Here is a 53,294-nt window from a genome sequence, read left to right as displayed (position 1 = left end):
TTTTGCGTTTCTTCAATAAAAATCTGGTATTTTCCTAAATTTAATTTACTGATCATGTAGATGTTCATAAAAGCTCAGATTAAAATTAATTGTCATAATATCCGAAACAGAAAACAATGAAGAAAACCTGACTTTTTCAATAAAATTTGTCATTAACCAGTGTGTCCATCCACTGTCATTGATCCAACTCCGTAGGTTTTACTGGTGAATCAATGCTGTAGAAGATGACGGCGTTTCCACATTCCAAATGAATTTTTCTCCATATGTAACCTTTATTAAGTAATTTTCTCATTCCAGTACAATTCAGGATGCGTAAACAATCAGATACTGCTTGAATTATTTTATCAGATAAAAAAATAAATAAATAAATGAACCGAATTTATCACTATTTATTATAATATTATCCTCTGTATTTTGCATTTCTTCAATAAAAATCAGGTATTTTCCTATATTTAATTTACTGATCATGTAGATCTTCATAAAAGCTCAGATTAAAATTAATTGTCATAATATCACAAACAGAGAACGATGACAAAAACCTGACTTTTTCAACAAAATTTGTCATTAACCAGCGTGTCCATCCACTGTCGTTGATCCAGCTCCGTAGGTTTTACTGGTGAATCAATGCTGTAGAAGATGACGGTGTTTCCACATTCCAAGTGAATTCTTCTCTCTATTTAACCTTTTTTCAAGTGATTTATCGCTATTTATTGTAATATTACCCTCTGTCTTTTACGTTTCTTCAATAAAAATGTGGTATTTTCCTATATTTAATTTACTGATCATGTAGATGTTCATAGAAGCTCAATTAAAGTTAACTGTCATAATATCAGAAACAGAAAACAATGAAGAAAGAGTAACTTTTTCAGCAAATCTATCATTAACTGAACATAAACCCAGTGTGTCCATCCACTGTCATTGATCCAACTCCATGGGTTTTACTTTTAAATTAATGTTGTAGAAGATGACAGTGTTTCCATGGTAACTACGGAGCCTCTGAACATCCAAATGGGTCATATCTGATGACCATGAAAAGATGACAAACTTGTGTTCATTTATTTTTTCTTCTCTGTGAGCCTCTGGGTGGGTGGGTAGGGTTTGCTGTTTGCGTGTGATGTTCTGCCTTGGACTAGTTCATTTGTCTTATGTTGATGTAGATGTCAGAAACGGAGAACAATGACGAAAACATGACTTTTTCACCAAAATTCATCGTTAACTGAACATAAACCCATTGTCTCCATACACCTCCATGGGTTTTACTGGTGAATCAAAGTTATAGAAGATGACGGTGTTTCCACATTCACTGTGGAGCCTCTGAACGTCCAAATGAGTCATATCTGATGACCATGAAAACAGAACAAACTGTGATTTACAACAATTATTTGCATGGATTGATAAGTTTAATGTATCAGAAGTTATTAAACATTTTATATTGGTAGATGTTTTTCATTGCCAGTGGTTGTTTGGGTCTTTATGGGTTAACATCGACTTAAACTCACAAAATAATCCAGTCCTGACAGTGTTGTTTTACTGTTCAGTCACACTCCCACTTTTTGACTCATCCAACGTGTTTCCCCTTTTGTGTTAATATTAGTCCAAGATGACATGACGTGTGTGTGTGTGTGTGTGTGTGCGTGCGTGCGTGTGTGTGTGGTGGTGGTGGTGGTGGGGGCGTCTTTTTGTTACCTCTGCCAGGAGGTATTGTGATCACTTTGCTTTGTGTGTTTGTTTGTTTGCATGTTTGTTTGTTTGTTGTTAGCAAATTTACAGGAAAACTATTCCAACCATCTTTACCAAATTGTACCCACAGATAGGCCTAGGCCGTGGGAGGAACCCATTAAATTTTGGGCCAAGCAGGCCAAAGTTCAAGGTCACAGCAAGGTCACAAAATCTACAATTTTCCTATCTCTCATCATTGAGCAATTTTCGAAAATTCATAAAAAATTCAAAATGACTCCGAATAGCCTCCAATTTGATCCACCTGTATCTTATAACAATATCTTGTATCTGGCACAAAATTGTCCACATCCACTGTGGAATGTGGACTCTGTGGACATTTCACTTTAACATTGAAAATCCCATTTACCACACATTTTTCATTATAACTCAACAAATATTGATTGGAATTTCATATAATTTGACATACACATGACTGGTACCAAGATTCAACTTTTTCTGCTGTATGGAACAACCTTGAAACTGTTTAATTTAAAAAGAAATAGTCGATCCACACATGCACACTGATCAGGGTGCTTGGCGGAGGTTTGCGTTCTCTGAACACTTGTTTGTTTTTTTACTTTGCTGTCCAGAAGTAAAAGTACACCATGGGGGAGGCACCAGGAAAAGACAATGGAGCAGTGACACGATCAGCAGAGGTTAGTCATCGAAAACACACACACACACACACACACACACACATACACACACACTTCTGTTTGCATTCCTGTGTGTTTTCTCTGATCTCACGCCTTCTGCCGTTCAGTACGTGGGTTCATTTCCTGTGGACGACCGCTGTCTGGATGACCAAATTGAGCAACTGCACACACAGCTCAAGTCTCTGAGAGTAAGTCCTGGTTTTGGCTCCAGAACTAAAACCAGTTTTCCAGAGAATGCACTGACTCATGCATGGGTTGTGTTCAATAGATATGCAAGAGAAGGAGACCTGTGTCCCTGAAATTCTCCATCAAAGGGGTGAAAATGTACAATGAGGATGAAACGGTGAGGATTTCTCTGATTTACACTCAGATAATTCCAGTCTGGTGGGTTTCTTGGCTCTAATGTGGATCTCCTTGCAGACCCTCCTGATGGCCCACGCCCTTCGGAGGGTGTCCCTGTCCATGGCCCGGCCCAGTGATTCGCAGTTTGCCTTCGTCTCCCACAACCCAGGAAGCCCCGACGCTCAGCTCTACTGCCATGTGTTTAAAGCAAGGCACGCCAGAGCAGTAAGACAAGACCATCAGACATAGTGGGAATAAACTCTGTACATTCTACACGTCCTGTAACCGTTCATGTTTACGGCAAGTTCATGTAAAGTAGTCTTTATGTCTCTTCAGTTGTGAATTTAACAAAGATTAACTAAACTAACTAAAGTTAAAGACAGTAAAGCAGAGTAGCACTCAGAATCCAGAATATAAAGAAAAAGTCAGAATTCTGAGTTTAAAGTCAGAATTAAAGTCAGAATTCTGAGTTTAAGGTAAGAATTCTGAGGGGAAAAATGTCAGGATTCTGGGGTAAAAAGTCAGAAGTCTGAGTGTAAAGTCAGAATTCTGAGTAAAAAAAGTCAGGATTCTGGGGAAAAAAAAGTCAGGATTCTGGGGGAAAAAATGTCAGGATTTGGGTGGGGGGTTGGGGAGTCCGGATTCTGGGGAAAAAAGTCAGAAGTCTGAGTGTAAGGTCAGAATTCTGAGAAAAAAAGTCAGGATTCTGGGGCAAAAAAAGTCAGGATTCTGAGGAAAAAAAGTCAGGATTCTGAGAAAAAAGTCAGGATTCTGGGGGAAACATTCAGGAGTTTGGGGGGAAAAAATGTCAGGATTCTGGGGGGGGAGTCAGGATTCTGGGGGTAAAAAGTCAGAAGTCAGTGTAAAGTCAGAATTCTGAGGGGAAAAAAAAGTCAGCATTCTGGGGGAAAAGAGTCAGGATTCTGGGGGAAAAAAGGAAGTCACGATTCTGGGGGAAAAAGTCAGAAGTCTGAGTTTGAAGTCAGATTTCTGAGAAAAAAAGTCAGGATTCTGGGGGGGTGAATCAGGATTATGGGGGGGGGGCAGGATTATGGGGAAAAAAGTCAGAAGTCTGAGTTTAAAGTCAGAATTAAAGTCAGAATTTTCAGAGTCATAGTTTTTTCTCAGAATAATAATTTAAAAAATATATTGGACCTTAATTTTTTTTTTTTCCAATTGCCCTAATCTTCTTCTGTAAGAATGAGTGTTTCAACTTATAAGCAGAATTTGCAACATTTTTAATAGATCATTCATTCATTCATCCATCCATTTACTGTAACTGCTTAATCCTCTGCAGGGTTTGGGGGGGTGGAGCCTATTTCAGCTGACATTGGGCAACACCACGGTTGAAAAACACTGATGTAAACACTGTCGCCTTTGTCAAAAACATATTTGTAGAGTTATGCTGATCCTCTTCTTACTTGTAGAGTCTGTTTTATGACACCGTGGTTCCAGTCATTACAGTTGGAGGGTTTGTTTTGGGTTTCTGATTGGAAAACGGGCTGATATTCAAACCTAACGTTCCTCGGTGTGTCCGACAGGCCCAGTTCCTGAACCTGCTGCTGTGCCGCTGTTTCCAGCTGTCGTACTTGGAGAAGCACCCAGAGGAGGCGCAGCAGGACTCGGCCGGACAGACGCCTCGCCGCAACCCCTCCCTCCTCAACCACGGCTTCCCCCTCAGCGTCAGCGCCCTGGTGTCCTTCAGGAGGGCCCCCTTCAGAGGCTTACTGCCAGGGACTAAGGTCTGCCCCAAATCCAGTTCCTTTAACCCTTTCATTCATGAATTATATGAACCTTCGTCTAGATTTTTTCCCAAGTGTTTTTATTCCTCTTTAGGCATGAAAAAACAATGCAATTGAATTTTTTTATTGTACCTATTTTTTATGAAGGTTGATTTGTTTCTTTATTGCTTTAACTTAAAAAAAAATTCAATTAAAAAAAAAGTGTTTGAATGCAAAAAAAAAAATTTACGATCCAAAAAACTTCAGTATGGGGCTGATTTGTGACTATGGATGAGACTTGGTCCATCACTATCAGCCTGAGACCAAGAAGCAGTCAAAACAATGGAAACGTCCCATGTCACCAACCCCAAAGGAGGCAAAGGTCGTGCGCATACTTGATGACAGCCCCATACTCAGGTTTGTCCATTTTACAGGAAACACTTGATACAGAAAGTTCAGGGACCTGTAAAACAGGGAAAAGATTGCTATGACCAAGAAATTTAGTGGATAGGATTAAGATATGTGAAAGATTTCATGGACCAAATTTGGTTTTCATATCTTAATCCTTTCCACGTTAGGCTTAAAACTTTTCAGTCACCTCTCATAGATACTCAGGTAATGTTTCTATTCATTTGGCAAGTTTGGCGGCGATCAGGCCTGTGAAGGCTGAGGGAAACCCGTACAAACGCCCTCCTGTGCTGCAACATCAATTGGACAAACACGCGCCGGACACAGAAACGTCCATTATAGTAGGATGTGTCCCATGGTCTGGAGCGGACCCTTTGCAGGGCTGGTTTTGGCCCATGGATCATATGTTTGACACTGCTGGCGTACATCATGTGATCATATATTTACTAAATATTGATGGGATTTCAGAAACACTAAAAATGTCCTTTTCATGCGTCTACAGAAGAGTTCGAAGTCTTCGGACGACCAGCACAGCAGCCAAGATGACGCCTTCTCCACCTCCTCCCCTTCACTGATGCGCAAGAAAGCCATTCGCAACAAAGTGCTGCGTTCGGGGGCGTACCGCTCCTTCACCTTCACCCCTCTGAAACAGCGCAGCCTTCAGGAGCGACTCACTGCATCGCAAGGTGGGCTCAGCGTTCACAAAGCGCTGTCGAAGTTCAGAGAGTTGATTAGGTAAAGCAGACGTTCAGTGTTGGGTGGAGGGCAGTCGCTCACTGTGTGTCGTGGTGTCGGTGTGAGGAGGGTTAGACTGAAGGGGATCGTGTCACCTGGGGTTTATACACGTCAGACACTCATTGATGCTTCAAGATTCAACAATGTTTATTGTTATTATGTACCTGTGGTGGGCCATACATTTGGTAACAGGACTTAATGCACCTCTTAATACCACCACTATGATGTCACAGTTCTAGAAACCATCAATACTATACAAAAAACACAAAGTAACAAGGTGTGGCATTACACACAGAGACACATTTGGTGTATTGAAGGTGAATATTATCATTACTAAAACAAGAAACCCAGTTAAGACAACTCCAAACCTCTACACTATAACCACAACAGTACCATGTATATCATTTGGAGCAGTTCAGATTCAGTATTTACCTAAAAAATACAATTACATGCAACAAATATTAGAGTTGAGGTTGTAAATGTAGGTCAGTGTTTATAATGATGTTTAGGCCAGCTAATTTAGACAGACATTTAAACTTTATACATTAGAAAGAAAGAAAGAAAGAAAGAAAGAAAGAAAGAAAGAAAGATAGATAGATAGATAGATGGATAGATGGATAGATGGATAGATGGATAGATGGATAGATGGATAGATAGATAGATAGATAGATAGATAGATAGAGTCGCAGTAAAAGATTTTAGACCACCCCTTGTTTTCTTCAGTTTCTTGCTCATTTTAATGCCTGGTACAACTAAAGGTACATTTGTTTGGACAAATATAATGATAACAACAAAAATAGCTCATAATAGTTTAATTTCAGAGCTGATATCTATCCATTTTTCATGGTTTTCTTGATAATAACCAAAATCATTTCAGTTCTTACATCAGTATCTATGGCATTGTACTGACAAAAACAGTGCTTTTAGACATTCCATGTTTTCTTTTCTGTCTGTTTTAGTCACATGATACACACAGGAGTTTGTACTGGATTGCAAAACCAATGTTTTTGATGACTTTTGATGGTCTAATAATTTTTTTCTGTGACGATAGATAGATAGATAGACAGACAGACAGACAGACAGATAATAAATGAGAAGTAAGTACAAACAGAACTAGGTAAGAAATCTGGGTAATTTAACAGTAGGTGCAATAATAAACTAATGTGCAAGTGAAATGTAACTTTCCAGTAGGATGGAGGTGCATAAATAACAGTAATATTATAAAATACAAAACACACTATATAAATATGTACACTGTATATAAAAAAAAAAAGAAATGTAAAAACTGTATATACAATGGAATGCAATATATGCAGGCTGCGATTTGTTGGAAGGGCTGGTGGGGGACAACCAAGCAATTGAAATAACAGCAGGTTATGACTGAGTTTTCGTCCACCTGTATCCTACATTACTGGCACTAACTTTCACCTGAACCGAACTGTCGGCAGTCTCAGAATTCACAAACATCCCCATGCACATGCTGTACAAGTACACGCAGACCATACAGCCGCTTATAAGACGGGGGGGTAGGGGGGAGATGAATAAAATGGGGGAATAATATGTAAAAGTGGGTGGAGGGAGTTCTCCATAAGTACCATGACGTACCTCTATGGCTTTCTCTCTCCATGTTGGTGTGATCGGCCCTTATCCATGGTCCTGAAACTTAACCCTTTCATGCATAGTGGTCACTATAGTGGACAGTTATTCTACAGCTGTTCTTCTTGTATATTCATGGGTTTTGTTGTTTTAGTTCAATATCCGCCAACACAGTGGACGCTTATGCATCATCTCATACACTGACGTTCATACCATTACTGTAACTTTGCTGTTCTTGATAAACCTGATTTGCACTAACATGTTTGAGTGTAAATCAATTGCTAATTGTTATTAGACTTTAATTAATAGTTTTCTTAAACAAAAAGATTTTGTTTGCACATTATCTCCATGAAGTGAGTAATAAGTAGTATTAGAGTATGTTAAAATGTGAGAAAACATCAGATTAGCTGCATTAAAAAGTTTGTTTTTCATAGTTATCACACAGTATATCACTTTCTGATGTTGTGTTTTAAATACAGGTTTCTTTGCTTCAAAAATTAAACACATGATGTCCAGACGAGTGGACATTTTTAAACTCCATGCAAAAGAGGTGTATTAAAAAATTTTCAATTGCATTGTTTTTTTCATGCCTAAAGAGGAATAAAACAGTCTTGACTGAGGTTCTCACAATTCATGCATGAAAGGGTTAATTATGCCATTATCGCAGGTGTGGCCGTCACAGAAAATTAACCCTTTCATGCATGAATTGTGAGAACCTTAATCAAGATTTATTTTCTTGAGTGTTTTTATTCTTTGTTAGGCATGAAAAAAAAACAATGCGATTGAAAATTTTGTTATGAATCTATTTTTCATGGAGTTCCAAAAATGTCCATGCAGTTTGACACCATGCATTTGATTTTTGAAGCAAAAAAACACATATTTACTGATACATCACTTGAAAACTATGAAAAAAATTTTTTTTAAACATTACTGCTTCTAATCTGTTTTCTCACATTTTAACATACTCCAATACTACTCATTACTCATTTCATGGAGATAATATGCAAAAAAAAAAAAAGCTATGTTGAGTAAACAAAACAAAACACTGTTTAATAATAATAACAAGCAAGTGATTTACACTCAAACATGTTACTGCAGATCAGGTTTATCAAGAACAGCAAAGTTACAGTAATGGTGTGAATTGGAGTGTATGGGATGATGCATAAGTGTTCACTGTGTTGGCTGATATGGAACTAAAACAACAAATCCCATGAATATACAAGAGAACAGCTGTAAAATAGCTGTCCACTGGAGTGACCCCTAGCCATGAAAGGGTTAAATGTTTCATGTATTTTTAGTTTGAATTAAAGATGAATGTTCAACTGTTCGACATGTACTGTTTGCATAATGTCTTGGGCTCCTGTTTATAAGCTATGGATAGCTTCTGGGGTTACCCTTTTTACAAAGTCATATTTTGCTGTAAATTATGAATACAAGTCGCATACGTATTTTTAAATGATTTGTAAATAAAATGTGAACTGAACTGATGTAGTAGGGCCTACCGTTAACTTAAAAAAAGAATTAAGCCTGTTGAGTGCTTGTTTTTTCATGATTTAAAAAAAAAAACAAAAAACAAAAACACATCCCCCTTCTGCTTTTTTGACAAATCACGCCCTGAATATATGTGTAAATGAATAGAGAAAAGTATGAAAGTACAGGTCAGTACAAATCCCAGTTTCCAGGTGAAACATAGGTGAACATGCTGAAACACGAGCTTTTGTTTTTATGGAATATTTCATCATAATTGAACAGTTATACAAATTTGAATAGGTATTTGTATTTATTTATTTAGTTACAGGACAGTGTGTATTGGCATTACTTACAAAGAACAAGATGCATGCACCAGATTTAGCAGAGATGCTAATTTCCATCTGTTATTTAGATTACAAAGTCATAATATACTGGAAGAAAACTGTAAAATATATCAGATATAGGAAAGTCCGCTCAGATTGAACAGCTTCAGCCAAATACATAAAATGGGGCTTACATTCTAAAAAATACACTAACTTTCCTGATTTTTTTTTGAAAAAATGCAAAATACAGAGGATTATATTATATTAAATAGTGATAAATTACTTAAGAAAGCTTAAATAGGGAGAAAAATTCATTTGGGAACTGCAGTAAAAGTAGCACTGGGTTTTTATGGGTTAAAATCAGACAGACTTCATCTTTTCTGGGTTGACATTTGGTATAGTTATTTATTTATTTATTTATTTATTTATTTTTTAAATCTGATAAAATAATTCAAGCAGTATCTGATTGTTTATGCATCCTGAACTGTACTGGAATGAGAAAAGAATATTTATTTATCTAAAAGCACAAGATCACTGTGAAAACTGTCAGGGAATATTGTCAAGTTCTACAGAATGTGACAGACAAAATAAAGACATTTCATTTCTACTGCATATTTATACTGACGCTAATGATCTCCAGATAATTAATAATTAGTATTGGCCCATGTAATCCTTATAGTTTTTTTTTTTTTAACAGTGTATTTCTGGGTCTTATAAAGTCTTAAGTTCAGATTGTGTTCTGCACTGTTTTATACAGATTTCTATATAAAATCTGCGTGAAATACATGGAATTTGTGGAAACTATGTGGCGCACACAGTGATTTTTAAAATGAGGCTAACTGATTTCAGACCAGTCATGAGCGTACATCAGGGGTGTCGAACTCATTTTAGTTCAGAAGCCACATATGATCTCAAATGTAAAAAAGCAAAATTACATTATGAAAATCTTTACATCTACAAACTATCCTTTAAAGAATGTAAACAACCTGAAACTTCTTTTTAAAAAAAATATGTGCAATTTTAGCAATATTATGCCTCAGGGTCCAATCAAGCAGTAACACATGGACACATTTGGTGTTCAACAGTTTCTGTCATGTAAGCAGAGTAACTTATATGCATGTATTATACAAATTTGAGTAGGTATTTATATTTATTTATTTAGTTACAGGACAGTGTGTATTGGCATTATTTACAAAGAACAAGATGCATGCACCAGATTTAGCAGAGATGCTAATTTCCATCTGTTATTTAGATTACAAAGTCATAATATACTGGAAGAAAACCGTTAAACATCACAGATATAGGAAAGTCCGCTCAGATTGAACGGCTTCAGCCAAATACATAAAACAGGGCTTACATTCTAAAAAATACACTAACTTTCCTAGAGCAAGAATATAAGAAGGTATTCATAAGCACTTTGACATTATGTATAAGCTCTAAACTGTGGATAGCTTCTGGGGTTACCTTTTTTTACAAAGTCATATCTTGCTGTAAATTATGAATACAACTTGCATATGTATTTTTAAATGAATAGTAAATAAAATGTGAACTGAACTGAACTAACTGGTGTAATAGGGCCTACTGTTAACTTAAAAAAATGAAGCCTGTTGAATGCTTGTTTTTTCATGATTTAAAAAAAACAAAACAAAAACACATTCCCCTTCTGCTTTTTTGACAAATCGCACCCTGAATATACATCCAAATGAATAGAGAAAAGTATGACAGTACAGGTCAGTACAAATCCCAGTTTCCAGGTGAAACATAGGTGAACATGCTGAAACATGAGCTTTTGTTTTTATGCAATATTTCATCATAACTGAACAGTTATACAAATTTGAGTAGGTATTTATATTTATTTATTTAGTTACAGGATAGTGTGTATTGGCATTATTTACAAAGAACAAGATGCATGCACCAGATTTAGCAGAGATGCTAATTTCCATCTGTTATTTAGATTACAAAGTCATAATATACTGGAAGAAAACCGTTAAACATCACAGATATAGGAAAGTCCGCTCAGATTGAACGGCTTCAGCCAAATACATAAAACAGGGCTTACATTCTAAAAAATACACTAACTTTCCTAGAGCAAGAATATAAGAAGGTATTCATAAGCACTTTGACATTATGTATAGGCTATAAACTATGGATAGCTTCTGGGGTTACCTTTTTTACAAAGTCATATCTTGCTGTAAATTATGAATACAAGTTGCATACGTATTTTTAAATGGTTAATAAATAAAATGTGAACTGAACTGAACTAACTGGTGTAATAGGGCCTACTGTTAACTTAAAAAAATGAAGCCTGTTGAATGCTTGTTTTTTCATGATTTAAAAAAAACAAAACAAAAACACATTCCCCTTCTGCTTTTTTGACAAATCGCACCCTGAATATACGTCCAAATGAATAGAGAAAAGTATGACAGTACAGGTCAGTACAAATCCCAGTTTCCAGGTGAAACACAAGTGAACATGCTGAAACATGAGCTTTTGTTTTTATTGGCTATTTCATCATAACTGTTGTGTTCATGTCACTCCTGCTGTGTTTAACCCTTTCATGCACAGTGGTCGCTCCAGTGGACAGTTCTCCAGCTGTTCTCTTGTATGTTCATGGATTTTGTTGTTTGTTTAAGTTCCATATCAGCCAACACATCGGACACTTATGCATCATCCCATACACTGACATTGAAAACATTACTGTAACTTTGCTGTTCTTGACAAACCCGATCTAACATGTTCAAATGTAAGTCAATTCCTCGTTATTGTTATTGGGCTGTAATTAACAACAAAAGTTCTTTTTTTGTGTGTGTGTGTTTTTTTTGGCATAGTATGTCCATAAAGTGAGTAACGACTAGTATTAGAGTACACTACAAACAAAAAGTTAAGGATATTTCTTTTTTTTTTTTTTTTGTCTTTTTTTTTTTGTCATTTTTGCCATTTGTAAATAAAACTATGTCTGGTGATTAAAAAAATGTGTTCAAATTCACACACAAAAAAGTAAATAGCATTGTGCAAGAATCCCAACTGAAAAAAATAGCCCAAAAATGAAAAATATCCACAACTTTTTGTTTGTAGTGTATGTTAAAATGTGAGGAAACATCAAATTAGCAGCATTTAATGTTTTTATTTCATAGTTTTCACACAGTATATCAGTAAATACATGTTTCTTTGCTTCAAAAATTAAACACTTGGTGTCCAGCTTGGTGGACATTTTTGCAACTCCATGAAAAATAGGTTCATAAAAAAAAAAAAAGAGGAATAACAAAAAAATCTTGATTAATGTTCTCAAAATTCATGCATGAAAGGGTTAAAGCAAACACTGAACAGGGATTACACTGGGAAATTTCCTGCATAAACACAGCTCCACTTTTCGTACCTCATCCAACATAAACATAAACACAATTTCTGGTCTTAAATGTGAAACAGCAAAGGAACCCAACAAGGCCCCGGCGAGGAGGTCCCGTGCTCCGAGTCTGGCAGAGACAGAAGAAGCGCTGGCTCACGCCGTGTGGTGCTGGGCTGGGATCGCAACGTGAGTGTTACCCGCTGACTGTACATCTGTTTGGACGCAGTTTTCCCTCGAACGCATCAGACCTTTTGAAAGAAAATATTCTTGTTGTTTTGCAGTGACAGCAGCTACTCCCTGCTCGCAGACGACGTGTTGGGATCGTACCTACTGTGCCCTCACCCCAAAAAACCCAAATGTGGCTCTCTCATCATTCGATTTCCATCTGGTCTCGTCACCCACCTCATAGAAAACACTCGGAAAGGGAAATTCCTGCTGGAGGTAACGGTCTCATCAGTCAGATTTAGATGGAATTAGAGCGAACATTAAACTCGATGGAAAAAGTACTGCCATCATGAGCACGGTAAAGGTTTTTCTACTACAGGGTGGGGAAGCAAAATTTACAATATTTTGAGGCAGGGATTGAAAGACAGTGTATGACCAGTTAGTTTATTGAAAGTCACGAGAATTTCAATCTTCAAATCATATTTTACTGCATTTCTAACGGTCTTGTTGTCTACCTCAAGTTCAATTGCCATTTTTCTCATGAATTTGGTTGGATCCTTTAGGATTTTGGATTTCAGAGCTTTAATAAAAGCTTTGGTACGTTTTTTGTTGCTCCCTCCACTTCCAGACTTTCTCGTAATAGTTTTGCTCATAGTCATTCTCTTCTTTCCATTCTAAACAGTCTTTATGGACACTCCAACTATTTTTGAAATCTCCTTTGGTGTGACGAGTGCATTCAGCAAATCACACACTCTTTGACGTTTGCTTTCCTGATTACTCATATGGGCAAAAGTTTCTGAAAAGGTATGGATAATAGTGTTAGGTATGATTATGACGTCAATATATGTTTGGTTTCAAATCAATTGATGTAGTGCCTGCTGAGAAAAAACAACTAAATGTTCATTGTAAATTTTGCTTCCCCACCCTGTAGTATGTTAATGAATAGCATGAAACCGAATAGTTCTATCATATGAACAGAAATGACCTGTTAATCTGATGTTTTAACAGTTATTTATATCACATGACAAAGGAAAGAGTGACATTTTAGAAGCTGCATTTCTCAAAGTATTTCAGTTTTTTTTTTTATTTTAAGAATTTTGACTTTTCTGAATATTTGCAGATTCATTTTGTTCAAATAAACCAATGCCTGTTATTATTATTATTATTATTAGTTGTAGTAGTAGGAGTAGTTTATTTCAAGCACATAGAATCATCAGATAACAAAGAATCATACAACATGGTCAAAACAAATAAATACAATTTTTTTGCACTCGAAAAGGAGTGGGAAGAAGTATAACTCATTGACTCCCACCCCCTTTTTACAAACTAATAAACTAGATCCGCTTCCTTTGCTTTGTTAACACACATTTTCCTCTGTATATTTTTTACAATAACACAAAACATCCATAAAAACCATTCATATACACTTTTTTTTAGTCACCTCATACACAATCAGATTTGCAACAATCAACAGTTTTTAATAAAAACTATAATATATATATCCACTTTAAATATTTACTCCAAATACAATGATCAATAAATATGATAGTATCTTCTTATCATGATAACCAATTAACTATAATCTTATTTTATTATGTACACAAATTTAACTATTTCATGCCATATATTATTGGATTTTCCTGTAGATAGATATATGCAAAAACATTTTCCCTCACTCTATTTTCACAGATTCAACAATTCAGCAGAAGTTTGGTTAGATTTGGTGACAGAGCTACATTTCATTTTATTGTTTGAGTGAAGAGTGAAATGAACAATGAAGATTTCTATCAGTAATTTAATGCTGTAGAAATTTCAGAATCTGCGCTATTATTGGGCTAAATTGTTGAACAAGTTCCTTTTTATTATCATTATTATTATTATTATTATTATGATGATGATGATGATGATGATTATTATTATTATTATTATTATTATTATTATTATTATTATTATTATTATTATTATTATTATTATTATTTAAGTTGATAAAACCAACAGAAAAAAACATTCTCATCAAAATACCATAAGAAGTGATGCCATCTGTCTGTTTTAACCCTTTCATGCATGAATTATGGGAATCAATATTTTTTCTTACGTGATTTTATTCCTCTTCAGGCATGACAAAAACAATGCAATTGAAATATTTTTATGAACCTATTTGTCATGCAGTTACAAAAATCTCCACTCAGCTGGACACCATGTGTTTAATTTTTGAAGCAAAGAAACCCATCATGAGAAAGTGATAAACCAGGGGTCAGCAACCCTGGTCCTAGAGAGCCACCATCCTGCATGTTTTAGATGTTTCCTTCTTCCAACACACCTGATGGTCGTTATCAGGTTCCTCCAGAGCTTGATGATAGGCTTATCATTTGAATTAGGTGTGTTGGAAGAGGGAAACATCTAAAACATGCAGGATAGTGGCTCTCTAGGACCAGGGTTGCTGACCCCTGTGATAAACTGTGTGAAAACGATGAAATAAAACATTTTTAATGCAGCTAATCTGATGTTTTCTCACATTTTAACATACTCTAATACCAGTTGTTACTCACTTCATAGAGATAATTTGCAAAAAAAAAAAAAAAAAAAAACTTTTTGGGTAAGAAAACTATTAATTACAGGCTAATAATTAGCAATTAATTTACACTAAAATATGTTACTGCAGATCAGGTTTATCAAGAACAGCAAAGTTACAGTAATGGTATGAATTACAGTGTTTGTGATGATGCAGAAGCATCCACTGTGTTGACTGATGTGGAACTAAAACAACAAAACCCATGAATATACATGAGAACAGCTGGAGAATAGCTGTCCATTCTAGTGACCAGTATGCATGAAAGGGTTCATGAACAGTCTGTAACTTTTTGTGCTCTTTCTAATTTGACAGAAATGTAAGACTGAATTCGGCTCCATAGCGGAGCTCATTGAACACTACACTGAGGCGCTGGATGAGTTACCATGCCGACTGAGCTGCGCGCGAGTCAATCACTGTTACGAGTGGGAGGAACCCTCCAGAAACCCAGCGCCCGTCAAAGTGCAGAAAAGCCTCAAGAAAACCAGACTTAAAAGTACCCACTTTAAGGCGTGGATTTAACCCTGTACACTGGAACATGTGGATGGACACCGTCCACACATTCACCATATGGGACACCTGTTTGTTTGTTTTGCACATGTTTTTTACCTTTAAATCACTTTTGGTGTTGTGAGGAGCTGCCTGCTCTGGGTGTGCCGCTTCACACACTTTAAACACAAAGCACATGTTGATGGAACAGTGTAAACGTCATGTCTTCCAAGTAATGGTACCTACTTTACCTACAGCTTTAAATACTTTAGTATACGCTGTAATATGTTGTTATTTGCCTCTTTTTTAGTTTTTCATCATAAAGTTTTAAGAATATTTTTGTGTGCCTCAGAGGTAACAGTGGAGTTTATTGTTGTTTGTGTATATATCTATTTTTTATACATGAAACTAAAGGTTTCAGGACCAAATGTATGTTTTTGTACCAATCGACTGCTGCACTTCATGACAGCAGCTGTTTTTTAATCCATGTTTTGTAAAATGTCATGCAAATATATTTGCTCAAATTTGATTCTTTTAAGAAATGTGTCTTTTTTTTTTTTTTTTTTACTATGTTTTATGTTGGTCTGTTATATTGTTTTTTGAAGGAGTCCTTAAGAGAATGTAGACTCTGTTGCACATCTTGTTACACCTTAGAACAGGGGTCTCAAACATGCGGCCCGCCAAAGGTTCCAGTGTGGCCCATGGGAAGAATTTGCAAAGGGCAAAAATTCCACAGTCAAGGCTGTTGAATTTATGTTAGTTCAGGTTCCACAAACAGACCAATATGATCTCCAGTAAAATAAGATAATAACCTACAGAATATAACAACTCCATATTTTCTTCTCGGTTTGATGGGAAAAAAATAATCTCACATTATGCCTATAAATATTGACAACTTCAAATTTTTTCTTTGTTTTAGTGCAAAAAAATAACATTAAATTATGAAAATATTGACATTTACAAACTACCCTGTAACAATAAAATGTGAATAACCTGAACAAATATGAACAACCTGAAATGTCTAAAGAAAATTAAGCACATTTTTAACTATTTTCTGCCTGTTACTGTTTAGTGTCTTTGTAGATCCGATCCATAATGCACATGTAGAAATGATAAGTTGAGGCATAATATTGTTAAAATTCCACTTATTTTTCTTAAGAAATTTCAGTCTTTTCAGGTTATTCACATCTTTTTTATTTGGATACTTTATAAAAGTAAGTATTTTCATAATTTAATGGGGGTTTTTTGCACTAAAACAAAATAACAATTCGGAGTTGTCATTATTTATAGGTTAATATATTATTTTACTGGTCCGGCCCACTGGAGATGAAATTGGGCAGAATGTGGCCCCTGAAAGAAAATGAGTTTGAGAGCCCTGCCTTAGACATTAAACTAACAGTAAACATATGCAGCTGATTCAGTTCATTTTTCACACATATAAAACACTTTTGAGTTCCCAGCTTCCATAAGACTGTAGTCCTCTCCTGAGTTCACCCAGTAGCCAGCACTTTCTCTCTGTTTTCATGAGATTTTGAGTCCTGTAAAGGAATCTGTTTCGTTGCCTGTGGGATTTTAAAATGGAAAATCACTACTGTGTTTGTTCAAGGTGCTCGAAGAAATGTTTAGTTTGCTTCAAGGCCTTATTTGTGCACAGATAAGAGCTCACACAACAGCCAAGGACAGTCAGGGTGAGAGGAGAGATGTGTGTCGACCATCCAAAAGGAAGACACTTTTAAACCCAGAAGTTCTTTTGTGAGGTGTTCACTGCATGAATTAGACACATGATAACGAAGATGATTCACACACAGGATGACGTCTTAAGATAACAATATCCTTATCTTGGTACAAAGAACAATTGCACAACAGGACATACAAAGACAATAACTGATAAGGATATTTACATAAGTCTAATCTGTAATAAGAACACAACTGGGACACAGTTTTGTTTTTTTATCAGGTCACTACTTGCATTACTTGTCGGTTTCTCCTCCATCCCAAACTGCTCTGATTCTAACTCCAGAAAAGCACATTATTGCATTACTATTTGATTGTCTAGCCAGAAATGGATGACAGAAGTGAACCTTGCCATAAATTATGGTTAAACCCTTCACATCAGAACTTAATGACTTGTTTTGGGAATGACACAAGTTTTGTTTTCGCAACATTTACATTTAAATTTTTTTGTATATGTTTCTGAGGTACATTGAAAATAATAAGGATTATATACAGCTCTGGAAAAAAATAAGAGACCACTGCAAAATGATCATTTTCTCTGATTTTACTATTTATAGGTATGTGTTTGAGTAAAACAAACATTTTTGTTGTATTCTCTAAAGAATCGACAACATTTCTACCAAATTTAAAAATAAAAATGTTATTCAGAGCATGTATTTGCAGAACACACATGGTCAAATTAATAAAAAGATGCGGGTGTTTTCAGACCTCAAATAATGCAACGAAATCCAGTTCTTATTCATTTGTAAACAACACAAAACTAATGTTGTAACTTGGGAAAAGTTCACACATCGATATTTGGTGGAATAGCTCTGATCTTCAATTACAGCTTTCATGTGTCTTGGCTCTCCACCGTTGCTGTTGGATGACTATAGAATAGAATAATTTATTGTCATTGCATTGTACAATACAACAACATTTAAAAGCTTTTAACTGGTCATTTACTTCCACACATGCACACATACACACACTCACACACCCGCAGAGGCGTGCAGCTCCTGGCACAGAAATTCAAGAAGCTCAGACATGTTCCATAGCTTGGACCATCCATGATCCTCCAGAAGTTTCCAAAGTGGGTTCAGGTCTGGAGGTTGGGCTGGCCATGACAGGGTCTGCATCTGGTGGTCTGTCATCCACACCTTTATGGACCTAGCTGAGGCCAGGAGCATTGTCCTGATAGAAGAAGCAGTCCAACTCAGAGTTTGGGAACACTGTCAGAGCAGAAGTCCAGTAGTTTTACATAGTTATTTTTGGATTCCAGTTACTTTTGTGGTACAAATAGGACTGTTTTTGCCTATTGTAAGAAGATAGTGATGGCCACAGTGGTGGTTTTATACTTCTGCTTCTTAAATAAGACATGGATCAGGTGTTTATTCAGTAGAATAAGGTGTGTTTGTGTTGGAATTCAACAGACACAGGAATGGAGTGACTGTCATACACTGTAAAAAAAAAAAAAAAAAAAAAAAAAATCTGTAATTTAACAGACTTTTCACTGTTTATTTTACAGATTTTTCCAGTATTTTTAAGATACAGGAAAATAATGATATTACAAAAATAGACTGTGATTTTAATTGTCAAATGTAAAATGACATGAAAAAACTGTGACTGAATGACCATAAAATTTCCATTTTTTAAGAGAAATTTTTTCTTTTTTCGCAGAAAAATACAGTTAAAATACATTTGCAAATGTATCGTAATTTCACAAATATTTCTTTTCTATTTATGAGATCAAACTGTTAATTTAAAGTTTAATACTGTAAAAAAAAATAAATGAATAAAACGAGATAAAATTACTGACAATTAACCGTAAATGAAGTATTTGTTCTGTAAGTTTAACCAGACTTGTTTGCTAATTGACAAATATGTTGTGTAATTACAGGAGGTTTCACAACAAAAATGTTGAATAAATGTATTTTTGTGAATGTATAACATGTATAAGCACTGATAAACTGTCCAAATACAGTTTTTATCAGTGGATTGTACGACTTAGTCTCATTGAAAATTATTGATATATATATTTATTTATAGGTAATTTGATTGTTTTAATACATGTAAATATTCTTTATTAAACATTAAAAACTAAAAAATATGCAAAATCTCATGTAAAGTTAGGGCAAAAAAACTATATTTTAATATGGAAAATTACCGTATTTTTTATGAGATGGTTATTTTCTGTTATTTAACAGTATTTTTTGGTGCCCCAGCTGCTGGAATATTACGGGGGTTTTTTTTACGTTTTTTTTTTTTTTTTTTTTACTGTGTACATGCACACATGCTGATTTCACAGGAAATTGCAGTGGTCTCTTAATTTTTTCCAGAGCTGTAGATTTCAAAGAAATTTAATGAAAAATCATATTTGAACAAAACATCTATTTTTTCCATTTACCATTTGTGTTATTTCCCAAAACTTGACTGTATACAATATTTTAACAAAAAGCTCTATGTCCTCAGTCCTGAACCTTTATGCGGCTTCTTTAATTCATCCTCCTCCCCACTGATGGTGTCAGACTGTTTTCTACAAGGTTTCAGTCATTAATGTTTCCAACGTGGTCTGATCTTATATTCTACCCAATAATCTCTGCAGTTCATTTGCAGAAACTCTAGAGTCTGAAAGGCATGTGACAGGAATTATAACTCCAGGGGAGTGGAGGCCCAAGAATAATGTCAGTTTAATTTTATTCTTCATTTATTCTTCATTTCCATCTTCATAAGATATAGAAACATGTCATACTTTCCAATCAGTGGCTACGAGAAAAGGGAAAAGTTTCCAAGCAAAATCACCTCTAAAGAAAGTGAGAAATAGATTGTGGTTTAAAGAAAAATGATGAGGTTTAACAAATAATATGAAGAAAATGCATGAACGCAGAAAGCAGTGGGTTTAGAGATTTGAGACCTTGGGAAAACATTCACACTAATATTTCATTGAACCGCCTTTGGCAAAATACAGCACACATTCACTGTGGCAAAAGTTCAATATGATTATGCAATGTTAGCATTTCTTTCTGTCCAGAGAATTTATTTTATTTTTTTGGCCAAGATCTTGTATTTAACGATGGAGGAGTTCAGCACACCTCATAGATTCTCAATGGTGTTTAGGTCCATTTTCCAAATACAACATCTAATCCCATATCCCCCTTCTCACATATCGACTATTGGCCGTGGTCCTCCAGTTTTAGTTTTACACTTTATCTTATTTATCTGTTTTTTTTTAATTCAATTCAAACCTTTAAACAAGTCTGACCTTTTAATTTATGTAGAGTATGTTTGAATAGTTATTGACAGTCTTTGTTTACACTTCAGAGTCACACAAACTGATCTGAGATGTTAAGTTGTACACACACACACACACACACACACACACACACACACACACACACACATATATATATATATATATATATATATATATATATATATATATATATATATATATATATATATATATATATATATATATATATACTTAAAAAAAAAAAAAAAAAAAAAAAATGAAATCCCTAAAATACATGGGTATAGAGACCAGTGACAAAACCTAACAAAAGTTCCCCACCTAAAAAATATACATTCCTTCACACTGCTTTGGTATGGATGTATAAAACATTATCAAAGCAGAATTTATAATACATTATGCCTACACATACAATACTTTATTAACCTTGGTATAAGTTGTTGTACATGATCATAAACTGTTGTAATGACTTTTATAATGCATTATAAATGTATTATAATGTCTTATGAATGTGCACTTAATGCATTATAAACTAGACCTTCAAATAAAGTGTTACCAAAAATTCCTTATCTATCTATCTATCTATCTATCTATCTATCTATCTATCTATCTATCTATCTATCTATCTATCTATCTATCTATCTATCTATCTATCTATCTATCTATCTATCTATCTATCTATCTATCTATCTATCTATCTATCTATCTATCTATCTATCTATCTATTATTGTCAGTTATCCCTTTTTTGGTGCAACATGGTGGGAGTATTCATGGGTTTGGGTTAAAAAACAAAAACAAAAAAACAAACAAACAATAAAACAATGACTGTATTATGCTTATCTGTGACTAGATATATAATAAAAATACTTTGAAAAAAAAAAAAAAAAAAACACGGAACAGACTTTTCTCCGTATAAAATGCATGGTCACTAAAAACACTCATAAACTGTGGTGATTTGTGAACATGTGTTAGGTTTACTCTGTGTACTTTGTGCTAGCTTGCTAACTCGGGACCTGTCGGTTGTGTACGGTTGCTAGGCAACGTGACAACGTCTCCGTGGGAAGTGGAGCAGAGTGGCACGAACACCGGACCGCGGCAAATCCCACTGAGCGTCGGAAATATCCCCCTGTGGACTTGATTCAGTCATATTTTTGGGGTGTTCTCCTGGTTCCGCCTGTCCTGTGGTGGTGGTGGTGGTGGTGGGGGGGGGGGGTTCTGGTGGACTTTAAGGACAGATCCAATTCCAATGTGGATCCGGATTTGCTGTGAAAACCTGGAAACTGTGTGTGAGGTGGAGCTGGAGTCCTGATCTGGGCCAGCTGAGGACACAGAGGGGGGACATGGGGTCTGAGGCGGTGAAGGTGGTGGTCCGGTGTCGACCCCTCAATGAGCGGGAGAAGGCCCTGGGCTCGAACACGGTTCTGTCTGTGGACCTGCAGAGGTGCCAGTGCTTCATCCAGAAGCCAGGAGCAGTGGATGAGCCTCCAAAACAATTCACCTTTGATGGCACTTATTTCACCGATCAGACCACTGAGCAGATGTACAACGAGATTGCATATCCTCTGGTGGAGGTAGGCTCCTAAATCCTAAAGTGAATGTTATTTATTTAACATACTCTAATACTAGCTCTTACTCACTTCATGGAGATGATATAAAAAACAAAACTTTTTGTTCAAGAAAACTGTTAATTACAGTCTAATAACAATTAGCAATTGATTTACACCCAATCATGTTACTGCAGATCAGATTTAACAAGAACATAAAGTTATAGGAATAGTATGAATGTTAGTGTATGGGATGATGCATGAACGTCCACTGTGTTGGCTGATATGGAACTAAAACAACCAAACCCATGAATATACAAAAGTACAGCAGAAGAATAGCTGTCCACTGGAGTGAACACTATGCATGAATTATGAGAACCTTAATCAAAATATTTTCCTGAGTGTTTTTATTCCTCTTCAGGTATGAAAAAAAAAAAAAGCAATTGAAAATTTTGTTCTGAAAAATAAATTAAATAAAAATAATTTTAAAGAATTAAAAAAAAATATGCATAAAAAAAATAATATTGGAAAAAAAAATTCTTATTAACCTATTTTTCATGAAGTTGCAAAAATATCCACTCAGCTGGACACCACACATTTATTTTTGACACACAGAAACATGTGTTTACTGATAAATTGTGTGAAAACTATGGGGAGGGCTTGTGATTCTGGGGGTTTATGCTCAGGAGAGATCTACATAATATTACCAATTCATGTCAGAAAAGATATGTAGTGTATTAAAAATTTAATAAAGATATGTGTAAAAAAAAAAAACAACAACAACGACAACAAAAAGAACAACAAAATCCATGTATACTAGAGAACAGCTGTAGAATAGCTGTCCACTGTAGTGACCAGTATGCATGAAAGGGTTAAAATGTGAGAAAACATCAGATTAGCTGCGTCAGAAATGCTTTTATTTCATAGTTTTCACACAGTATATCACTTTCTGACATTGCATTTTAAATACATGTTTCTTTGCTCCAAAAATTAAACACACAGTGTCCAAATGAGTGGACATTTTTGTAACTCTATGAAAAATATGTTCATTTAAAAAACAAAACTTAGTCTTATTGTTTTTTTTTTTCATGTCTAAAGAGGAATAAAAACACTCAGGAAAAAAATCTTGTCTAAGGTTCTCATAATTTATGCATCAAAGGGTTAATTCAGTGATTTTCAACCTTGGGGTCGGGACCCCATGTGGGGTCACCTGGAATTCAAATGGGGTCGCCTGAAGTTTCTTCTATAATTTTTTAAATGTGTTTCTTTTTCCCTTGTCGTTGTATTTCAATGTCCTGTGTGGAGCACCTTGAATTGCCTTGTTGCTGAAATGTGCTATACAAATAAACTTGCCTTGCCTTGCCTAATTGATAAAAAATTAAAACTTACTAATAAAAATTTACATTATATAGCCTAAATGTTGCCTGAAATTAACAATGATTTGCAACATATTATTGTAAACTATTACACAATCAAAAATAAATCAATTTTAGCAAATAAAATGTCTCCATTTTGAATGTCTGGGGTCACCTGAAATTTCTAAAGATTTTTACAAAAAAATAAAAAAAATGTAAACTTACTACTAAAAATTTACATTATATAGTCTAAATGTTGTCTAAAATTAACGTTTATTTGCATCATAGTATAGCAAACTATTACATGAACAAAAACAAATTTAATTTTTAATTTTAGCCCCCCCAAAAAAAGTCTCTGTTTTGAATGTCTGGGGTCACCAGAAATTTGTGATGTTAAAACGGGTTCACAAGCCAAAAAAGATTGGGAACCACTGGGTTAATTGTTCAAATAAAGTAATTCTCAGCCAGCTTGTCCATGTGGACCCCAGAAGGGTTCCATTTGGGCTGCATACAAGGGTTCCATTTGGGTTTGTCCGCAGTTTCCATGGTGACCCCGCATGTGTTTGCCCATATCAGAATCAAAATCAGAGATCTGAATATTTCATATTATTTATTCTTCACACTATTTATCCCACAATATTTATCTTTCATGTCATTTGCACTACTTCTCATGTTATTTACTCTACTTAACCCTCCGGTATCCCGTCCAGCAAGGTCCTTACTAAGCACCAAGTGTGCCTTTTTGGCACACTTGTGGAATAATGTCAAAAAAATTTTCATTCAGTTTGTTTTTAATTCTTTTACACTTTTTTCTATTTCATCAACTTGAGCCGTAAATAAAAATACCAAATACTCAATAATTGTCACATCTTTTAACCCTTGCCATGCCGTGTCTGTAATGTAAACAAACCATTTTCTTAGATGCAAAAAACACACAAAAAATATTTTTTTCAATATACTACATAAAAAGTGGATCACATATTATTAGATTTTTGCATCCTGGCATATGTCAATGATTAACTCCAACATTGGTTAATTTGCATTATTATTTTTGGCGCTAGATCAAATGTTCAAAAATACTAGCATCTGTCACCAAGTGTGTGTAAAATGCACACCTATAAATCAAACTATTAAATACTATATATTGATAAATTTTTCTGCTCTAATTTGATTTTATTTTTGTAAATCAAGGTCAGCCCTAATCATACATATCAAATAGACGAAATAGTGCGTTTTAGGCACACTTGGGAGACAGATGCTAGTCTTGTAATTTTCTTTTGTTTACAAAGTGCAAATTTTAGTTGGTGGCCAGAATTTTAAAGATCATGCAAAAATGAACGACTTTTGAATTCTAACCTTATTTAAATTGTGAAAAATAATATGAAGTTTTTAACATGAAGTGCAAAGTGTGCCTAAAAGGCGCAACAGGATACCGGAGGGTTAAATTCTATGTTTTACAAATGTCTGAGTTTACAATACTTTTTTATTTTTTAATGTAAATAACTGTGCCTTTTACTGATATGTGTTGTTGTTTTACTGATATTTGTTGACTGTCTATAAATTCTTCCACTGAACCTGACAGCTTTACCTCAATTTTGTTGTACTTAATGACAATAAAGAGATTCTGATTCTGATTTTGATTCTGATTCTGATAAGGGCAAACACATGTGGCGCCACCGTGGAAACTGCGGACAAACCCACATGGGACCCTTATATGCAGCCCAGTGGTAACCCTTCTGGGGCCCACATGGACATGCTGGCTGGGGATGCACGCAGAAGTGAAGCAGCACACTGGTCACTGGACACCCTCTGCATCAAAGCCTATATCTCATTGCTAATGGCTGCAGACCTCATTATTTACTTAACAGGCTTCTGTCAGTCACTTGCAAAGGTCAGCAAAGTGTTGTTTCATGCCACTAATGCCACAGACCTTATGTTTCCAGGGTGTCACCGAGGGATACAATGGCACAATTTTTGCCTACGGGCAGACTGGAAGTGGTAAGTCTTACACCATGCAGGGTGTGTCTGAACCTGCGTCTCAGAAGGGGGTCATCCCTCGAGCATTTGAGCACATCTTCGAGAGCATTCAGGTACATACGGACACTTCTACCGGCTCTGCATCTTCAAAAGTTTGGTAACACTTTGTAATACGTACACACTATGAAGCATTAGTTAAGCATTAACAAATACTGAATTCATCATTTATAAAACATATTTATGAAATGAATACTCATTAATTTACGGTTTATAAGCACAGTTATAATGGTTTTACTAATCATTCGTAATTATCATCATTCAATCATGCAGTTTGTTTGATAGCCCCATGTGCTGTGTCTTTATTTTGTTAGAATAACTGAGACTTTTGTGAGTCTTTAGGCATTGCCAATCTTTAAATCTCATTTGTAAATGCTTTAGATGGTATAGAGAGTCCACACTTTAGATGAGCTCACACCATAGACTTAATGAGTAGTAAGTGCTTTATAACTACCTGAAATAATGAATTCTTGTATTAATAACTGTTTATAGTACATCTATTGGAAAATAAATGTGTGAGTTAGTATAAAATACACCCTGACATATTCACTGAATACTAAATTTTTAAATGCTGAATCCATAATTTATAAAGTATGAAAATACAATCATTTAGCACATTGTAGATGAGCTTATTAATGATGGGTAAAACATTTATAACTGTGCTGATAAACCATATATTAATGAGTATTCATGTCAGAAATATGCTTTATAAATGATGAATTCAGTATTTGTTAATGCTTAACTAATGCTTCATAGTGTGTACTTATTATAAAGTGTTACCAAAAGTTTTCCTAATCTGTTTACTACACTGGAAAAAATCCAAATTTTAGCGAGTGTATTTTTCTCATTTCTAGTCAAAATAGCTCATCACACTTAAAATAAGATATAATCACCTAAAGAGTAACTTTTCAGTGAGATATAAGAATTTATTTTTAGACGATAGATCTGGAAAATCTTATTTCAAGAAATCTTACCAAGATAATTTTCATTTGTTCCACTGGCAGATTTTTTTTTTTTTTTTTGCTTAATTCAAGCAAAAAAAAAAAAAAAAAGTCAAACCTTGAATCAAGCAAGCATTGGTAAAAAAAAATCTGCCAATGAAACAAGTGAAAATTATCTTGGTAAGATTTTTTGAAATAAGATTTTCAAGATCTATTGTCTAAAAATAAGTTCTTATACCTCACTGAAAAGTTACTCTTTAGGTGATTATGTCTTATTTTAAGTGTGATGAGATATTTTGACCAGAAATGACAAAAATACACTTGGTAAGATTTTGATTTTTGCAGTGTATCGGCTATTTACATTATTAGGACTCTAAACAGATGCCATTTTATCATTAAGGAAGCAAAAGTAATATGCTATGTTGTATAAATGTGAGGTGGGGGTGGGATTTAACACGTTTTCCGCATCCCACTCCTTTTTGAGCAGTGCATATTGAATTTATTGTGTTAAAATGGCAATTGCTATATTGTCTTGATCACCTTTATTTATTAATGTATTCGCTCTTATATTAGTTCCTTGTGCACATAAAAATGTTTAGTTTTTTCTTCTGCTCAAAACAAATAAATGAACGAATGAAAAATTCACAGATTCCTTGAAAATGCACCAACAGTTTCTCCCAGCCCAGTGTGTTTTAACTTGTCTCTTTGCCCTTTAAGCCCTGTCCATGTTTCGTGCACTCATTTTGTGTGTGTTTTTGGCCAAACTAGTGCGCGGAAAACACAAAGTTCCTCGTGAGGGCTTCGTACTTAGAAATCTACAATGAAGAAATCAGAGATCTCTTGGGACATGACACTAAACAAAAATTAGAGGTAAGTCTCTGCACCGATGTTTCAATACGCAATTGTTCTGTAAAGTGGTGTGACAAGTATTCAGATTGTCTACTTAAGTAAAAGTGTTAATATGTAGAAGTGCTTAAAGTATAAAACAAAGTTGTCACTGTGCAGTAAATTGTCTCTGCCAGTGATTTATTATTTCCTAAGGCTATGTATGTTATATTTTACTGCTCATTTAACCTTTTCATGCATGAATTATGAAAACCTTCATCAACATTTTTTCCCGAGTGTTTTTATTCCTCTTTAGGCATGAAAAAAAACAATGTGATTGATTTTTTTTTTTTTAATGAACCTATTTTTCATGGAGTTACAAAAATGTCCACTCAGCTGGACACCATGTGTTTAATTTTTGAAGCTCAGAAACATGCATTTACTGACATACTGTGTGAAAACTGAAATAAAAACATTTTTACCCTCCTGAGACCCAGCAATGCATTTTTATCCTCTGTAGGGGACAAAAGTTTGACAGTTTTACTTGCTGTCCATTGCAAAGAACATTCCATTAAAAAAAAAACAAAAAACTAGAAAAGCACTCTGAGAGCGCAGACCTCCGCCAAGGCAGATCAGTGCCCCCCCCCCAATCACCACCAAAATGTAATCATTTGTTCCTTGTGCCAGTATCAATATTTCCTGAAATTTTCATCCAAATCTGTCCATAACTTTTTGAAAGATCCGGATCAGTCTTTGCCATTTGATAGAACACCCCATTGTAAATCCCTGAGTCAAATTGTATGAGATTTGCACAATTCCCCCATATTGTGATTTCCACCATAAATATTAGTCCCATATTTATTTTACCTATATTTTAAAATTCCTTGACCATGAAAACATACCATTAGCAACTGGATTCATAATTATATCCTTATTAGTTCAGTAGTTATTCACGAAAATCACATTTCTCGTAATGGCGGTTTTCTTCTGGATCTAGCTCCTTAAGTATTAAAGCTACATGAAATCCAGTGGCATACTCCCGATGCGGAACTGACTGAGCTACACGATGGCGCTTGTCAGAAATTTCTACCTTTAATATTAAAGGCACAGTAGGCCAAAAAGTAAGGGCACCCCCATTTTTTATATAAATTGAGATAAAATCCGCCTTCTGGATCAGATCCCGATCAGCCTTTGAAATGTGATAGAGGACCCCATTGTCAATTCCTGAGTGAAATTTCATGAGTTTTGGTCAATAATTAAGCGAGATTTTGGGAAACGAAAATTTTGGCCCCATTTACCACAATGTTAACGAAAATTTCAAAGTGATCCAGAATCCAGGATTTCTTCCGGATCACCCCCAAAAGTTAATCATTTCTTCCTTATCCCATTTCCAACAAACCCTGAAAATTTCATCAAAATCTGTCCATAACATTTTGAGCTATGTTGCACACTAACGGACAGACAAACAGACAACCAAACCCTGGCAAAAACATAACCTCCTTGGCGGAGGTAAAAAATAATTAAATAATAATTAAATAAAAAAACAACAAAAAAAAACCTGTTGCATTATGCGGTTTCCAGTCAAGACAACTGTTTAATGGAAAAAAGCTAAAATTTTAATTTTCCTGGGTCTCAGGAGGTTAATGCAGCTAATCTAATGTTTTCTCCCATTTTAACATACTATAATACTAGTTATTACTCACTCAGATAATATGCAAAAAAAAAAAAAAATTTTTTTTTTGTTTATTTAAAAAAAAAAAAACTCTGTTAATTACAGTTTGATAACAATTAGTAATTGATTTAGATAAAATAACAGGAAAGTTACAGCAATGTCAGTGTATGGGAGGATGCATTAGTGTCCACTGTGTTCGTTGATATGGAACAAAAACAACAAAACCCATGAATATACAAGAGAAAATCCATAGAATAACTGTCCACCGTAGTGACCACCATGCATGAAAGGGTTAAAGTGCTTTTTCCACCAATCCTTACGTTTCTCATTTTACTGTTTCCAACGGGGCTAAATGTCTACTTGCTGCCTTATATTATCTCACCCACTGACAGATCCCATAGTATTGAGATAATCAATATTAGTACCACTTCTCCTAATAGTAGTCATAATGTTATGGCTGATCTAAGTTTACTGTTGTTTATTCTACAGCAGGGGTCTCAAACAGGGGCCAAAAATGGCTCACCTAAAGGTCCGATCTGGCCTGCAGGATGAATTTTCAAAGTGCAAAAATTACACTGAAAATAGCAACAATCAAGTGTGTCCACCTCATTTTAGTTCAGGTTCCACATACAGACCAATATGAGCTAAAGTAAAATAATAACATAGTTCAGATTCAGATTCAGAAAACTTTATTCATCCCATACGGACAATTCATTTGCAGCTTACCATAGACATCAGCCCACATCCAAAGTGCAATGTGACAAACATAAATAAATCAGTGTACAAATACAAGATCATTGGAAGCAACTACGAATAAATGCATTTAAATACTCAACAATAAATAATCAATAAATACCAATGCAGGCTAAAAGACTGAAAGACCCTGTTGGTTCTGTTAACATAAAAAGAAAAAAAAAATCTCATATAAAATGACTAAAATGGCTGCTGTCAGAGTTTAAAAGTGTGATAGCTGAAAGAATAAATGATTTTGAATATCTGTTGGTTCTCCTCTGAGAACCAACAGCCTGAAGGCATCCTATACAACCTATAAACAGTGACAACTCCATTTTTCTGGGTTCAACTGGACTAGTTTTGCTCTTTTGACGTAAAACTAGTCCAGTTGAACCTCTAAGAACTACCAAGAAGAACAATGACCTGGGCAAATGAGAAACTGAATGAGAAATTGTCCGTATTGTAGTTCCAAACTCCAAATTTTTAACAATATTCTGCTTGTCACCAAATATTTGTGTAACATTGTGCGTAATGTACATGTATAAATGATAACACTGGTCAACAACAAATTTATTGTTTAAGTTTTTTGAGCTGATTTAGGATCATTTTGGTGTGCTGAGTCAAAAAATCACATTAATTTTGCTCAATCAGGTCAACTTTCTGAACTATGCTACATATTGGCTTTTTAACATTTTTGCTTACATTTATGGGCATTTTCACATCATATGATACAAAATTCTTTCATATTTCTTGCAATAAACGAGTTCTGAAGATTTTACTTTTGCCAATTTATGATTAATGGTTTTTTTAATATTACAGGTGAATGAAATGGCTTTGACTAGAAGATCTTGCAAAAATAAGCCTGACGTATTCTGCTACATCTGCGGTGAATACACCATTGTACCTAACAGGAATCAAGTCACAAGTTTCATAAAGTGTGCTTACCAATCTTATTTTGGTATTAATTATTATATTTTGTGAGAAGATCACATTTTTCAAAATCAAATTAGCAAAAAAACACCTGACCTGATTGAGAAAAACAGATGTCATTTTTGGATTTAGCGGTGCAAAATGGTCCTAATTCAGTTGAAAAAACCTAGACAACTTGCAAAAAAAAATTTTTTTGTAACCCAGTGTAGGTTGAGGCATAATATTGTTAAACCCACACTTATTTTTCTTACAAATTTCTTTTTTTTTCAGGTTATTCATATGTTTTATGTTAAAGGATAGTTTGTAAATGGAAATATTTTCATAATTTAATGTTTTTATTGCACTAAAACAAAGAGAAAAAGTTGTTATCATTTATAGGTTGTGATGCTGTTACTTTACTGGTCCAGCCCACTTGAGATCCAGATGGACCTGGAAGACATGAGTTTGACACCCCTGACCTACAGCGATGCGTCATATTCTATAAGACTGGCATGTGTTTATAATGTCACTGCTCTGTGAGAAACAAGTAGCTCTAAAAAAGTCAAGTTTACAAGAGCTCAGAAAAACGAGTCTGTTTTCAGCTTTGTGTCAGTTCATTTACTAGTGAATTCAACAAGGTTGTTGAAGAGTGTATTTTGCTTAAGAAGGACAAGTTCCCATTGACAGTGCTAATATTCACACAATATGTTGCCATAGTGACTTAGTTGTCACAGGATTCCCTGTGGGTCAAGGTGCCAGCTTTGTGTTTATGTGTTTTTGTTTGGTGAATGTAGCTGAAGGAGCATCCGGAGCGTGGGGTGTATGTGCGGGACCTGTCCATGCACACGGTCCACAGTGTGGGAGAGTGTGAGACCATCATAGAACATGGCTGGAGGAACCGGGCGGTGGGCTACACACTCATGAACAAAGACTCGTCCCGTTCCCACTCCATCTTCACGATCCATCTGGAGATCTGCAACACCGGTGAACACACACACACAATACTAATGTGTCAAAACATGTCATTACTCTGATTTATCTTATAGAGGTTTTATGTTTGTGTAGAGCAGTGCCAGGAATTCAAATGGGGTCGCCTGAAATTTCTAGTAATTGATAAAAAAACAAACAAACAAACTTATAAATAAAAATATATGGTGAGTTGACAGAGACAATCCCAAAACACAGAAGACATGACAAACTCTGCAGCTGAAACTGAAGTACTGTGGTTCTGTTTATCTGTCAAATGTTCATTGTGGTCAGTTTCAGATGCTGCAGCTCTTTCATAATTTATAGTTTGAGTTCTTGTTTGTTCAGTATTAATTGTCAGCCTTGTAAATACAAGCTGGACTAACTGTAGATATCCTGACCAACACTGTAAAAAAATATGTAATTTAACAGAATTTTCACTGTTTATTTTACAGATTTTTCCTGTATTTTTAAGATACAGGAAAATATCAATGAAATGACAAAAACAGACTGTGATTTTACACATCAAATGTAAAATAACAAGAAAAAACTATAACTGTGAATAGCCATAAAATTTCCATTTAAAAAATTTTTTTTTTCTTTTTTCACAGAAAAATACAGTTAAAATACATTTGCAAACGTATCACAATTTCACAAATATTTCTTTTCTATTTATGAGATTAAACTGTTAATTTAAAGTTTAATACTGTAAAAAAAATAAATAAATAAAACGAGATAAAATTATTGACAATTAACCGTAAAAGAAGTATTTGTTCTGTAAGTTTACCAAGACTTGTTTGTTAATGGACAAATATCTTGTATATCTTGAATAAATGTATTTTTGTGAATGTATAACATGTATAAGCACTGATAAACTGTCCAAATACAGTTTTTATCGGTGGATTTTACAACTTAGTCTCATTGAAAATTATTTTTATGTATGTATATATATATATATATATATATATATATATATATATATATATATATATATATATATATATATATATATATGTGTATATATATATATATGTGTATATATATATATATATATATATATATATATATATATATATATATATATATATATATATATATAGGTAATTTAATTGTTTTAATACATGTAAATATTCTTTGTTAAACATTAATAAGTGAAAAAAATATGCAAAATGTCATGTAAAGTTAGGGCAAAAAACTGTATGTTAATTATGGAAAATTACCGTAGTTTTATGAGATGGTTATTTTACGTTATTTTACAATATTTTTCGGCACCCCTGCTGCCGGAATATTACTGTGTTTTTAGGTTGTTTTTTTTTTTGTTTTTGTTTTTTTTACACAGTGAAGGAAAATCAAATTCTCACTTTGTGCAGTAATCTACACCTGGCTTTTCTGTCTCCGTCCATAATAATATACATTATATAGACTAAATGTCATCTAAAATTAATGTTTATTTGCAACGTAGTATAACAAACTATTACATGATCCAAACCAAATCAATTTTATTACAAAAAAAAAGGCTAAATTTTTAATGTCTGGGGTCGCCAGAAACTTGAGATGTTAAAATGGGGTCACAAGCCAAAAAAAGTTTGGGAACCACTGGTGTAGAAGGATGTGATCATTTAATGTTTATGGTTCTACCTCTAACTGGATGCATTTTTCCTCCCAGTTTTTCCAATACTTTATTAAATGTCTCCAGATGGTTCTTTACTTTAGAACACATTGCACATATTTATCAGTTTTATATAAATTAGCTCTAAAAGAAAAACAGTATATTTTTCAAGGCTTTAGAAACCAAGGCAAACACATAAAATAAGAGGAGATGGAGTAGAGTGGATACATTTTCACTTTTGCTCTTTTGCTTTTTTGAAACATCCCCTTCCACTCTTTTATATGACTACTTTTGCAGAGGCTAATTCTTCTCTTACACAAGGTTTGTTCTTTTGTTCATAGCCAGGAATTTAAACTTTGACAATTTGGATATTTCCCTGTTTTTGTCAGTTACTTCTTTCAATGTTGATGCAAAAATTTTATTAGAGATTTTTACCTCTGCCAGGAGGTATTGTGATCACTTTGCTTTGTGTGTTTGTTTGTTTGCATGTTTGTTTGTTTGTTTGTTAGCAACTTTACGGGAAAACTATTACAACCATCTTCACCAAATTGTACTCACAGATAGGCCTAGGCCGTGGGAGGAACCCATTAAATTTTGGGCCAAGTAGGCCAAAGTTCAAGGTCACAGCAAGGTCACAAAATCTACAATTTTCCTATCTCTCATCATTGAGCAATTTTCGAAAATTCATAAAAAACTCGAAGCAACTCAGATTAGCCTCCAATTTGATACATCCGTAGCTTCTAACAATATCTTGTATCTGGCACAAAATTGTCCACATCCACTGTGGAATGTGGACTCTGTGGACATTTCAATTTAACGTTGAAAATCCCATTTACAACACTTTTTTCATTATAACTCAACAAATATTGATTCTAATATAATTTGGCATACACATGACTGGTACCAAGCTTCAGCTTTTTCTGCTGTATGGAACAACCTTGAAACTGTTTAATTTAAAAAGAAATAGTTTATCCACCCATGCACACCGTTCAGGGTGCTTGTCGAAGGTTTGCGTTCTCTGAACACTTGTTTTTTTAATTTACTTTTTGTTTTTTTTATTTTGCACACAACAACAAATCAAACATTAGGGCAAGCAAAGAAACAGATTGTGCAGGTGAGATCAGAAAACCTTGTGGAGTTTATAAAATTAATCTCACCTCATTACAGCATTAGCATAAAGAAAGACAATAAAAATAAAACAATAATATATTAAGTACAACGAAAAATATAAACAAAGAATAAAAGGAAGAAAGAAAGATGGGAGATGTATTTATTTTTTCCAGTTTGCTGATGGAGTTTCCATGCTGTCTGTTTATCCTCAGATGCAGCTGGTCAGGACCATCTCCGAGCGGGTAAACTCAACCTGGTGGACCTGGCAGGAAGTGAGCGCCAGTCCAAAACCGGAGCCACTGGGGAACGCCTGCGTGAAGCCACTAAGATCAACCTCTCCCTCTCAGCTTTGGGCAACGTCATCTCAGCTCTGGTGGACGGACGCTCTAAATACATCCCCTACCGCGACTCTAAACTGACCAGACTGCTGCAGGACTCCTTGGGGGGGAACACACGTACCTTGATGATTGCTTGCCTGTCGCCTGCAGACAACAACTACGAGGAGAGCCTGAGCACATTACGCTACGCCAACCGGGCCAAGAGCATCCAGAACAGACCTCGGATTAATGAAGACCCCAAGGATGCTCTGCTACGACAGTACCAGGAGGAGATCAAGAAGTTGAAGGCTCTGGTGTCGGGGCAGCTGGGCACCACCAACCTGTCATGTATGTGTGGGCAGTTTAGAAGAGGAAGAAGAAGGTGGAATTAGGGAAACAACAGTTTATGGCGCACTTTGTACATCTACCATTAACTAGTCATTTATTAGTAGATTATTACCTTTTGTATTAATCATTATAAAATGCTTTATTCTGCATCACTGTAGTGTACACTGCAAAAATCAAAATCTTACCAAGTGTGTTTTTCTCATTTCCAGTCAAAATATCTCATCACACTTAAAATAAGACATAATCACCTAAAGAGTAACTTGTAAGTGAGAAATAAGAACTTATTTTTAGACAATAGATCTGGAAAATCTTATTTCAACAGATCTTTCCAAAATAATTTTCACTTGTTCCATTGGCATTTTTTTTTTGATTAAGCAGAAAAGTCTTGAATTAAGCAAAAAAATCTGCCAGTGGAACAAGTGAAAATTATCTTGGTGAGATTTCTTGAAATAACATTTTCAAAATCTATTGTCGAAAAATCAGTTCTTATATCTCACTGAAAAGGTACTGTTTAGGTGATTATGTCTTATTTTAAGTGTGTATGTATGTGTGTGTGTATCAAAATATCTCATCACACTTAAAATAAGACATAATCACCAAAAGAGGAACTTGTAAGTGAGATATGATAATTTATTTTTAGACAATAGATCTTGAAAATCTTATTTCAAGAAATCTTACCAAGATAATTTTCACTTGTTCCATTGGCAGATTTTTTTGAATAAAGCAAAAAAAAAAATCCTGAATTAAGCAAATAAATCTACCAATATACATATATACATATATATATATATATATATACACACACACACACACACACACACACACACACACATATATATATATACATATATATATATATATATATATATATACATATGTAATTTGATTGTTTTAATGCATGTAAATATTCTTTATTAAACAATAAAAAGTCAAAAAAATATGCAAATCTCATGTAAAGTTAGGGCAAAAAACTATATTTTAATTGTGGAAAATTACCGTATTTTTATGAGATGGTTATTTTACGTTATTTACAGTATTTTTTCGGCACCCCTGCTCCTCAGTTACCAGAGGCGTCCCCTGCCTTTCGGCACCCCTGCTGCTGGAATATTACGTTTTTTTTTTTTTTTTTTTTTTTTTTTTTTTTTTTACAGTGCAGTAATATTTGAGTATGAGAAAAATGATTTGTCAACCAACTCCAGTGTTTACTATCAATAAGCAGTAATCGCAGTTTCTGTTTATGTCAAAACACAACAAATCATGGGTGGTTTTAGTGTGGATTTATGAGGATATTTGATTTGTGTGTGATTTTTCCTTCCTTCTTTTGCCCTACACACTGTTGTTTTTCTTGCTCTTTTTCATCTGCAGCTCTGTTGGCTGCTCAGTTACCAGAGGCGTCCCCTGCCGTCCCTTCAAGGCCACAATCCAGCATCACAGAAGCAGAGAAGGAGAAGATTAAAGAGGCAGCTCCAGACCTTCTTTACACTAATATATTACTTCACATCACTGCATGCATTCTCTAAGAACCCAGGTGATTTATGGCTCTGTGTCTGTGCTGTTCGCCACAGGAGTACGAGGAGAGGCTGGCCAAGTTACAGGCTGAGTACAATGCAGAACAACAGTCCAAGGTGAAGCTGCAGGAAGACATCGCTGCCCTGCGCTCCTCCTATGAATCAAAGCTGTCTCATCTGGAGAAGGCTCGGACCAGCAGGGGGAGCTCTGAACCAAAGAATGGTACCAGAACCCCCCAGAACACACCACAATAAGAACTCAGCTCATTATGACATGTTCATCACTTCACCTAGAGAGACTCCAAGAGTCCTTTTGCTATTTTCAGTTCTCAGTACTGATCCATTGTTCTGCTTCCTAACATCAGTGAACTCCAGCTGTATCACACAGCGTACTGTGGAAAAGACTGACGCACCCTGCCAGAGTACAGAACCTCCTCTGAACAAGGTAACATACACACACTACTATTACCACTGAACAGCCTCAAAATGACAAAACTGGATCACAAATCAGCAAAGTGATCTTATACTTGAGTAAAAGTACCATTATGAAGATGTAAAAAATACTTTTACTCAGGTAGAAGTACAAAAATACAAGGGCCATTCCACCGAATGGGTGCCATTTCTGTCCCCAGGACATTATATGTATAAATGTGCATGAAAATCAACTCTAAAATACATTTTACTATCAAGCAAAGTGTCCTGCACATTGATCTAATTGCAAATTTCAAATATTTATTTGGAAACATTAATAAAAACTACCTAGAACACTGAAAAATAGCATTTGTTGCCTGTCCCCATTCTCTAATGCTACACTTTACCATGAAATATAATGATTAAAATACTTCAGAAATGTTATTTTTTTTGCATTGTTGTGTGACTCCATATTCTATCTATGCTTTAAATACATTTTTTTCATGAGAAATCCATAGTATTTTTGTGAAAATATACATTTTAGTCATGTCCCTGGGTTCTCACTCAGTCCTGTTACCCTAACGCATTCTCCCCTCTGAAAAATTTGGAATATTCCACAAGTCCCATGTTCAGCAGGAAGTTCCATCAGCTGGATTTTCTGAAGGCCATGGGAAGATCAAAACTAAGTTCTTTCATTTTTTTTTTCTGTATATTGGAGGATATTGTAACTGTGACTGAGAAGGTTAATCTCAACACTCAGCCCTGTTACCAAAATTATTTCTTAGATGTTATTTGTTTATCTTAAAAATACATATTTTTTGCAAATCAGAAGAATGTGCTCAGTGTCATCATGCTATTACCATGAATGCCATGTGGCTGTATTTCATGAACTTGCTAATTCTGTGCTAAAACTCATTCCTGTTACTTTCAGTCCTGTTACTCAAATAAAGAGTAACAGGACTGAGTAACAGTAACGGGAGTGAGTAGCGTCCTCTGGTTTATTGATTTATTAGTGAATGTTACTCAGTATAATACTATTCACTTGCTTTTAAAGTTTTACAGTTGAAATTATTATATTCATTTGGCTAGTTATATTATAGTATATAGAGCAATTTACACGTGTCTGTGCAACCTCCAAATATTAATTAATTTGCATAAAATTTGGACCAAAGTAATTTGGCCAGCTATGGAACCAAATGCAGGGTTCTAGTCCAGAGAATCTGAAAAAAAAAATTTTTGGACCACCCTAACACACACACACACTCATTCCTGTTACCCAGTGTTCATTCCTGTTACTAAATAACTTTTTCTAAAAAATAAAAATAAACCACCGGATTTTTTCAATTGTGTGGTCCATTCTTTGTCCAAGTATTTAATGAATTGCGTCATAAAAATTTTGATAAATTTGAGGTTTGGGTCTCCTTTAAAATGAAAAAATGACTTTGCAGTTTTAAGAAAATTACAACTTGCGTGCATATATAGTGATTTTTTAGTCACAAATATTAATTATTTTAACATGTAACCAACCATTTCTTTAAAATAAACACTTTGTTGAGAGGAAAACAAAGGAATTAGTTGACAAGCTTTGAAGTGTCCTTTTTAAATGTCACATGAGTTTTGGTAACAGGACTGAGAAAAATGCAATCATGTTCCGCTTAAAAACCTTGTACAAAATGAAATAAAGTTGCCTGAGATGGACCAGTACACATTTTGAATAGTTAAATATGTGTGTTATTAGATTCAGAGTTGAAAAAAGATAAAAAATGAAGTTTAATTTGGAAGAGTTATAACAAGCAAATGGCACCCATTCGGTGGAATGGCCCACAAGCAAAAATACAGAATGGGTCATTTCATAATATTACTGTATTATAATTACTGATTAACCTCCTCCTTCATACAAAAAAAGAAAAGAAAAGAAAACTGTCCACGACAAAGGACATTCCATAAAAAATTTAAAAACTGCATCTGAAAAAACTTGCATCATAATGTTTCCAATATAGGCACTTATTTAATAAAAAACAAAAAAAAGCTCGTACTTTGCTGACATTTCCCGGGTCTTAGGAGGTTAATGCAGTGTTTTTCAGCCTTGGGGTCAGGACCCCACATGGAGTCACCTGGAATTCAAATGGGGTTGCCTGAAATTTCTAGTAATTGATTAAAAAAAAACAAAAATTACCAGTTAAAAAATATCTAGTGAGTTGACAGAGACAATCCTAATCCATAAAAGACATGACAAACTCTGAAGCTGAAACTGAAGCACTGTGGTTCTGTTTGTCTGTCAAATGTTCATTGTGGTCAGTTTCAGATGCTGCAGCTCTTTCATAATTCATAGTTTGAGTTCTTGTTTGTTCAGTATTAATTGTCAGCCTTGTAAATCCAAGCTGGACTGACTGTACATATCCTGACCAAGGAAAATCAAATTCTCCCTTTGTGCAGTAATCTACACCTGGATTTTCTGCTTCCCTCCATAATAATATACATTGTATAGACTAAATGTCGTCTAAAATTAACGTTTATTTCCATCATAGTATAGCAAACTATTACATGATCAAAAACAAATTAATTTTAGCAAACCACTGTATTAATATGACTGTCTTTGATGTTGTCGATTGTTGTGGTGAAGTTAATTCTAATGACTGGACGTACTGTCGGACAGATTCAGCTGTAGTGATATAAACCATGATTTGATTTTTATTTTATAGTTATAATGTGAATATGTAAAATGATGACATACATTGTGGCTTTAGTTGACAGAGATGTGTACACATATGGCTCCACAGACTACAATGTTCATAAAAATACAACTTTTAATGCAATAAAGGCATACAAGGTTTTATTTTACAAGGCTCACAAACCACATGACAGAAGAAGCAGCAGTAGAAATTTTCAGTCAAATCATCATCATATATAGACATTTATTTTCATACCATTAATGTAACCCTTGTATGGTGTTTGGGTCTGGGGAACCCGTTTCCATTTTTTATTAGAAGTAAAATGATGAGTGATTATTTTTTTAATGAATTTTTTTCCTCTCATATCTTGATTATATTACATTTCATAAAAAAAAATAAATAAAAACGAGTAGCGCTTTAATTAATAAATGTGATCTAGCGAAGGCAAAAGGCGAATATTTTATGTTGCTTGTAATTGGGATGAAGTAAACATCTGTTGAGTATTTAAACATTAAATTGGTTGATTATGTTGAATTAAAAACCCACAAATGCAGCGGGTCCACCACACCCACGAACACTGGCTGAATAACAAAAATCTGAACACCGCACAAGGTTTAATAATAGCAGTGCACCTTAGGGTTTCCCATCTTATTTTCATTTAACTCTGACATGACTAACTTGAAAATGGTGCAGTTATCAAGTGTGAATCAAATGATTTCAGGACCAAAGCAGCCCCACTAGAAATAAGCCAAATATTTTTCTGTTTTTATTAAATTTTCTTATTTGGAAAAAAAAAAAAAGAATCTGCCGCTGGGGTAAGCAAAGTTTGTATAATTAGAATATTTGTCCAGAAATTAGAATTATTTTTCAGAAACAAGGCTTTTTTTTGTAAATGAGTGAAGTGCCTAATGATTACCTATTCACTCTAAACTACATGTACATTAAAATTATCTTTGAATACAGTAAGTATTGATGTTTAGAGAAAAATGCTTAATGTATCTGACGTATTTTGTGACCCAGCCGCCGGAGCCTTGTGCTGCAGTCCAAAGAGGTCCAGATGAGGAGACAGGGGATCAACCTGATGCTGCAACACCAGAGTCTATGGACCAGAAACATGTTCTGGAAAGGTTTGGAGGCTACACTAACATATGGGTGCTTCTATGAAACTGGTCCTAAAAACAGGACATGGGGGCTAAAAATTCAAACCAGATGTAGACGAATGTTATGAAGCAAGTTTGGAAGCACTTTGGGTCTATTTTAAAAAATAAATACTTAATGAGATAAAAGAGAAACTATTTTTCAGATAAAACACATTTTTATATTATTTTACATTATATTTAATACAAAAATCTGCATGTAACACAGTCAAAAGGACACGAAAATGACATGCTACTATTTTTTTTTTTTTAAATATCTCTTTATTCTCTCACAGGTGCATTTTGGGAATTGAACTAATTATGCAAGGCAGAGTGTTTCATAAAAATGACCGCTGTTGCAAAATCACTTGTGATTTATATGGGTTTAACTGGACAGGTTCTGTATGTAACACAAGTGGACATGATGGGTTACATACAAAACCTGGAACGAGACTGAGATTCATGAAAAACCCACATGTCTGGATTAGAAAAACCACTAGGATCATCAAATTTAACACAGTGTCTTTATTTATATCGCTATATAAGACCATTTCAAATCAAGTTTTCAGATCAAATGTACTGACACTTAAGTAGTAAGTTTCATGTCCCAATTTTGGTCCTATTTTTGGCCCCAATATTTTATTAAAAATTTGTTAATTTTAGGATGACTCAAAGCAACAATTTAATTTTTTAAATTTTTTTTTCTGGGATGAGACTGAGATTCATGAAAAACCTGCGTGTCTGGATTAGAAAAACCACTAGGATCATCAAATTTAACACAGTGTCTTTATTTATAGTCTATATAAGTTCATTTACAGACATGTTTTCAAGATCAAATGCACTGACACTGGGGTAGTTTTTCCTGTCCCAATTTTGGTTCTATTTTTGGCCCAAATATTTGACAAAAAAATTCATTAATTTTGGTGTGGCTCAGAGTAAGCGTATAATTTTTTTGTATTTATCTGAGGTCATTATTAGGTACATCCTGGGGGGAAATATGTCTAAATTTCTCTTTTATTATTGGGTCTAAAAAGCTGGGAAAGACACCAAAATGTGCCCAATTTCATAAAAGTACCCATATTTTACTTCTACACACCATTTCCTTTTGTCCTCGTACCTGCGGTGCATCTACCATGCAGTCAGACTCATGTGTTCTCCAGGCTGCAGCAGCTGGAACAGGAGGTGGTCGGAGGAGAACAGGTCAGAAATAAAGAGTTCCAGCAGAGACACAGACAGAGGAAGAACCTTGCTGATCAGAGGAAAGTCCATCTTATCCGGGCCTTGTCAGAAAACAGCGAGGACAGCGAAAATGTGCTGTTTAATGTTTACAACTCCATCCAGGAAGAGGTCCATGCAAAAAGCCAAATGTTGGTCAAAGTCCAGGGGAAGGTGGGTCGCTGTCATGGATGTGATGGGAGTCTGTTTGTTTGTTTTTTGTTTTTTTTTTGCCCCCATTCTTCGTTTATTTGAAGAAGGAAATCATGCAAAACTTCCTTTTCGGGTATAATTCAATGTCTACACCTAAAATGTGAACGAAAGAGTGAGTCGCTAATCCAAGTTTTTTAGTAGAATATAGAACAAATAAAACGAGCAGAGAAGAGGGCTTACTCCACTTCTTCATCAACAAGAATAGACACATTTGCCCTTTTATGCATGAATTATGAGAACCTGAGTCGAGATTTTTTTCTTGAGTGTTTTTATTCCTCTTTAGGCATGAAAAAAATGCGATTGAATTTTTTTTTTTTTTTTTTATGAACCTGTTTTTCATGGAGTTACAAACCCGTCTGCTCAGCTGGACACCATACATTTAATCTTTGAAGCAAAGAAAGATGGATTTAAAACCCATCATCAGAAAGCGATATACTGTGTGAAAACTATTCATTCATTCATTAATTTTTTCTTTATTTCGAGCATTTACGCAATACATGCAAAATCAAAATTCCAAAATCATTTATCTACACTCGAAAAGGAGTGGGGAGAAGAAAAACTATGAAACAAAAACATTTCTTGTGCAGCTAATCTGATGTTTTCTCACATTTTATAACATACCCTCCTTGACCCTTTCATGCATAGTGGTCACCACAGTGGACAGTTATTCTACAGCTGTTCTCTTGTATATTCATGGGTTTTATCAGCCAACACAGTGGACACTTATGCATCATCCCATCCCGGACGAGCCCCCAAATTATGTTACGCCCCGGCCTAGGGGTTTACCAGGGCGAACATAAAATGCTCAACTTTTGTCCCCTCCCAGCTCCCAAACACACACGACAGTCGAAAACTAAAGTTTACAATGTTTATTACAATTATTTTTCTCTAAACAACTAGGGAAGGGTTAGGGGAGGGAACGGCTAAAACAACAAACAAAATATCTTCTGCAAAGTTTAAACTAACTTACCTACTCAAAATAAATGCAAACAAATAAAATACAGAAAACTTACCTAACTACCTAACCAAAAACAGGAGAAAAGGTCAAAACAAAAGAGCCAACCTCCCCTACCAGATAAAGGATCGATTTACAAAAAACATCAATTTACAACTACAAACGATCAAATTTTACACAAGCACACGAAGACTGACAGTCACACACACGAACACAGGGTTGGAAGCTGGCAGGAGGCAAGAGAGAGCATGGATGGAAGCTCCAGGGCCATTTTTAAAGGGGCCGGTCAATCACCCTCCACCAATCAGCACCTGCAAACAAACAGACACAAAAGGGGCACAGCACACCTACAGGACAGGGGAGAACACACACACTAAACAGAAAACACATACATATACATATAAATAGACAACTATGCTGTTCTTGATAAGCCTGATCTGCGGTAACATGTTTGAGTGTAAATCAACGAACAAAACGGGCTCTTTTTTTGCATATTATCTCCATGAAGTGAGTAATAACTAGCATTAGAATATGTTAAAATGTGGGAAAACATCTGATTAGCAGCATTAAAAATGTTTTTATTGCATAGTTTTCCATATCACTCTCTAATATTAAGTTTTAAATACATGTTTCTTTGCTTCAAAAATTAAATGCATGGGGTCCGGCTGAGTGGACATTTTTGTAACTGCTTAAAAAAACAAACAAACAAAAAAAACTCGATCGCATTGTTTTTTGTTTTTTTTTTCATGCCTAAAGAGGAATAAAAAAACTCAGGAAAAATATCTTGACTGAGGTTCTCATAATTGCATGAAAGGGTTAAAATCTCATTCTCCTGTCACAGCTGAAAGGAGCCAAACTGGAGATCCGTGACCTGCAGGCAGAGTTTGAGGTGGAGAGGAACGACTACCTGGCAACCATCCGCCGACTGGAGCGGGAAGGCCAGCTGCTCCACGGCCTGTTGGAGCGTATGGTGCACCTGGTGCGCCGCGACTGCAACTACAGCAACCTGGACCGTCTGAAGAAAGAAGCTGTCTGGGATGAGGAAAGTGCAACCTGGAGGCTGCCAGATGTAATGGTGCAGAAAACAACGCTACCCTCAGGTGCAGTGTGTGAGGAAAACGTACAGAAACTACACTTGAGTATGAGCAGCTGCAGGTTGGATGTTGACACTATGTATTGTATGTTTTTCTTGTATCGTTCAGATCTTGCCTCTAATATATTCTCTTACTCTTTTTCTCCTTTGCTCTTTTACAGCAGTGACCCCAAAGTTGCCATCTCAGCGAGGCTCTGCTGCTGACTCTGAAGATCCGTTCATGGTGTCTGTATGTACACTGCAAAAATCCAAATCTTACCAAGTGTATTTTTCTCATTTCTAGTCCAAATATCTCATCCCACTTAAAATAAGACATAATCACCTAAAGAGTAACTTGTAAGTGAGGTATAATAATTTATTTTTAGACAATAGATCTTGAAAATCTTATTTCTAGAAATCTTACCAAGATAATTTTCACTTGTTCTGCTGTTAGCCGATTGGGCTAAAAAATTATATTAATATTCATCTACTATAAAAATATAATAAATCAGGACAATGAATGTTTTTTTTTCAACTTTTGCTCAAAGTTTAGACCCTAATGTTAATAAAAGTACATCAAAAGTGTATTTTAGTGCAAACTTTAATGTTCAAACATGATTTTTAATCTTTGTGGGGTGAAATATACGCTATTAAAAATCTCCAACACGAACAATTAATTTATACATATCATCGTCAGTCCAGCCGAAAAAAAACAGGCGAGGATAAAAAATTCTAATTTCTCTTTTAGTTTGTTACAGTTTACTCAGGCATAGTAATAGATACAATATTTTAGACAATGGGAATAGATTCTGTGAGGTCTCTAAATGTCCATAGACACCAAGAACATCCATATGAACCTTATTAGTGTGAAGTAATTCTTCATTTACTTTGGGTATGTCTTTTTAGGTATGGTCAGGGAAATATGGAAAATATGGTCTGGGTTAAACAGGTTCATTAAAAAAAAATCCTGAATTAAGCAAATAAATCTGCCAGTGAAACAAGTGAAAATTATCTTGGTGAGATTTCTCGAAATAACATTTTCAAAATCTATTGTCGAAAATTAAGTTCTTATATCTCACTGAAAAGTTACTCTTTATGTAATTATGTCTTGTTTTAAGTGTGATGAGATATTTTGACTAGAAATGAAAAAAATACACTTGGTAAGATTTAGATTTTTGCAGTGTAGATCAAAAAGGAGTGGAAGGAAGAAAATGTATTAAATCCCACCCCCATCTCACATTTATACAACATAACATATTACTTTTGCTTCCTTAATGATATAGTAACATTTGTTTAGAGTCCTAATAATGTCAATAACAGACACACTGCAAAAATCAAAATCTTACCAAGTGTATTTTCCTCATTTCTAGTCAAAATATCTCATCACACTTAAAATAAAACATGATCACCTAAAGCACAGGTGTCAAACATGCGGCCCAGGGGCCAAAACCGGCCCGCCAAAGGTTCTTATCTGGCCCGCGAGATAAATTTACAAGGTGCAAAACGCAAAAATTACTCTGAAGATATTAACAGTCAAGGGCATCAAACTCAAAAATAATTACATAATAACCTAGAAATAATGACTCCAAATTTTCTTTTTGGTTTAATGTGAGAAAAATAATATGACATTATGCCTGTAAATAATGGCAACACCAATTTTTTCTCTTTGATTTATTGCAAAGAACATTAACCCTTTCATGCATAGTGGTCACTACAGTGGACAGTTACTCTACAGCTTTAATCTTGTATATTCGTGTGTTTTGTTGTTTTAGTTCCATATCAACCAACACAGTGGACACTTATGCGTCATCTCATAAAATGCAATTCATACCATTATTGTAACTTTGCTGTTCTTGATTGGTTCTTGAGTGGAAATCAATTGTTAATATTTATTTTTTGCATATTATCTCCATGGGGTGAGTAATAACTAGTATTAGAATATGTTAAAATGTGAGAAAACATCAGATTAGCTGCATTAAACATGGTGCCATTACACTGTTTTTATATCACTTTATGATATTGGGTTTTAAATACATGTTTCTTTGCTTCAAGAATAAAATTCATGGTGGACATTTTTGTAACTCCATGAAAAACAGGTTGATTTAAAAAAAAAATCAATCACATTGTTTTTTTTTTTTCATGCCTAAAGAGGAATAAAAACACTCAGGAAAAAAAATCTTGATTAAGGTTCTCATAATTCATGCATGAAAGAGTTAAATTCTGATATCCTTTAACAATAAAATGTCAATAACCTGAACAAATATGAACAACCTGGAATGTCTAAAGAAAAATAAGTGCAATTTCAACAATCTTCTGCCTGTTTTGTGCCTTGGTAGATCTGATCTGTAATGCACATGTAGAAATCATAAATTGAGGCATAATATTGATAAAATTGTACTTATTTTTTTTCCTGAAATTTCAGTTTTTTGTAGTTATTCATATCTTTTTTTGTTTTGGATAGAAATAGTTTCATCATTTAATGTTATTTTTTTGCACTAAAAAATTTAGAGTTGTCACTATTTATAGGCTATTATTATTATTTTACTGGTCCGGCTGCTGGAGATCAAATTGGGCTGAATATGGCCCCTGAAAGAGCATGAGTTTGGCATCCCTGACCTAAAGAGTAACTTTTCAGTGAGATATATGAACTTATTTTCAGACAGTAGATCTTGAAAATCTTATGTCAAGAAATGTTACTAAGATAATTTTTACTTGTTCCATTGGCTGATTTTTTTGCTTAATTCAAGATTTTTTTTGCTTAATTCGCTACTGCAAAGTTTTTTAGTTTATGGGGCCCTTTTTTTTAGACACATTCCAGAATCTTAAGTCCTTTTTTTTTAAATCATCAAGCACACCTACATCATGACAGGTGAGGGACTGTGTTGAGCATGTGACAGTGAACGACGTGGGGATAAATGGGATTACTTTGAGGGGATTATCTTTTATTTTGTTGTGGGATTGTTTTGTTTTTTTCCCCTTTTTTTTCTTTTCTACAATGTACAGTTCTGTATTGTTTGTAGTCATTATTGTTTGCATTATTTATAAGAAAAACATAATAAAATGATAACAGTAAAAAAAAACACACATATTCTAAACTGTGTCTTTTAGCAGGTGGAAGAGGACAGGTATAAGGAAATGCTGGACCGCAGCGACAGTGAAAACATCGCCAGCAGCTACTTCAAGTCCAAGAGGGCCAGTCAGCTGCTGGGAGGTGATGCTACAAAGGGACACGGTAAGACCTGGACCTGTACACGGTCCCCGAATCAGACTGTCATCAGTATGTACGTATCTGCTTTCATCCTTTATTTGTCTGTTGTATTCATGTATTAAACCTGGATAATGTAACTTCAGTCTGTTAAATGAGGCATATTTTATGCTGCGTGTCCTTTAGGTTTTAAACCCACACTCCAAACTATTAGAATCTGATTATTGGTGTCAGTATTATTTTAATCACACAGCACTAATTGGTTACAGATCACATGTCACTAAATGAGAAAACGTTAATTTATTTACAAGTACTTATTATTTCTTCTCCCTTCAATAAAAAAAAATGATCATGTTGTTGAAATTTTATTGAACTGTACTTTCTTTAATTCAGGGGCATCAAATTCACTGTAGTTTAGGGCCATATAAAGCCCAATTTGATGTCAGGTAGGCCAAAAAAAGCAAAACTGCAGCATAAAAAGGTTTACATTTACAAACTATCCTTATGCAAAAAACCTGAGCCATCAAATCATTGACAGAAAATTCCAGTTCTTTGAAACTGGAGCCTTTATTGGTCCTTCTGAACAACCAAAAAACATTTTTTTCAAATATCAACTTCCATGTATGAGTTTCAATTTTGTATCATATTTGACACATCAGGTCTCAGTGCTCAAATATTATTATTTTTGAACAAACAAAAACAAAACACAAACATGTCTGACAAATTGGTAATTCCTTTTCAAAATTGGCAAAGTTTTACCTCCTTCATCAATGACAATCGTGTCACTGGAAAGGCCTCTGGTGAACAAATTCCTCCCCCTTGGTGGAATATCTGTGTATTGCATGTGTCTAATTGTATACATCAGGTTTTTGAATAATAAAAAAAACATCACACTGATCATGTAGAGGGCTTCAATACTCATGTATCAAATATGATACGTTTGCTGTTATAGGGTAAAACAAAAAACCTGTAAAACCTGAACATGTATGAACAACCAGAAATTTCTTAAGAAAAATAAGTGCAGTTTTTGTCATAGAAAGCCTTGTGGGCTTCTTGTGGAGAGTCGAAATAAAAGTGTTCATTTAGGAATGAGACCTGAAGATGGGCAGGGAGCAGCAAGAGGAATTTGATTCCTTTCTGGTAAAGAGAATTTTGAAAGCCACTCGCTTTTTGGCCAGCGTAGCCCTTATGTCTGGGTATACTCTCAGCTCAGAGCCGCAGTAATCCATCTTATGTTGTCAAGCCCATCTGAGGACTTTTTATTTCTCCTGGAAACACAGGAACTTGATGATAAAGGGTCTCGGTTTTCCTGTTCTGGGGCCAAGGGAACGGTGAAATAAGTGCAATTTTAACAATATTCTGCATCAGCTTATCGTTTGCATTGCATTACAACATGCAGATCACAGTGGATTTACACAGACACAACACATTCAGTAACAGGCATCTGAAACTGAAAAAAATATTGTATTTAACTTTATCGTCAAAACAACTGGTCAAGACCCAGTGACACCATTGATTGTTTATGTCTTCTGTGGAATTTTTGTATTGAACCCCTTGGAGGGCCCATTTTGGCCCAAGCACCGTATGTTTGACACCCCTGCTTTAATCAATTTGACAGCGTGCTTTAAGTTACTTCAATTATGTTTTATGTTGGAGTTTGACACCAACATTTTCACTTTTTTCCAAATTAATCTGCTGGTTGTTTTTGGTGTCTGTTGTTGCTAATAATAAGTATCAGTTGTTTTTTGTTTTTTTGTTTTTTTCATAAAGTTTATTTGATAGGGACAATGTAAATTACATAGTATAACTTCTACCTGTTACAAACAAGCTGTAGTAACTGATGATTCACATAAAGACATTATAGCTGTTGCTAGTTTCCATCTCCAGTCCCGAGTCAGGCTTTTAGCAGAGAAAAAAAGAAAGAAGGAAAGAGAGAGAGAAGTAAAAAACATTTAAGGTTGCATAAAATGGCAATATACAATCACAGATGTAAAACAAAAAAAAAAACAAAAAACAAAAAACAAACAAAAAATATATATATACAGGGTGGGGAAGCAAAATTTACAATGAACATTTAGTTGTTTTTTCTCAGCAGGCACTACATCAATCGTTTTGAAACCAAACATATATTGATGTCATAATCATACCTAACACTATTATCCATACCTTTTCAGAAACTTTTGCCCATATGTGTAATCAGGAAAGCAAACGTCAAAGAGTGTGTGATTTGCTGAATGCACTCGTCACACCAAAGGAGATTTCAAAAATAGTTGGAGTGTCCATAAAGACTGTTTATAATGGAAAGAAGAGAATGACTATGAGCAAAACTATTACGAGAAAGTCTGGAAGTGGAGGAAGCAACAAAAAACGTACCAAAGCTTTTGTTAAAGCTCTCAAATCCAAAATCCTAAAGGATCCAACCAAATCCATGAGAAAAATGGCAATTGAACTTGAGGTAGACAACAAGACCGTTAGAAATGCAGTAAAATATGATTTGAAGATTGAAATTCTCATGACTTTCAATAAACTAATTGGTCATACACTGTCTTTCAATCCCTGCCTCAAAATATTGTAAATTTTGCTTCCCCACTCTGTACATACACATACATGTACACATATAAACAGGATTACAGCATATGTAAATATTTAAAGTCACATAAAAGTTACATAAAATTCCAGTAAAATCAGAATTGTTAAAAATGCTCACATCTCTGATTTTGCTTTATCCAGCCTTTGACGCTTTTGTTAAAAGTTTTTATATCTTGTGTTAATTTTTTTTTTGTTTAATTCAAGTTTTATTTGGTTTACAATGCAAGATTTACATATTTTATACATTGATAGTTTTGTTTTTATAAAACAAGACAAAAAACAAACAAAAAACAAACAAGCAAAAAGAACAGTTGAGTAGCAATTGAACAATGGACGTCAAGTATGTTCTTTTTAAGTATTTATAAAGTCTGTCCACGGTCTCCAGCATTCCTTGAATTTGTCATGGTCGAGTCTTAGTGTAAAGGTGAGTTCTTCCATTTGAGCGATTTCTTTAACAAGGTTCTTCCATTCGTCCAGTGAGGGTGTTTTGTCTGTCAACCATTTCCTAGTGATCACTGTTTTGCTGGCAATCAACATGATATTCCACACATATGTTTTACAAAATCCTTTTATACAACCTGGTCATTTACCTAAGAACATATTCTAAAAATTTAAAGGCGTTTTTATTTTCATGACTTTGTCAATACTATTCCTGATTTTTTTCCCCAAAAGGGAGATAATTTGGGACAGCTCCAAAAAATATGATGGTGATGAGCTTTTTCCATCCCACACTGTCTCCAGCATGATGTATCTACATTTGAACCTTTTTGTGCAGATGTTCAAAAAAAGCGAATCACACTTTTCCATGCAAATTCTCTCGAACTAAGTGAAGATGTACTTTTCCATATATTTTCTTGTATTTTAGTCCATTCTTCCATAGTCAATTCAAAATTCCCCTCCTTTTCCCACTTTTCTTTGATACAAACCATACTTTCAGCCCTAATGTTTTGTAACTCAGTGTACAGTCTTGATATTAGTTTGTTGTTTGGGTAGGATTTATATGATTTCAGTAAAATTGTCATTATTCCATTAAGTTGTCTGTCCAGATCTACTTTGTTCATTTTGTCCAAATAATGACGGATTTGTAAAAACCTATAGAAATCTGAGTTGTCTTGTGTTGATTTTATTTCTGTGGGCAGTGTGTTCCATATTTGAGAGCCTTTTATAGAGAATGCTGACTGCCCCATGGAGGTCTTTCGATAAATGTGACAATAGGCACTGTCATTTTCACTTTGTTCGTATACAGTTGAGGACAAAATTATTAGCCCCCCTATGAAATTTTAAGTTTCTTCAAGATTTTCCTAAGTACTTTTTTAACAGAGCAAGGAATTTTCAACATAGCATTTCTGAACATACTAGCTTTCTTTAGAAGGCACAAATTATTTATATTTGCACACCAAAACAGCATTATTTAGAAAAAAAACTAAAATAACCAGGGACATTATTATTAGCCCCCTTTAAGAAATGACCATTTATTAAGTCATGGCACAAACCACTTTTGTGCAATGATGTGCTGTAACTTCACAGGTGATGTGTTTAAAAGTGATCAGGTGAATCAAGTGATTTCACTTAACATTTAAGTTAAAACATGGTATAAAAGCCTCAGTATGGCTCATTGAGCTGTCAGTTGAGAAAGCACCATGCCCAAAACTAGAGAAATCCGTTTGGACCCGAGAAAAATGATTATGGATGTAGACAAAGCAGGAGAGGGATGCACAAAGCAATCCAAGCATTTCCAAGTGTCAAGAACTGGAGTGAGACGTATAATCCAGAAATTCAAAAACAGCCACACAGTACAGAACAAGCCTTGCAGAGATGGGAAGTGAAAGATTTCAAAGACCCTGGAAAGAAAACTAGTGAGAGATGGGTCTAAAGACCCCAGAACAACTGCCAAGACACTGGTGAATGACTTGGCCACATCAGGAATCATAGTCTCTAAGAAGACAGTCACTATAGCTCTGAACTGGAATGGACTGAGAGGATGCAGACCAAGAAAAACTCCACTTTTGAAGAAGACACACCTTTAAGCCAGACTTAAATATGCTCAGGACAACCTGGAGAAACATTCTGCATACTGGAAGTGTGTCCTATGGTCTGATGAGACCAAACTAGAGCTCTTTGGCCATAGAGGCAGCGTTTATGTTTGGAGAAAAAAGGGAGAGGCATAGAACCCAAAGAACACCGTCCCTACAGTGAAACATGGTGGTGGGAGTATTGTGTTGTGGGGATGCTATAGTGCATCTGGAACTAGAAATCTGGTCAAGGTGGAAGGAATCATGAACAAAGAAAGATGTGGAGATTTTGAAAGAAAACCTTAAGCAGTCAGCAGTAACACTGGGTCTGGGTCACTGCTTCATCTTCCAATATGACAACAATCCAAAACATACATCTCTCTTGGTGAAGAGCTATCTTCAGAAGACCAAAGTGAATGGAACTGAGTGGCCTGCACAGAGCCCTGACTTAAATCCCATTGAAAATATTCAGGGTGACCTAAAAAAGAACATCCATGCCAGAAGGCCACCAAATCTGGAGGAGCTGGAAAGATTTGCCAAAGAAGAATGGACTGGGATTCCTCAAAAAAAAGTGTCAGACTTGTAATAAAAAAAATACTATGACTGCAGGCTGTTATCCAGCAAAGAGGATACACAATTGACTATTAGGATCAGGGGGGCTAATAATTTTGTCCTCCACTGTACACACTCACATTCACTTAGAACACATTCATACGACCAAGCAATAATTCTTATCCGTATGCAGCAGGTCATAGTTATACTGAGTTTATGTTCACATCACTGACTCCAGCTGATGTGTGTCTCCTCCTACAGCCATCCACTCCCCTCCCCTATTTAACGGGACGTCCCACCTGACCGTGAGCGGCTCCAGCATGAACCCGTCTCTCAGCCCAGACTCCATCCTGCCTCGGCCCTTCCGCCTGGAGTCGTTGGGCGTCCCAGTGTCTAATAATATGAAGGTAAAGAGGAAAAAAAGCAAATCTCACATCCATAATGAGGGCATATGAAAGGACCGGGACTCCCATGCACTACCAGGAAATCAGGTCTCATGTTGAATGTTAATGTTGAACAGAATGCTACCTACAGTGTGATTTCACCCATGAATGTTTCAAGTCTCTGATGCGTGCACTGTGACTACTCAAAGTCCACATCTTGTAATATTTAACTTCTAATGTATTTTGATGCTTCTAATTAAAAACCAAAATGTTTTGCTCATTCTTTGCACAGCATTTGAAATTCTTCTGCTGATCAGATGTAATAAATGACCTGACTGAGTTACGGCTAATTTCATTCACTTCACAAATGGCAACATGATCTTAAGCGTGTCAGCAGTAGTAAGAAACAGGATCTGGTCCAATAACAAGTCAGACCAGTTTGTAGTGTGAAGCAGATGCATGGCCACATTGTCACAAGTGAGACGAGGATGTGTTGTCATGGCGAC

General features: G+C 35.0%; 2 protein-coding genes across 2 annotated transcripts in view; both read left to right on the top strand.

Moving 5' to 3' along the window:
• Nucleotides 1-16,073, top strand: part of sh2d5 (SH2 domain containing 5) — a 16,487-nt gene extending 414 nt beyond the window's left edge. The window contains exons 2-10 of the mRNA XM_030133426.1: nt 2,310-2,375; nt 2,483-2,563; nt 2,644-2,718; nt 2,796-2,942; nt 4,259-4,459; nt 5,349-5,532; nt 12,397-12,502; nt 12,598-12,757; nt 15,366-16,073. Coding sequence (XP_029989286.1) covers nt 2,325-2,375; nt 2,483-2,563; nt 2,644-2,718; nt 2,796-2,942; nt 4,259-4,459; nt 5,349-5,532; nt 12,397-12,502; nt 12,598-12,757; nt 15,366-15,572 — 1,212 coding nt within the window. The 5' untranslated portion in view covers nt 2,310-2,324 and the 3' untranslated portion in view covers nt 15,573-16,073. The remainder of the gene's footprint in view (nt 1-2,309; nt 2,376-2,482; nt 2,564-2,643; nt 2,719-2,795; nt 2,943-4,258; nt 4,460-5,348; nt 5,533-12,396; nt 12,503-12,597; nt 12,758-15,365) is intronic.
• A 5,770-nt stretch (nt 16,074-21,843) lies between these two features.
• kif17 (kinesin family member 17) lies at nt 21,844-53,019 on the top strand. The gene is made up of 14 exons (XM_030135022.1): nt 21,844-22,074; nt 25,346-25,492; nt 27,146-27,247; nt 31,310-31,499; nt 34,413-34,865; nt 36,231-36,325; nt 36,431-36,596; nt 36,700-36,818; nt 40,477-40,583; nt 41,753-41,981; nt 43,817-44,075; nt 44,230-44,297; nt 47,156-47,279; nt 52,667-53,019. Exons 1-14 carry the CDS (start codon nt 21,844-21,846, stop codon nt 52,858-52,860), a joined length of 2,484 nt encoding a protein of 827 aa, XP_029990882.1. The 3' UTR covers nt 52,861-53,019.
• The last annotated feature ends 275 nt before the right edge of the window (nt 53,020-53,294 follow it).

Source organism: Sphaeramia orbicularis, chromosome 5, assembly GCF_902148855.1.
Source record: "Sphaeramia orbicularis chromosome 5, fSphaOr1.1, whole genome shotgun sequence".
Taxonomy (NCBI): domain Eukaryota; kingdom Metazoa; phylum Chordata; class Actinopteri; order Kurtiformes; family Apogonidae; genus Sphaeramia; species Sphaeramia orbicularis.
The sequence above is the reverse complement of the archived record's forward strand: the minus strand, read 5'-3'. Positions and strand labels throughout refer to the sequence as shown.

Coding starts and splice junctions, on each gene's coding strand:
- kif17 (XM_030135022.1), top strand. CDS start 21,844: ATGGGGTCTGAGGCGGTGAAGGTGGTGGTCCGGTGTCGACCCCTCAAT. Junction 31,500..34,412: donor TCTGGAGATCTGCAACACCG/GTGAACACACAC, acceptor GTTTATCCTCAG/ATGCAGCTGGTCAGGACCAT. Junction 41,982..43,816: donor TGGTCAAAGTCCAGGGGAAG/GTGGGTCGCTGT, acceptor CTCCTGTCACAG/CTGAAAGGAGCCAAACTGGA.